Genomic DNA, 72,089 nt, shown 5'->3' on the forward strand with positions numbered 1-72,089 from the left:
CATGCCGACTCCAAGATAGGGTTTATATCATTGTTGCTTCTTGTAGACATATATTTATTGAATAATGCCCAATAACTTTTAGTATCATGTGATTTTATCACATTCATCATGTGTCAGGATGCAGCATTCAGAGAACTGAGAAATAGCTTATGCCTCCAAACCTGATTTCTGTACTGTTTTTTGATCTGTTTAATTTGGATATATTTTTTGTCTGCTGTCATATTTCCATTTCTGTTCAATCGCCTAGTGTGACAATGTGGATAGCTCTATGCCTGAATATTACAGATTTCATGCCTATGATCACTAATGCAGGAAGTAAATACAGGAAATCATTTATGTATGGACTTTCCTCTAATGGTGACTCTCCTCTTGTTTGCCTAGGGAACAAGGGTCATGGAGGTGGAGCCCGAGCTTGAAAATGACGGTTGTAGCTGGGCTTACTAGGAGTGATCACGAAACAAAGATTTGACAAACATCAGCTGTAAAACTAAATTACGCTGGGCTACCTGCTGGAAAGGCGCCGCATCATAAGAAAACCGGTGGAGTGTTAACGCCAAACAAGTTCATGATTTAATGTGCCGTTGCACTCATCGAGAAGGAGTAAGGCGGCCGTTGCCGTCGCAAGAAAACAGTGACGTCTTTCAATCCATGTCGGAAGCAAAGGGAAATGACTGCAGAATAACACGTTTCTGAATGCGTGTCAACGAAACAAATTGCCAGCATCAGAGCCTGTCGGAGGCACTTCATTACAAGGTACATGGTGCCGCACTCTCCGAGAGGGAGAAGCAGAGTCGCGATGATGGTATGAGAGAACGAAGTATAGTGATCGTTGTTGCTGTGTGGAGATTAATGAAGCTGACTACGTGACTTTTTTTTAAAGAAGTTTAACAGTTGAAAGCGACCGTTGTCGCAGTGTGGACATACATAAAATTAAAGCCAAAGCGTTTATTAGTAAGGAAGTTTGCAAGTTAAAAACGACCGTTGTCGTAACCTGAAGATTGCAGGGCAAGCGCCGTTGCGTAATAAAAGGACATATACTCAAAGTTATTGCTATCATAATTGGTACTGGGAGAAGGGAACTCATACAGTAACAGAGAATCTCCCCAATGGCCACCAAGAAAGGTTCCTAATTAAAGCTGCTGTTCATACAACCTCCCTTGTAACACTGAATGCTGCCCAGATTCTAAAAGAAAACTCTTTCAGAAACTAAAGTATATTAAAGGAGAGGGCCAAAGTCATTTCGTATACAAGACTGACCTAGTGGCTTGTGAAATGAAGAACGGAAGAAGGCTAGAAAATACATAAAGAGGACATAGAAAAGAATGAGAAGAAAGGAGGAGAAACTATAGAGACTGCCAGTAGAAAGAAAGAGACGTTAAAGAACAATACTGACACTTACCTGAACTTACCATTGAAAGGTACCCAGATCTACAAGAAGAGCTGAGAAACAGAAGAAGACATATCCTTTCCTGGTGAACCTAAAAGAAAAGAGTTATATGTTAATGAAAGAAGTGGGTTCTCTTTGTAATCCATACCAACTACCTACTGGCTCAGACTTTTATTCATGTTAGTTATTTGATTAATACCACACCTAGGAGATCATCTAAGTCTTCTTTTAAATGAGAAAGTTACAGCATCATATGCAACAAATCTGTTGCGTTGCTTCAAAACTACTTTAGGTTGTGTTTTACATCCATACCACATTGTCCGTTAAGTAATAGATTGTATTAATTTTTTTGGCCTAAAGTTTCTATAACAGGTAACATTTTCTGATGTTCCCTTTGTACCCATAGGTTTAAGAACTTGACATGTACATTGTTTCACACAGTGTGAGTCCCTGTACTATTAGCTGTATACATTCCTTTAATCCTTTCCCTAACTTTAGGATAACCTGCTTTTATGTCCATGGAGAGTACCGTGTGATCACTGACATCATTTAACTCGATTTTAAAGGAGGTTTCCTTTCTCTTTGCACATTCTGATAGTAAGATAAAATCTGTCATACTGATCTTATTCATACCCTTCCATTTAAGTTTATTTTTACCTTTCTTCTACAATATTCGATTTATGTTCTTTAACCTGTGAGAGTTACAAAGGTTTATCCATTTATACCCCTGACTAACCTTGTTAGAGGCTGCCTTGTAACAAGCTTGTTCAATTCCATTTTTCCCCATATCATGCAGATCAACCTCCCCATAATATGCATTGAAATCACCACCCAGAATTATAGCTGTTTCTCTGTTATTCCAAGACCACAAATTGATGAGTTCAGCAATGTGATCCATAATACCATTCGTAAACGTTCCCCCTGGTGGATCATAAACATTAATATTAAGTATCCATTCTTTCTTGTGCCTTATCCAATCATTTCCCAAATAGCACAAAATTACAACTTTTACCTAGGCGTGTCTCCTCTTATTTCTGTGTTACATTTATTGTCTTTGAAATCCTACATATAATATGATAGCCATCCAAAAAGATTTCTCAGGTAGCCAGATATCCTATGATAAAAGTACTTCATGATCATTTAAAATATCAAACCCTTCTTTTCTGACTATAAAATAGGTATGGCCATGTGTGGTCCATTGAAATATTCTAATCATGCCACCATTCTGGCTAGGAACTGCACTCTGAATGTGCTCCAAAGGCACGTGGAAGCCAGTCTCACATTACTTGTGGGTTATCTGGCACTGAATTTCCCCCACCTTGGGATTTTCTAGATTCACCTTTCATCCTTGGTTATTATAGGTAATTAGAATGTTATCCGACCCCAGTTGAATGTGCTTCTGTCACTGACACCTTTATTCATGCTGCCTCTAGCTCTTTCCAATGAGAAACCCATTCTTAGGAAACTCGAGATGAACTCCATTATCAGATCAGCTTTTTGAGCTACATAAATGTGCACTATGCTACCATCCTCTATCAATTTGATCACATCAATGTCTCTTGTTGTATTGACTTTAATTTAAGAATCATGGCCAACAGATTTAAATACCACAGTTCTATTCAACAGTTTGATTTTTAGATGTGGGAAATTATTCTGATATATAATTCGTAAAGCTCCAGTTTATAGCATTTGTTATGTCATTCTTTGGTGTTGGAATCTGATCTTCTGTCGTTGCCATCTTCCTACAAACGTCTTCAATTGATGGTTCATTATGTAAGATATTAGGAGAATCAATCATTGATATCATGCCCTCTAAATCATCCTCTTGTGAGGGCATATCATTAATCGAGGATACTGTTACATTTCCTTGTTGCTTCCTGATTTATTACACAGTTATCCCAGGTCGCTAATTTTTGTATTTTGCTTTGATTTGAGTTTTTTCAGCTGCTTTTGTGGAACCCTTTTTAATTCGAAGCCATTATACTCTGTTTTGAGGAGTCTATATTTGCTAGATTTTGAGATGGGGGGATTGTCCAGTGTCCGCAAATACTGGAATAGACATTTGCAGCTCTTCCACAGGCTGTTGTGTTCCAATATTTTTCGTCACGGTGTAGCATTTGTATTTAGCTACGTCAAGCAGGAGCGCTTTAACCAGTCCCAAAATACAATTATTAGCCTGCATTTCTCTATGTAGAGTACCCAGACCAGTTACCAACATTTCTAGTAGATTCAGTATGTTTGTAGTTGACTTGCCCTCATGCTGAAAAATCAATGAGGCACAACTACTACTGATGCACTGTGTAATAGATATGGATATCGCCAACTTGGGAGAAACAGATAAGCCTGTTAGGCAGGTCACTGAAAGCAACTCTGACTGACCTGCCTCTCATTGTAATGGAGTTATTATGACGTCATGTACCTCTCTTTGTAGGCTATAACAGAGGTTCAATAGTTAGTTGGTATCCTTTAATGCTTCCTCTTGTGGGCCGCTCTTTACTTCATGACCCTCCCTATAAATATGGTTAATTTAGTCTTTTTCGGTCGCCACTTCGTTATGCTGTGTTTTAAAGAAAGCAGTGATTTTACAATTCAAGCCAGCCCTCTTTGTTGTCACATCAAGGTTCAATGCTTCTATTACTCTTCCAGAGGGGGCTTTCTTCATGTGATTATGCAGAGGGACTGGATAGTTCTTCGGTTATAGCATTTTGTAATATTAAAAGCTCCTAGAGAGGGTCTCTGACAAGGTTTAATTATCGAGAAAACTAAAAACCAGGTTTCAGTGCACTGGCTTACCACCCAAGTGGACTATGTGTGACATGATGCAGTCCCAGCCTCTTCCTTCAGCCCACACTCTGCTGACAGTTACTGTGCACACACTTGCGCTCGTGCTTTTGTGAAAAGGAGAACAATTTAAACAATTCAACTGTGACTAGCTTCTTCAATTCACAACAAAACAAACAAGTGTGAGTCCTCTAGCTCCTGCCTCCAAAACTGCAGACTGCTCTTCCAGTGCACTTACTCTGCACAAACGTGCTCTTTCACATGTGGGAAAGCAATTTAAACAATTTGACTGTGAGCGGCTGCTTTGTCTCATGGGAAAACAAACAGGTGTCAGTCCTCTGGCCCTTGCCTCCAAAACTGCGGACTGCAATTGCAGTGCACTTACTCTGCATGCAAGGATACTCCTGGATAGTGTCTTAATGAGAGGAGTGAAGACAGTCAACCCTGAAGTTATATCCTGCTTCCCCACCTCCTGGCTCATTTTTGTAGATTCATCCAGTGTGGCTGTGATGTCATAGAATGCACAGCACATGCTGATGCAGCAGCCTGGAATGTTATGGCTTGAGCTTGGTTCCACCCATACAGAGTTAGAGAGAGAGAGAGAGAGAATAACAAGATTATAGCTTTTATGCTGGAGGGATTTAAATAGCTCACATTGAGTTCAGTTTTTAAATCCACGGAGCACAGATACAAGTTTAGTTTCTTTAAGTTGACATATCTCTGAAGTAATAAAAAGAGTCTGTACCTTTTATCTGTGGTGCTGATACCCTCACAATCCAGCCTGTACATGTGTGATGATATTTATACTCCAAAGCCAGTTTTCCAGTTTAGTCAAAATTGTTTTTGCAAACAGTTTAACTGTTGACTCTAAAAGGGAGATTGGTATATAGTTCTCCTCTTCCTTATGCAGATTTTTGAAATGGTCAAACCCTACCTCATTTGGTATACATCATTGTATGAGTGATTGATGGTGATTACACCCTGTTTGGATTATTCTCAAAAAGCATTTACTGTCTCCAACTATGACCGCTTTTAAGTAGTAATCAGCATTTCTGTTCTGAGAAATCATGTTTCATTTTTGGCTATAAAGGTTTTATAATTTAACTTTTCTAAGATCCTCTATATTTGCAGGAGTGTACAATTAGGGATAAGAATTCCCTTTTTGCCTCTCTGCCTTCACCATCATACCACCCTTCCTTGGGAGGGATGTGCGTAATTTTTAGTTGACATTTCCTTGTTAATACAATGACTATAATTTAAATAATCTGTTCATAAGAGTCCCAATGATTCACCCAATTAGCAATATTCCACTCTGACCGGGAAGATTTAATCATTGGTGTTATTTCATCATGTAGAGCGGAAATTAATTCAGGATTTATTCTGTGCCATTTGACAAAGTTCTAGGGCCAGGCCTAAAGGCGCCCGCAGTTAAACTACAAAGATCAACTGCCTTCATCTGTGGGTGTTCAATAGCCACTGTTAGGCATAGGGGATCAAGGTCACTTTGCGGTCTATTTCGTACTTCGAAATTTGTATTTTCTATTTTATTGAATTTATATAGCCCTTTACTCCAAAGTGCTTTGCATGAGAACAAATAAACATACAGCAAGCATAAGATGACAATTGAACCACAACCTGAAAACAGTATAAAGAACAACTTAAAATATTTCAGCGGAGAGGAGGGTGTGGGAGGGGAGAGGTGTGCAAAGGAGTAGTAGGTGTTAGAGGAGGTAAGAACGGGGGAAAGAGGGAATGCAGGAATGTGAGGGAAGAAGAGAGGAAAAGGTAAGACTAGAATCGAGCAGGGTGAAGGGAGGTAAATTGACTGCTTTATACCAAGATTCGAGACCTAATAAGACATAATCGATTGATGACCTAATGATCCCCTATTATTCATGTATTTAGCTGGTTGGTCGCCTTTTGGCCTCCCATTACATGCTCGACGGCCAAGCTTTGCTAGAACTTCACTACATGGTGGGCAAATTCGTGCTCTTTTTTGGATTGGGCAGATACTAATTCAGGTATTTCCCATGCTTGCTCCTCTACCCAGATTATTTGTATCTTTGTATTTTATTAGATTTACATAGCGCTTTAATCCAACATGCTTTACAAGAGGAACATGGAAAATCCAACAAACATTACATATCAATTGAAGCAAACCAGAAAACAGTACAAGGAACAATTTACATTATAGATGATGTTAAGCATGAGTGGAGGGGGACGGAAGTGAGAGAGGGAGTAGGAGGTTTAGGGAGGTGAATGAAAGAGATAAGATTTTAGAGAAGTGCGAAAGTTAGGATAGGAGGAAGAAGAGCGGATGGAGAGAGGGAGGCGATTCCAGTGGAAAGGAGAGAGTAATTGGAAAGAGTGGAAGCGGGAAGGGGTGCAGGGTGGAGGGGGAGAAGCGAGTAGGAAAAGGTCAGTGGAGCGGAGTGAATGAGAAGAATCATGTAATTCATAATGTCTAAGGGTTCAAATTTCAAATTAAAGTCATCAGCTAATATTATAATGCAGTCCTCACTAATATCCACCTTCCATTGGTCCCAGTGGTCATACATTGTTTGTACGGTGTAGGATTTCATATTTCCATCAAGACGATAGTAATGGTTAATTGATAAAAATCTGAAGATTTTGGATGGTGCTCATTTTTAGGGCCGGGACATCCAAAGAATTGCATATTAATACAATTTGAAACAAGAATTAAAGAACCCCTGTCTCAGCCAGGTTGCAAAACACCCACGGGGCATCCCTTTTCTGACCTTAATTGCAGGAATTGCAAAGCTTCCATAACCATCGATAAAGAGATCTCTGATTGCACAAGTTTCCTGTTCTTATACCTTCTAGCAAAGAAAGGTCTCACTGTTCAATAAAGCCTACATCTTAAGATGAAAAGACACAATTTCCATCGACAACAGTACTAAACAGTACTAGACAGAAGTGTGACAATCTTTGAACATCTTGCCTAAACTCCAGGCAATGTCTGTGGAAACTTAGATCCTCTGGCTTTCTTGGGAGCCTAGGTGTTGGTTTGATAGAACACTTCGGGCCTCATTACGAGGCTGGCGGAATGGGTTTACCGGCACCGGTAATGGTGCCGGTGCTGGTAAACCCATTCCGCCTTATTACGAGGATCCCTTGCGGGACCCGCACAGAACGTCTGGTCAGACCAGACGTCCTTTGCGGGTCCCGCAAGGGGACCAAGTAGCTAACAACGGGCCCGTTGTTAACGGGCCTGTTATTAGCTCCACCCCCATTCCCATTGAGCCCTATGGGGGCTGAAATGGGAATGGGGATTGGTTTTGTGAATGAGGAATTACCAGGTCCTCCAAGGTTGGAATGACCCGGTAATTCCTCATTCACAGAACCCGGACACGATTTTGGAGGCAGCCATGGTGCTAATAGCACCATGGCTGCCTCCAAACTCGTAATGAAGCCCACTGCAAAACCTACTGGCATGGTCATCTTGTGGCTAAATGGGTCCATATAATGACCTATTTGTCTGCTTGTAATGGCAAACTTGTTGGTGTTCTTGATGTGATTGTGCAAAATGTCAGAGGAATGACCTTTGCAATATCACGATTGTCGAAAGAGAACTGACCTTGAGTGTTTGTTTTGGCAGTTTCCTTTGTGCCACAATTTCTTTTCATGCATTTCCACTTTGACATAATGGGTCAGACATACAGCAGTACATCACAAAATTGACAAAGCTCGTCAAAATCCAGATTAATTTGTGCCTTTATAGGTGATCATCTAATGTTCCATATCTGCCACAACAACATCTGCATCAATGAGCGCTGTGTTTTCCATGATTTCCATGGAAATGGTGCTCATTCAACCGACCATGGCAACTTCTTTTTTTACCAAAACTTGTTGAATGTTTTGCCGTTGTGCTGTGCTGCAAGAACCCCTGTATCTTTCTTATTTTGTGTGCAGTGCCATTTGTTTTTGCATTTGTTGCTGAATACCATGGACTGTGCTATCAATCTATCTTGTTTAAGACTGTTTCAATGTTGAAATATACCCTAGTTCTTAATTCTTGTAGCGTGCCTGGCACTATAGTTCGTTCCATATTAGGTCACTGAAACATATATTTTTAAGATTGTTAATTTTGTTCTTTTTAACGGTGGGTATGGATGGTAGTCGGGGTGAAGTTGTGGTTTGTGAGTTCCATGTTGGGAGGTTCTGCTGTTTGTTTCTTTTGGACAGTGTAAATTAAATTTCTTGTGTCCCTTTGACCTTACAGGCACATGCTCCATGGTGGGTTTGGTAAGTAAAAATCATGCTGTGTTGGTCATGAAACTTCATTTTGTTTAGGCCTAAGACCTTACCGAACATATGTTATGTTTTGGGTGTGCTCGTGGTAGATGCTTGTATTTGTTGGAGGTTAAAAACAGAATTGTGTGCTCCCCGCCGCACGTACTGCACCTGTATAGAAATGTTGATACTTTTTTGGCTTTAAAAAGTGAATATATTGAGTTTTCCTGATCTAATTTTCAAAATGTTGGCAGTGTGCACTCTGTCAACCTAAGACCTAGGGATGGACCCAACAGTTCTCAAAAATCTAAATGGATAATTTTGAGATAGCATTTTAATAAATAGAGCATATTTCAGCATTTCATGCAGGTTTCTTTCAGAAATCATTTTAGGCATGAGAATAATAATGAACCCTCAACAAATATGGTACGAGTGTTTGGATTTGGCTGCATGATTTGCATGCCACATTTGTTGAACTTTCCTTGATGAGCCCATGATTACAGAGAACAACTCGTTTGCATTAACCTGTGGGCAGTTCACTGCAATCTTAAATACAGTGTCAAAAATGAAAACTCCATTACACGTATGTACACAAACCCACTGACATATATAGTGAATGATTACAAGCTTTATTTCAGCTAAAAGCCGTAAAAGCAATTACACACAAGACAATTAAAAACAAAGTATTCAAGACCAACAGCAAAGAATAAAGCCAATCTAAAACCATGTGTTCGCCCATGCACAAGAAAATTTAAAAAGCATTACATTAACACTCAAGATTTCAATGACATAAATATTTACAAACAATTAAATATTTACTCATCAAGATTTTTTCCTTGTTTAGGGACAATGATCATATACTGGTGAGTGCATTTATTTCTTCTTCTTCTTCATCTTCTCAATAGATAGTCCGAGGTTGCAAACACCACATCATGGAGTGAGGAATACTTAGATAGAGCCCCAGCCGCATGCATGTTGTAGATTTCATAGTTCCCCAACCTTATTCTGGCATAACTGGGACATACGAAGAGAACGTGCTGTACATCTTCAACCACCATAGGGCAGAATGGACAACAAATATATCCTGTTTTATATAAAACATTAGTGACAGGAGCAAATGGTAGCATGTTAAATTTCAGCATCATATACAGGGCACGTGCCATCAGGTTCTCAATATCCAACAGATAACCTTCACGGCCCCACATGGTTTTATGCAATAGGAAATTCCAATCCATCACTAGACTAAGACAATGAGACAGGCATGTAGCGTTATATTGAGCTACCACCCTTAACCCGGGGAGTCCCTTCCCACCCCCAATCAAGGAGACCTACAATACTCAGGTTTTTTTAGCGCTGACCTTACTGAAGACTCATATAGAGCTGCACACATCTCCCCCCTGTGCCCACAGTGAGCCATGAATCAGGATGGGTTATAGAAAGACTATATATGTTTGTAATTAAAAGCACAATTAATAATATTTTTGTTCAATCACAACCACCACTATCTTTGTGGCAGAAAACACAGCTTCAAATACAAATATACTTTTCTATATATATACTTTTGTCTCACAAACCAAGAACACAGGCTAAATAAACTGGTCAAAAATATTTTCCAATGAATCCCATTGTATGTCAGACTTCATTAATAATAATATGGAACACTGCTAGAACATAATCTTCCACACTACTGGCTCAGAGGTTTAGTACCAACACATAAGCACCATTTTCGTTTTTGTACAAACTAGTTCACCTTCAAGGTTTGCTATATAGGGTTCCCTGCACACTATAAATGCTAGCAGTTTAAATCACAGATTTGTATAGGAGGTCTCACTTTAGCTAAGCACTTTTCCACCAGCCCCAAAAACCCAAGCATCAATGACATGCAGCAACACCTCTCTTCAAAGGCCAGTTCTAGGGAGTGGGGACAATCTAGAAGTTGGGGTTTTCTGACCCCCCCCTTCATTGAAAGGCCTGTGTTGGGGAAGTTGTACAGTCAAATGTGGATGGTTATGAATTTTAGTTTTTCAGAACCCCCTTCACTTAAAGGCTTCTGTTGGGGAAGTTGGGCAGTTTAACATTTTCTTTTTGTGGATGATTACAATTGGGAATTTCGTTTTTAAGATAATAATACCTTTTTTTTAAAGCAAGTTTGAGGAATGGTTTTCAGTGGGGAATTTTTATTTTAGGGACAAGCATCTTTTGGTTTGAAAGGCAAGGTTTTGGGATGGTGACAGCTGTCAATTTCATTTTGGTGACACATATGACAAATATATGTTTTGGTGAGGTGTTCAGCTGCAAATTTTCATTTTAGGAAGGGACACCCCTTCTCATAAGGGTGAAAATGAAATTAAAGGCACCCCAATTACTTTAAATTACTATCTTGTATTTTCCAGCCTGGAGGGAGAGTGGAAGTTCCGAATACTTCCAAGTTCCCCCTGTGTCTGTCTGTTTGGGAGTTAATTAAATTAATATTACACTGTCTAATATGAAAGGGTTCACACAATTTCCCCCCACCCACTAATTGACCGAAAATCCATATCAAAGAGAATGGAGGGATTTAAAAGACCAGGAGCTTATATTTAGGTGGGCAATATACTTACTTTTGGAGATCTCTGGACTCTGCAATCATGGAAACTGAGCAGGACATCATTCTTAGGGAAAACAGGAATCTGGCCAGCCCTTCAGCCAATTGGATTCCACAGCAATCCTGCCTCTATGGTTGTGGGCAGTCTGATAGCCTCTGTTTTCTAGTCTCCCCAGCAATAGACGGCACCAGCCTGCTTACAAGATTTGCACCCAGAGGCAATTTCATCAGATCTCCTTTGGTGATTTTAGACAGCTGTTTGTTGGTAATTTCTTTGCAGCTCCATTCCTTTTTCCAGGGTGCAAGACATTTTTACCCTCTAAGCACCTCCCCTGGACAGTGAACATAAGCAGTGCCAACATATTATTTCTCAACTGGATTGGAAATTTACATTTCTCTCCACCCCCACGTCCATCCTCTCTATAAGGAATTAGGAGTCTAGAACAGGAATATTTCAAATCCCCTTTGAAATCCCCCTGTTTTATGTCAACTGTTTTGCAAAAAGTACCTACATGGCAACATTTTAGAATGTACTAATAAGTCCATGATATATATATATATATATATATATATATATATATATATATATATATATATATATATTCCACTTCAGTTAATTATGGGGGATTTAATAAAACAACAGTCATGTTCACACCATGTTGCACAAGCGTGTGACAATTGTTTGCCATTTATACAAAAAGTATAATAGTTATAAACATGAAATTTAATCTCCAGAGACCTAATTGTACCCTCCATCAACTCACTAATTCTTACATTCAGGACATTTTCAGAGCATCCAGAAACATATTATAGCTTGTTGTTGCAATTCCATAAGTCACATGTGGATACCTTTTATTTCAACAAAATTGCCTTGGAATTATCTTTACAATTACATATGAATGGTTGGAGTGTGACTTATTGTTGCTGAGAAAATCACTAGTTATGATAGTCCATTTAAACTAATAGCACATCTTCAGATGTATGCAAATCTAATTCTCCTTTCTCCAGGTCAGCTTCCTTTCCTGGTAAGCATGTGACCAGAGTCTCCTGGACTGTGTTTTTTTTAAGGACAAGGTAAAACCATTAGCCTCTTTGATGTTTGAAGTTGGTGGGCTGAGGGGATCGTTATCATCCAGGAGACCATTCATCTCTGACCTGTGATGGCGTAAGGCCATGCTAACATCTGTCACTCTGTCCTGTTATCTGAAGATGACCAACATTTTGTTCTCGAAACCTCCCATTTGTTCCCCACATTTAGGGCTGATTGTCACTTTGTTGCAGTTGTAAATAGCTGTTATGCATGAGCTTCCAGGGGATCCCCTTTCCAGAACAGAACAACAACAGGTCTGGAGTAGAGAATCATGTGTGAAGTCTGCCCAACAACAAAAACAAAGTCTACTTCGGGCCTATGGAAACAAACTAGCCTTTTCTTTTCAACTGTTGCTACGATTTTGCATGTGAAGCATATTATCTATATTAATAAATCGCATACTGTCAACACACACTTAGTCTTTTCCCTGATATCTTTATTTTAGCAGGTGAACATTTTTCTCATTTCTTTCTTTAAAAACTGCAAAACATACATGCAAGCCATTGTTTTTCATGTAGAAGGGGCATTTCCATTTCTTCTGCCACTGGGAAATAAAAGGGTGCTTTTCAATTTGACCTTTCCTTTTGTATTGAAAGATAGGCCTTTTGTTTTCCAGTGCTTGGCCATTCACATAGCTCTTCCTTGTGTTACTTGCAGAAACACACAGGGTCTGCATTATAAGGCTCATTTTCAGTATGAACGTTTTTGAAGGTGGCAGGTCATTTTTCCAGTGGACCTTTCAGATATGTTTGTTTGGGCCTTTGATTAATCCCCAGAGGTCCAAAGAATACATTTGATCCCAAAAAACACTCATAATAGGTTCCTGGGCATTCCCAATTATGCCCCTTGGGTCTAACCAAATATGACCCAAATCTAAAGAAACGAGTAAAGATTTAACATAGACCAACCAGGGTAATAAGAGTGCCCCTTCACAGTACATTTCATATCTCAAATACAGAAACAAATGGCACTGCAAACAAAATAGGAAAAACAAACCAGGGTTTATAGCAGGGAGAAAATGAAATACTCAGAGGTCCCCGCCTGGGCGTCCAGAGAGACTTCACATCCACCCATGGAACTCCTATATAGTGGACTTTCTTCCATACATAGTAATATTAAGGCATGTGTTGGTTAATGCATGTACTGTAATCATTATTTGTGTTTTTTTAATTATTGTATTAACATATTTAGCATATTTAGTATATTCAACAACAGATCTATGCACAGAAATGTAACATATTTTGTATTTGTATTTCATTATAATACTTAAATATCAGAACATACGGACTCTGATTCACAAACATTTTGCACTGGACAATCATGGATTTATACCTACTAGCTTGGACCTGATTCACAAAGCCCCCAAATTGAGGAAATATGGTGCCTGGAACAAGTTTGCCTTCTCATGTGACTTCTAGGAATGGCAAATATTCTCAAGGGCATCTCAGACCTTCTTCAGGTATTCCAGACTCATTCGAGTTTTATTTTCTGTGAATCTAGTATATGGTAGCAACTTTAAATCAGGCATGCTCAAGGGATTCTCCAGGTGTGCCCCGGTGGACGTTTGTGAATAAGGCCTATTGGGAAATCTCACAAACATTATAGTACCAATTGATGCATCAGGGGAAAAAGACATTCATTAAATCGACAGGAGATTTATGAACTGGCAATGAAAATGCTGCTGGGTGGCTGTAATATTCCTTCCTGATTCCGTGAGCGGCACATTTGGGAATGTGGTTGCCCTTTTAAGAGCTTAACCTGCACTTGGTCTCCCCTTTTGTAATACACATACATGGGGAAGACAATACAGGGTGGGTTCTTTTCAGATGCTTTTCAGCGTTGTCCAGCCAAAAATAGAAATGTTCATGCTTGCCTTGAACATTTCATTGCTGTTTATTGTACATTTCTCCCTCTGAAACAGGGGTGGACATATACAATTAACATTGATTGACAGTGTTGGACCCCTTAATACTTGGCACTGCCAATATTAACCCAACTCACACATGGGCTGAGTGATGTCTCCGTCCCTCCAGCCACATAATTGTTGGGGCATGATACATGTTTGGGCATCAGTTGTGTGATCCACATTTTTAAACACATACTGTAAAAGGGCAGCCTTCATTACTATTTCTCTTCCAGCCAGCCCATCTGTGTTTATGGGTGTATGTAGAGATGGGGACGCAGCCATGCCAAGTACAGGATCAATGCCTCCCCAGAGAAATTGTAATCATGGCACCAATTCTTTTACAATAGTAGCATATTTTATTTTGTATCTCCTGAATAGTATCACCTGGCACCCTTCCTTTGGTGGATCTCTAGGGAGCAGCCTAGAATCGCGTTCATAATCTACAATGCAATGTATGGATTTTATTTATTTTGAGGCTTTGTGTCTATTGATCAGTTGTGAAATCCCACAACTAGTCTAAATGCATTATGTATTCCAAATAAATTCCCCTGAATGTGACCAAACTGTTTGACATTCGTGAGGTCATGAGGGCACATCACACCAGTGCTTGCTAAGTTATTCATTTGGCAAAGTACATTTTCGATTTTTGACACCACCTTAAGAATCATGACTGCAAGCTAACACTGCCAAGGTAATTACAAATACATGCTATATATTACAACAATTTGAGGTCACTAGATACGACCCCACTCACTCAAATGGCAGAAATTAAAAGGGGGTAATTCATAGAATTTAGCGCACAAGTGGTGCATGCGGCTGAAGCACAGAGTGTGCGTGCGGCAGTCTGTACCAGCCGCAAGCGGCAAAACCCATTTTAGTGCATAGCGTATTCATGGATACTTACATCCATAACCAGCCGTGGTGCAGAGTGGCACAGCGACCCTGCAGCAGTGCCAGTTACGCCCCCAACCCTGCCCCGTGCACCAAAAACATTGCACAAATCCCCTACATGGCGCAAAGGCCAGTGGACCTGCATACAGCCCACCAACCACGAAAACGCGTGGAAAACTCCATGTGCATCCCTCGGAATATGTGTACCTAGGTCGTGGCAGCAAAAATGTGTGTAAAAACTCCCTGCGCACCCCTCGGAATACACGTATCCCGCTCGCGCCAGCAAAAAAGCATGTAAAACTCCCTGTGCACCCCTCGGAATATGCATACCCCACTCGCGCCAGCAAAAACGCATGTAAAACTCCCCACGCACCCCTCGGAATACGCATACCCCGCTCACACCAGTGAAATCGCGTGTGAAAGTCCACGCGCATCCCCGGAATACGCATACCCTGCTCGCGCTAGCGAAAATGTGTGTAAAACTTCCTGTGCACCCCTCAGAACACTCGTACCCCACTCCATCAGGTAAAATGCATGAATGAAAGTCCACCCTGTGGTGTGGCCTAACTGTGGGCCATGGACTGGGGTGATGGGCTGCCTGTGGGGCATGCCCAGGGGTGATTGGCTGCCTGTGGGCCATGGACTGGGGGGATGGGCTTCCTGCGGGCCATGGATTGGGGTGATGGGCTTCCTGCGGGCCATGGACTGTGGTGATGGGCTGCCTGTGGGGCATGCCCAGGGGTGATGGGCTGCCTGCGCATATTCCGGGGGTGCGCAGGGAGTTTTACATGCATTTTCGCTAGCGCGAGCGGGGTACGCATATTCTGAGGGGTGCACAGGGAGTTTTACATGCATTTTCGCTAGCGCAAGCGGGGTACGTGTATTCCGGGGGATTTGGCAGTGTGTGCCCTCCCGGGTGTGCCCCCCACCCCATGCCCTGCAGGCAGCCTATCACCCCAGTCCATGACCTGCAGGCAGCCCCTCACCCCAGTCCATGGCCCACAGGCAGCCAATCACCCCAGACCATGCCGCACAGGCAGGCCACATGGCACCATACACTTGGGAGCACCGACACATGTCACCCCACCCCCCCACCCACCCCCAGTGACAGGCACCTGCCAGCAGGCCCTGACCCATGTCCCCCCAACCACCCCCATTGACGGGCACCTGCCAGCAGGCCCCGACTCATGTCCCCCCAACCCCCCACCCACCCCCCCATTGACGGGCGCCTGCCAGCAGGCCCCGACACATGACCCACCAAACAACATGTCCTAACAAAACAGACCCAGGGCCCTAATGCCAACCCAAATCCCCCTTGCCCCCCAGTACAAGCATGCAACCATCCACTGCACCCACTCCCAAATTACCCATGCCATGACAGTCTTTAAAAAACCACCATGCCCATGCATAAATGCACAACAGAGCCACACAGTGGCAACACATGACTGAGGCAATGTACATTGAGGCATGCACAAAACCAATGATAGTACACAACACCAATCATGAAGTTCGAATAAATGTATTAAAAACATAATAAAATAACATAAAGAAAATCAAACTTGCAAATTAATAAATAATGAAAGCTATTACCAAAAAAAAATAGAAAATTCAATGATAAAAAAAAAAAATCCCGGCATGAAAAAAGAAAAGTGGTCCATCGCCAATGTCAATATGATTTAAATAACCAAAAAAAGAAAACCATTGATCCATGGGAAATGTTAAAAAAGAAAGTATGTACAAGTCTTCAACTATATACAATCCAAGTCCAAAGGGTCCATGATCACCAAACCAAAAGAAACCTACAAAAAAGTCCTATGAATAAAAAACTATATACATAAAGTGGAGCAAAGTCCATGAACTCCAGAAAAAAAGAAAAAACAAAGGAAACCTAACCCTAAAAAACTATGTACAAAGGCAGAGGGCACGTCCTATGGCTCACTTCTTGATGCTCCCGGCCAGGGCATAATCAAACTCCACGTCGATGTTCCGGAGGTGGGCCTCTTCCCTGGCCTCGAGGTCTCGCAGGGATGTATCCATGGCCTCCTCCAACTCCCTGCGAGTTGCCTCGAGGCACTCAGCCCACCTCAATGCCCTGCGCATGGAGTTCTCTGCCCGGACCATAGTGAGCCGTGCCCTCTCCGCCCACCACCTCTCTGCATCTATTTGCCGGCCCAACGCTGCCACATGGAAGACACTCCCAGTCCGGGGCTCTCCTGCCCCTCGGCTGATGCCTGCCCCCGGGGTGTTGATGGCCCCGAGCCATGATTCCTCCCACGCTGAACCTGCTGCTGCCTCTGACGCAACTGCCTCTGCCACCACGATGGCCTCCGGGCTGATGGAATCCACCGGCACATCCTCCATCTGCTGGGGTCCAGTTGGTGGGATGGCCACCCCTGCTGGACCTCCGAATCCTGACTGTGGCAGGAATGGGATCTGCACCAGGCTGGCTGCGTTGGTTGGGGCAGATCGACAGGGGGCCCTGGTGGCATCTGGGCCAGAAGACGGCACGGAGAACGACTGGCGTATAACTGGCTATTTTACCTACTGCGGGTGTGCCTGTTATTCGCGTACCCCTTTTTTCTGGGCATACTACCCTGCGTGTTGATCACATACGCATTTTTTGTGTTCCTGGCTGCCACAGCATACTGCGTGTGTTTTTTACATGCACGTGGGATACAGGGGTCACGTATCTCTTTTTCTTGCTTTTTTGGGATGCCTGAGCGTTGCGTGACACGTCATTTCTCCTAAGGGGCCACAGAATGGGACATTCATCGTAGCTGTACATATGTGTTTGTTGTTTGTGTGCCCTTTTATACTGCGCGGGGACTCTTCCGCTTGCCTTCGTGTGGCGGATGTGTTTAGGCCTGTGCGTGTCTTTTGGAATGCGCGTGTTTCCTCTATTCGATTCAATGAATACATGTCGTTCGCGTGCGTGTGGGCGTTCCGTGCACTTCCCAGCAGTACTTCCCCAGTTACTCCCTTATTTTCACGCGTTGTTCCCCATTCTGCGTGTTCCGCCCCGTATTCCTCCCCCTATTTGGTGAGTGCGCTAATGTTGTGCACTTTCGCTGTGCGCATCGCGCACGGCGTTCGGGATGTTGCAGTAACATGTACGCCACGCTCTGATTTGGCGCACATCCTGGAAAAAACACGGCAGGGCCTTCCATGAATCCCACGCGTGCGAATGGCACGTGAGCCCCAGCCTTTTCACGCTTGCGCCACAAATTTCGGCACACATTTATTCCATGAATTACTTGCAAAGTGTCAGTGCATTTGTGGTAAATTAAATGTTTCTCCTTGTCCACACATTACATTCAATGGAAGAGAAGACATTTATGGGCCAAGAATAGGCTTTTCTCTCAGAAAAATAAGAAAAAAAATGTGTTTCACTTACCTTTCTGAGAAATATGATTGCCAACTTTATTTGGTTTACTAAATATCTAGCAGAAAATGTTGGGAGAATGTATTTCTCCTCAGAAATATCAACAATAAAACTGACATCAGTAGGTCAGACAACTTTATTTCGGGCAAGGCCCATAAAAGTGCAAATTAAAAAGAGAGGTATGCGAGGTAATTAAATTATTTGCAGAAAATGAAATATACATGCTTAAACATTAATGAAATATGCCATAAAATCATTGGGCCTCATTCCGAGGTTGGAGGTAGTCATGGCGCTATTAGCGCCATGTCTACCTCCAATACCGGTATCGAACCACCCTCGTTCAATGGGGACTTACCAGTCTATTCTGACCTATTCCGACCTTTGCGGGACCGGTAAGTCCCTATTGAAAAAGCCATTCCCAATTCCTATTTCAGCCCCATAGGGCTTAATGGGAAGGCGCTAATAATGGTACCGCAAAACCAGGCATTAAGGAAGGGACCCGCTAAGGGACCTCCGAATAGGGTGCAAAGGGATTACCGGCACCAATGTCCTTACCGGTGCCCGGTATCCCTTTGCGCCCACCTCGTAATGAGGCCCATTGTCTTTAAAATTCAGATTATACACGTTAAAAAGCTCCAAGCCAAATCAATGCATTCGAACATATCCATCAGGCCCTGTGCAGAAAACTGTGACACGTGGTATTTTACCAAAATCTGGAGAAGCCATTTAGCGCAGAGATTTGCGTATGTTTATTTATTTATTTATTGGACATTTGTATGGCGCCTATACACAAATGTTTCCAATAAGAAACGGTTTTATTGGCCTTGTGACAATCCCACCATGCAAGTGCTTGACAAGGTGGTAAGTGCAGATGGTTTGGGGGTGAAGAGAGAATTGCAGCAGTGGGTTGTTCTCAGGGAAGGGGGGCAGGCAAGAGCAGGACTGGCCAATGTGGCAAATGCCAGGGGAAAGGGAAAAAAGTAGGATGAGTGCAGAGACAAGGAGGACCAAGTTGGGATAGTCAGGGGAAAAGATGCTCAGTGGCACATGCTGGCAAAGGATGCTGGGTGGACTGGCAGGGGGTGATTTGAGTCTTGTATGACTCTGAAGGGACCGGGCCCCAATCGCAGCCACAGAGGAGAGTTAGCACGGGAGGGGGAGAGGGAAGGGAGAGGAGAAAATGAAAGTCATGAGAAGTTTCCAGAACTTGAGAAGATCCGGCTCAATTCTGAGGAGGGTAGGGAGGCCATTCCAGAGGGAGGCTCCAGCCGAGGAAAGGGATCTGCTTCACACTCTCTGCTCGGAGAAGAATTTGACCTGCAGAGCGTTGGAGCCAGAAGACCATAGGACACTGGCTGGGGGGCTATTTAGGCAGGGAAAGCTGGATGTAAAGAGGTCCGTGGCCCCAGACAGCCTTGTGGATGATGCAGAGGGTCTTGAATTTGATCCTTGTGGTCACTGGTATTCAGTGGAGTGATTTTAGGGCTGGGGTGATGTGATCCCTGGGCTTGAGGCCAAGGATAACTCTTGCACGTAATAGCAGAAAGTGAGTGTTGGATTCTTCAACAGTTGCGAAGAAAGGGCAGAATTTTGATGAGCTCCGGGACCATGTACAAGATAATTGCACTACTGGGAGGATGTTCAGTCTAAATTTGACATACAATGCTGTGGAAGAGCTGGGGAACATGTAATTAAGGTGCAGCTTTGGGTTTAGTCTGGTACACATCGTGGGAAGCTGGACAGGCTAATTTAATTGAAAAAAAATAGTTCTACAGATAAGGTTGTTAGTTCAGCTTCTCTATTTATCTCATCCAGGATATGAGTCCTGTCATCCAATAAATGGAGCAACTGACATACCAAACTTGTGATTTATTTAATGGAAAAGTAGAACAAAACAACTTTATTTTAAATTTATAAAAACAAGTTCTTTAATTTTGTACAACTGATGATATAAATGGTAATGTTTTTTCCCAAGGAAACTACTGTTTATGATGTCTTCTCTCTTATTTTGCAGGAAAAAGATGCACATTTCTAGAGTAGCAAAATAAGCTCAAATAAGTGACAACTTATTGCTTGTGTATTCCTCTCATTTTACACTAGGTTTGTGGTGGATGTTAGGCAAAGTTTGTATGCAGTACCCTCTGGGAACACTACAAACAACTCTGACTACAGGTAGAGGAAACCCAACCTTTGGTATAAGCTTGTACTACACAATTTTGGTAGTGTGTTGAGCAGCCAGGCTTATCTCAAGATGGGTCAATATGAACTGTAGTGGAGTTACACAGAGATTTACAGTTACAAGTATTCAAATCAACTCTTACACTCAAGGTTTCTTGAATAAACAATTATTAATGTATTTATCAGTCAGTTAGAATATGCCTTCTTCAGAAGGGAGCAATATAATAATAACACTCCAACACACTTCATGAAATACACCCTCTTAATATCTCTAAATTAGTAGATACCGTTTTGAGATGGCCCACATACACTACCTACACCTTCAGGTGACTTCAATTGTTACGCTTCTGGGGACATTCATATATCACTGTTGCATTTAGAATCGTATGGTAATAAATCAAAAGGAAAATATTATTTAGAACATACAAGAGACCACAAATATACTTAAGCAGGCATATACTTTTGGATCCCCTCCGAAAGAGTCATTCAGTACAATAGGCTAAGCCAAAGTCGATGCGCAACAGTCTTATATAGGATGAAGGACCTCTGGTAGGTAAATGGAAAAGTCTTTGCACAATGTTTTAGAAGTCTTTGGAGAAAAGAAGAATCAAATGTAGGGCCACACGCTAATTAGACTTGTAAGTGCTAGAAGATGCAAGCAACTCTACAGCGAGAGGTAAGTTCTCTCAGACTTTGTACAGTACCTTTAAAATGAAGAAAAGTTGCAGCAGATGACTCCTGTTCATGTGCAGCTCTGCAGGTCTCACTGTTCCTGGGCCTCAGTCATGGGGACAAGAAGGAGGGAGTTGGGAGACTCCTGCAATGTATTGGTACAGTCGAAACTCACAACCGGCAAACTTCACTTTCAGTGGCTGTTCAGTGTTTCAGCTCCTTGTGTCTACCGCAAATAGCAACACCACAGTTTCTGGCTGTCAAGATGGATTTCTTTGCTTCTGGGGTCCCACACTCTGTTGAGGGGGCTCAGGCCCGGCCAGTCCTGCTTCCTGGGAGTCAGGAGGATCTTCCTGGAGCTCTTGGTCAGCTTAAAAGCATTGCACAAAATCTGCTGTTCCTCTCCCTGGCTATATGGTTTCCAGGAGGAACTCTGTGGAAATTCAACCAGCTCTAAGATGGATGTCCTGGTGGCTTAATTTGGAGTTGATTGGTCCCACCAACTCAAGGGGAGAAGTCATCCTTGCAGGGGCTTCTCTGTTGATGCAAACTTGGCATTTCGGCACTGCAGCAGGGCTTCACCGGGCAAACCAATGGTCAACGATTTGCAGCAAGTGTCCTCTTCAAGTTCTTCTTCGGTTCCTTCGTCCAGCGGTCGACTCTGCCTTGCAAGCCAAAAGCCTGAACTTTTATTCAGTTCTCTCCCATTAATTTCAGCCTAGCTGTCAGTCACCCAGCAGGGTGGCTGTCCTTGCCGGACAGTCAGCTGGCCAATCACCACCGAGTGCATTTCGGTTTCCTAGGACCTTCCTCACTTCCTGCCTACCCCAGACACCCTGGAGCCATAGGCGGGGCTTCACTCATGAATCCTGCCAAAGGCAAAGCGTACAATGGGACCAAACCTGGTTTGACAAGCAGAGTTAATCTCAAGAAGGACCTTTCCACAAAGAAATGTTGAAGAAGGAAGACCGGGGCCAATTTGACGAAAAATGGCACCCTTGGGTGCTTTACTGCAGCTGCCAACGCAGCCTGTGGTAAATGCACACCATGGTAGTTAAAACGAAACCACTGGCACCAGCCTTTCAGTGAGGAAAGGGTAACATAAAAAATGTTACATGAGAAGTTAGACAAAGGGGATACAAGGTAACCCCTCCTGCACCCTATTGTAAAATAGTGTGTGCTAGGTCTAGAAAGTTACAATTGTAAGTAATAACAATTTCACTTTACTGCTCTTGCAAACAGTAGTTTATCCAAGAGAAGGGGCCTCATTACGAGTCCGGCGGTAACCGTGCCGGAAATTCTGGCAGGTTACCGCCAGACTCGTATTACCATTCGGCCTCCGTGATTGCCGGAATCACCGGGGCATTACTACCCTGGTGAACCGGTAATAACGGAGGCAGAATTCTGTTAATCCCCACAAGACTCCATAGTAATGGGGAAATGGAAACACCGGCACCATGCTGTAATGGTGCCGGTGTTTCCATGTCCGCCTGCAGGCGGGTTGTGTTAAACCCGCCAGGTCAGACCTGGCGGGAGTGACAATTCCCGCATGCAGGACTCTTAGTCAGCTGGTCTGGAAAGAACGGTGGTGGCGGATTTACCACCACCGTTCTTTCCGAACCGGCAGGGTCGTAATGAGGCCCAACGTATTTAAACCTTTGGGAAATTTGAAAGACTTCCCTGGACCACTGCACTGAAGGTGCTGTGTGACTTAATGTAAAAGATGATGCCTATGAAGTTTGTTGGACTCCACAACCAAAAAAAAAGCAAAGTTGCTGGGGCTCTCTAAAGTGGAGTGAATTAGCAGATTTCTGAGAATTCTCCCTAACAGTGGAGACTTGTCTGGTGGAGTGTTTTTGCATATTCAAGACAACTACTAATACTTATATTTACTAACTGCGAAATGATGGCGCTGCCTGAATTATACTGGCTGAATTTATATTTTGCACACGTAGTCTGAAATGGGGTTTGAAAAATGTACATTCCGCCTGTAGAATAGGGTGAACCCTATTGTTAAGGGTAAAAAAAGCCACCTGCTAGTGCTTTACATTTTTGGAATGGTTTTTATACATTTATACTTTGTCAACTGTTTTGTTGTGGTAGTTTTGGGGGGCAATTCCCTGAAATGTGCAGATGCAGAAGCACTTTCATACTGCACAAATGGCAGGCAATACCATGCAAGCCTCCGAATAACATAGGGACTTCGGAGGCCAAGGAGAGGCGGCCGCGGCTGCATGGGATTTAATACGAACACCCCCATAAACAGTCATGAACAGGAGTGGGTGAAATGTGAAATTCGTTCTGTGGAAAAATTGGTGAATTCTGGGGAATATTCACCTGCTTCAACAATTTCGCTTGGGTACCAATTTAGCCTGAAATTTTATTTTTCTATACATTTTGTTTTTTTAGCGGCCATGTAACGTTTTGAGCAAAAACAAATTAGGAAAACAGGAAATACCTTGTAATTGTCAAAATAGGTGGAAGTGGAGGTGAATTTCATCAGTTGTGTTTCTCTGGGAGTAATTTCGCCCACGCCTTGTCTTGAGTCAGGCATGTTCTTGAGAGCTGTATGTGCATGTATTGCCAGTGTCAAAATAAGAAGAAATAGAACTGCTCTTATACAGCATGACATTTTCTATTTTCGCCTAAACAGTGTTCCCAGGAGTCAATACGCTTTCCCCTACTTCTGGCTCGTGGAGGGGGAGATTAGCCACAAGGAAAAGGAATACAGGTCTGAGGCAAATCAAGGGGCATCTGGTTATCTGCTGATAGACGGGTTTTACGAAAGTGAATCTGTCTGTACAAAACCATTTTGGAGAGTCAGACGTGCTTTTGTGAATTAGCACTTGGGAAAACGGTGGGTACTTTTCAGCTTGCGCTTGAGCAGGGCACACACAATTGCATACAACTCCTTCACGAACTGGCCCCATGAAACATATAGAAAGTTGAGATGTGAAATGGCCCAATGCCACACACCAGTAATCTGTCTTCAATGATCTGATGCCATTGACCTAGGAGCATTCTTTGCCTGAGTTTGAAAAGCTAGACACAGTTATAGGAGAAGAAATATCAATAAATGATTTTACGTGACATGTAACCTCTGATTTCATCACATTTAGCCATGTGTGATAGCATCTATGTTGTCACGCAGGGGTTACAAGCTACGTACGCGCTGCGGGGCATTGTTGTGGTGCTGTGTGAGCTATAACTTAGCTGTTACATTGTGTGTTAAGTTTCTAGAGAGCATTCACAAAATAACTTAAATAAATATTTTCTCTGGATCCAGGTATAATATATATAAGATGGTCACCTTGGCATCTGTTGAGTGTTTGAATTCATATGAAATGACACACCAGGTAATCTGCTCGTGCTTTATCTGCCTTCCAAAATTACCTCGACACAGCTACCATTCTTTCTTCTCAGAATAATAATGTAGGTCCAGCTTGTGGAATGGAGCATGCGTCCTCTTTAATGACCAATGCTATGATTAGTGGTCGCATGTCTTGTTGTTTTGGATTGCACCGCACATCTACAACATGGACGTTTTTTTTGCTTTTAATCTCTTTATTTGTCATTTCAAATGTATAAACATAACACAGTCATCAGTTACCATTTGTGGGTTAAATCTTAGACCAATCAATTATTTCCCAACTCAACATAGATATAAACAAATGTAACCCTCTACCATAAAGCATATAACAGAATCATCAACTAACGCATTGCAATATCGCTACATACACACACAAAACAATGACAAACTAGACAAAACATACACCACCAAAATGTAATGAAAACAGCTACACTTCAACTGAATAAAGATATTGAAGTAAATAAAAATATTCACGTCATAATACGTGTACTGCAGTAGCATGTGGGTTGATGATGCCTAATATTTTGTTTCACTATTCTGTGACCTTTCTTGCAGACACATCTGATCTACTGAATGCTCCGTTCCTCTGTGGTAATGGCCTTTGAGCAACAGGCCTTTTGGTTCGAGTCTTGGCAGCCGGAAACATAAATGTGCCGCTGATGTGTATGTTTTCATATTAAAAGCAGCATTTACAACCCAGAAAGAGGCATGGGGTCTCGTGTCCTATTAATTTACAACTGCTTTGTCCCCTTTTAAAGAAATGACTTTCCGCGTCTTTCCTGTTGCCGCAGGTGTTATCACCAGTGCCCCCTGCTGGGGAGCGAATGTAAGTTGTGCCTCCTGGTGTTCAGGGTGATTGCCCTTCTACCTCCGAGACAAACTCGCACAATGTACTCGGTGTGTCATAAAAAGCTCAGAACTGGAAACACATGCTTAGTCTCCACATGAAATGCTCTTCACTGGTTCCTCCTGTGATGAGAAGTTAACAGAAAATTGAGCCAGCCACGAGATTAGCTCTTGGAAATGTGGGATTTCAGCAAAGGCTGAACATTTCTTTTTAACCGAGGCTCAGGAAGGGAAAAGATCAAAATACACATTCTTTAGCTATTACTGGAATACATCTGCGCCAAGGGTAAATATGCCACCATAACACAAGCTGAGGAAACATGACTCAGTAATAGGCGCTGTAAAATCTATGCCAATTGCGCCAAATCGTTTGCTGAAATGCCACAAAGAAGATTTTACAGAGACTTCCCTTTTGATATTAACCATTTACCAATGCCTTTAGAGGTGGACTAACATAATCTATAACAGGACAGGCATGACAGCACACCAGAGTGTATAATGGGACTGTTCTGTGAAGTATAAGGCAGTCTTGTCATGATGCATATGAAATCAATTCCCGGGTTTGGCCCACCCCCGGGCATATGCACTGGTGAACAAACATATAAATTAACAAATATGACAAGTGACCTGTAAACAATTCATTTAAACACTAGGGACAACAGGGCCACCATAAAGAGTAGAAGAGATCGCGTCACACAATGTAGGGCCTAAATAGAGAGCACATACAAGCTTAAAAAGGATGAAGCAGATCCAGATAGGGTTACCCGAAGTAGGATACACACAAATATAGGTAGAAGCAGGTGGCAGCATAAAAGGGCAGGGATTCATGTATGGTGGCATGTAACACATAGGACACAAAGAACATACACTAAACACAAATAAACAGTAACATGGCAGAGAGTGAACCAATGTACGTGCATTTTAGATAGAACTGTGAAAGGCCTTCATTTTGAACCACTGGGTTCTGACATCAAAACCTTTTTACACACACAGTCGTAAACCATGCAATAGTCAGTCAGACACCCATCATTAAGGCTATGAGACAGAGGGCTCTAACAGGGAATCAAAACCACTATGATAATATTTCCCAAAAGTGCACAGCATGCAACTCCAAACTAATTAGTTTCTATTGGTAGTAGTAAAAAGACACAGAAAGCTTTTGATCTCCAGGTGCAATGCACAGAGCATCAAATACAGGTTAGAATAGTAGAAAACTCAATAAATAGATGAAAATGAGGCCTGAAGTAGTGGTCCCCTACCACGTGATCGGAACAATGACCATGCATTCCTGGATTGACTAGATGGCATACCTGATATTTCCGTGGTGTAGCCAGACATGGGGGCAGTGTCAAGACCACAAGCAAATTGTCAGAAGAAGGTCTCAAGCCTGAGAACAGGAAGGGAGTTGACTTCTTCAAACTGAATAACAACAGCCTGCCCATCTCTCCTTCCCCACCTTGCATCCTAGTATTGCATTAATTTGTCCAAGATCGGATGAGTAAATTGCCGGCCTATCAAGTCTGTGTCCGTGAGGTTGACCACTGGAGCATGCAGCCAACCAATAAGGTAGGAGGAAATAGCATAATCACTTTCAGTATGCTGACCGTAGGAAAGAGTCATCAGTTAAAGAACATCCAATAGTATTAATCATTATACGTAAAATATATATGTACCTTACACGATTATCCATTGTTAAAAGTGTTTTTCTTCTCACTATGATGTCATGTGTGACATATTTTGGTTTTAATACAAGTGTGTGCTTTACACTGTAGACGTTGAGAATGCTGTTTTGTGATTTCCTAACCACCTCTTGTTTGAAGAAAGATGGGTGTTCTCATGCACTTGTATTTACTCGATTTTCTAGAGTTTGTTATTTATCTGATTATCAATTATTGATTGGGGACCACCTTAACACTTGGAGGCAATGCTGAGATACCCGGTGCCTGGCGTAGGCACAAGTGCCTCTTGCTGCACCACCCCCGGGGCTGCAGAGTCTGCCTGCGGGCAGCGGTTTGAGTGCGCACTTAAGAAGAGTTTGGCAGGAGCCTGTTTTCCCGTCAAAGTCATACCTGGTCTCTCAGGCAGCACGCTGGGCACAGCAGGTGGAGCAGGCAGCTAGAGGGGACTCAACGCGGCAGAGTCCGGGCATCCTGAGAGTTTGAGTATACCTGTGCACGAAGATACCTGTGGGAAGGTGAGAGTTGGTGTTGTTTGAAGTTGAAAAAAGGAATAATGGAGACAAAGAGAGATACTTCCGACAGTAGTTGGGGTAGATCACGCAGTAGGGCGTAAAGCCCAGCCTCTTTTGGGGGAAATGAAAGAAGAGCTGTGTTAATATAGTTTTTGTTTCATGCCGGTATTGTTGTTGTATATAAATAGGACAATATAGGTGTTTTTGTGTGACAATACCGTAGCAGTTAGGTTTGTTTGGCAGTAATTATGGAGTAGATTGAGATTGTGTGTTGTTGGTATGGCGAAGGAGGATTTTATTGTGTTGTGACATGGTTCAGAAGGGACGCATCCCTGTGTTAACGTAAGAAACTAAAAGTGGAGGCAAGAGAACAAGGGAAGGAGGTGGGAGCGCATTGGAAGGACGATTGCTGATTTTTATGGTAAGCTGAATTGTTTTGAATTTTCATATTGCCGTACTCCCCCATCACTCATTTGTGTAAGTCGTTCCCCCAATATAAGGAGAATATTATAAAGTACCACGTCAATGGGTTGAAGAGACAGCCAGCAAAATTTGTCAGCCGTGGCCTCAAGAAGGGACACATTTGAAAAGCTTGCTGCAATACATGCATATGTACATGCATGCCACATATAAAGGGAAGACATTGAGCATACTAGAGCTATGGAAAATGTTTGAGGAGGAGAAGGAAGTTAAAAAGAGAATATAGATAATGCACACAAAGAAGGGTGTGTACAACCAATAGTGCCTCCCTTTAATCCACAAAGATTTTCGTTTTTGACTGTGGCAGGGATATATCCTTTGCAAGCAGCAGGCTATACAAATCCTACAGTTTTACCCCCAGAGGATCAAGATGATATTAGCTTGCCAGGAATGAAGGGCAATACAACAAGTATGTTAGCATTGCAGGCAGAAAAATGATGCGCTGTATAGTGCAGAAGCACAATTGGCAGAAGCAAAGGAAGAATTAAAAAGGGTGCAAGGCATGAGAAAAGGGGGACAAGAACCAGCAATTAGCAAATAGTATTTATAATAGATGGGGCAAACACAGAGAATGAAAATGCGAAGGCATTGGAAAGAAGGGACACACAGTGAAAAAGGAGAGATTAATACAGGAGAGAGGGTAATGCTAGTATTAGCAGAAGAGTGACAGAGGACAGGAGAGAGAAGGGAAAAAGAGGGAGGATTGAGACATCATTAGCAGAGACATAATAGGAGATATAGAAAGAGGAGTGTCCGTAAGGGGCAGCTTCGGAAGTGGTTGTAGCAGGGAGATATAAGCAAGTGAGGGAGAAGAAAATGATTGGGAAGAGGAAGAAGAGGGGGGCGAGGAGGCAGCACATGCTTCTCAAGCACATGTACCCGCAATGCCGGAGTGCTTATTAATAGATAGGCGGGATGACAACAAAAATGGAGCGGATTTCCCTCTCTCCCGGGGCTACTCCCAGTGAATTCGGGAAGAAAGAACACCATCTGTAAATAGGTTATGGAGTTGCCAAACCACTGATCAAATAGTGTAGCCGTAAAAGTGAAAGGAAAGAAGGGAGTGGGTGCGCCTATATGGAAGACAGGAATGCCATAGTTACTCCAAAAAGGGAGGGTTTAGGTCAGTACATGCCAAGGCCACAGACGGACAAAGACCATTCATATGCTGGAGAACACTGCAGCACAGTGACCAAATGTTCATGTCAATAACATCGCACTTCGACCGTTCACAAAACCTTTTAATCACTTTAATCCTATGTCTACCTCTGTTATTTTGCTGTGTTGGAACTGTGAAAGTACTAATGTAATTTACACTATTGCATGCCCATACGAAAAGCATTACATAGGTAAAACTCCCAGAAAATGCAAAACTAGGATATTGGAACACAGGAGATGTTTAAAAAGTAAAGTCAAAACAGCACCTAATGGCAAAATATTTTGTTGCCACAGAACACAAATTTGATGATTTCAGGTGGATGATATTTCAAAAACTCACAGAAAATTCCCAATATATCATCAGAAAATTAATCAAACAAGAAGTAAAACATACTTTCCTCACACAAAATCTTTTTATAGATTTGTATGTAAATATGAAGGGGCATTAAATAACCGAAAATATTTTTTTTTAGAAACACACATGAGTGATTGGTTCCAGTAATTTATCCTAGGACTGCTTGAGAAATCATATTTTCTCTGTTTTAAGGGAAACAGAGCCATGTTAACGGTTTTAATGAAAACATACAGTTTTTGGTAACACACAAGAGTGATTGGTTCCAGTCATTTATCTTGGGACTGTTTTAGGAATCATAATTGTTCCGTTTTATAGTGAAACATGATTATTATTAGAAGTGTATTAAAAATCCCACAATTGAAATTTGTAGAGATATGGTACAGAAATAATGAATTGCAACCTGCAAACCCTTTAACTACATAGGCCATGGAATATCGCTGCTTTTTTTCTGAGAGGTTTGTGGAGGTACATTTTTTCATGAATGCGTCATTACCGAGTGACTTTTCATATGTCAGAACGTAATATTAAAAAAGAGGATGGAACTATTTCTTTAGCGCCATACTCGAATTTCAGATATGTTGAATCCCGTCGAATTACATCAAGGAATAATGCAGATAGTATTTAATGCTATGTCTTACAAAATCAAGAAGTACAAAAGAAATTGTAGTAATTATAAATACATTTACCAAAAGGATGGGAAAGACAATCATACTTAAGAACCTTCTACCCCAAGTCTGTAGATAGACTAATATAAAATATCACCCATTGAAATTGGTGTGAACTTATATTTGGAAGCAGGATACAAGCTGCTTTCATTGTAAAACATGACTAGTTTATTATAGAAGACACTCCAAATAGCAGAAAACCTTCAAGAAAAATACAGGTGGCATCGTTTTAGATAGGATCTCAGTGTTGGAAGTATGAACAAAGGTAACAAGTAATGTACTATCAAACTATAAGGGATTGATAGATTAGTAATCAATCAATGTATCGTAATGACAGTAATTTGTATGCATACATATGCATGACCAACAGAACAAATGGAGTGTAAGGAGTTTTCAAAATGAAGGCAATGCGATGATATTGTATTGATATTTCCCCTGAAGAACGTCCAGCATTGATTAGCATTTGTACATGCAGGGATTAATGGACATTTATAATGCACTAGTGCCGATGTATTAATCAAGAAACACGTCTTTATAATCATTAGATTGCCTTATGCTTTATATTTCTTAGACAAATCTTCATGAACTTTGAATGTTGTATTTTTTTACTAAATATGTGTTGGCACATATTCCACTGTTATTTAATTTATGAATATTATTGTCATGATTATATTGTTTATGTAAACATAGCTGGCGTGCGTAAACATAGTTGGCGTATGTAAACATACATGTATTTAATTGTAATTGAATATACTGTTGTCTCTTGAAAGACCTAACAATCTATTGGAAGCTACCGTCACACGGATTGTGCCATTGGGAATGGTGGTGGAGTCTTTGACAGTGTCAGTTGTGGTTGAGTGCAGTGAAAAATAAAATCATCTGTTTTTCCTTCATCCTCAATGTATTTTACTCTGCCAACTCGTGGTTCTACACTCTGATTCCAAGGATCGTACTCACAGTTTAAATGTACTGCATCAATTTATTTAACTCTACCATAGCAGTGATGCCACGCTCAGATTCCTAGTACAGTGCCCTCAATCGGAGGTTTTGACTCAATTTATTTGCCTCTAATAATCAGCAGAGCCACTCATGTTCAGTATTATTAGTTGCCCCTTGCATCCACCACCTATTTGGGGTTCAGCTTCTCCTGACTAACAAAGGTCACATAATGCATGCAGCATGTGTCTGCATTCCTCGTCACTCTGTTTCACCTGTCTTGCCCAAATGGTGCCACACCCTGAACTCTATCACCAGCAACAGGAGGCTGTGCTGCTGCTGGTAGTTAAGTGGCCCAGCTAGTCTTTGGTAATACTAGACTAGGTTGTACCTGACAGACAGTGGGGATTGGGAAGGACATTGGACTGGCCAACGGTCCAGGTGCAATGAGGGTTACTTACTAAACTGTGACATTTGATGAGTCTCATGCATGGCAACCTGGCTACACCTGTTCCTAGGGCATTTTTTGCCTACAGAACATCCAAACCGTACTATTCTAAATGGAGGTTGTTTGCCAATCTACCCGTAAAACCGCGTTTGCACTACTCACACCGTTTGAAGTAATGTGATTAATGTCATCCATGTGATTCCTCAGCCACGTTCATTAGCATCGCCAGGAGTCATGATCGCTGCTTCTGATCGTGTTGTTTGATTTTGACTGAGGTTCTAAATTTGCATCCTCACATACGTACTTCAGCCTTCATAGTAGTACTTTTTGGTCTCTTTGATTCCTCTTTAATGTGGACTTTGGAACATCTAGCCTGCCGCTTGCATTCCAGATTCAAGCGAGCAGCAGGAGCCGTCTGTGATTTGTGCTACGCAGAGGCTTCCTGGAAGTTCCTTCATTCACCACGTGTACGAGCGGCATCCTGGAGTTTTTCCTGCGGCGTGAGTCATCCAGGAAGCGGTTTACTTGAACGTGTGTGTTACACAGTGTATACAAGCAGTATCCCGGAACAGTTTCCCTGCCGCGTGAATCAGCTCAAGAGCGGCTTGCCTAGTCGCGTGTGTTCCGCCGCATATTCAAGTGGTGTCCTGGAACTCTTTTTTACTGCTGCGTGAGTTACACAAATAGCGGTTTCTTCTTTGCTGTTTTCGTTTATCTAACTAGCAGTTTCCTGAAATACCGCGTGTAATGATTTGCAGCTGCTCCCCTGTAGCTATTTCACCATATGTGATATTCTGCCACAACTCACATAACCAATTTCAAAGGATTATGTCTATTCAATTTCATTGAAAAGACATTCATTGTTTATTTGAGTTCTCTCTGGATCTTCAAGGGCAAGGATCATTTATTTCCGACTAGTGTCTTAATTTTGTTTACAGGGAAGGACATTAGTGCACAAGACTTTGGACGCTGTCCAGTGGTGCACCGACCCGGTATCTAGCGTGACCCTCCTGCCGTTCGGGATTAGATTTCCCTTACTAACCTTCCCTCCTTTTCGTTGTTTCTTACTTGGATTGCTTTGGAGTGTTTTGGTCGGACCGTTCCCAATTAATCAACTTGCACAGGTTAGTGGTTGCTTTATTTCTAATCCACAGAACAGAATCTCAATCTTATACATTCATGATACTTTATTTTCTCACAGGTTGATGTCTATTTGTTGTTCCATGCCCTTTCCAGTGATTTCTCTCTCTGGCTGTAAGGGTCAGTCATAGAGTGACATCATTTGGAAGGTTTATTTTAGACTTCACTACTTTCAATCCGTTTCCTGTTGTCAAGGGATCCGGAAGTTGCCCATACAACTTGTATCCTTTTATGATCCATATCCTTTACAGTTTATTGATCGATACTGTGATCAGTACATGACAGAATCAAAAGCCATGGAAGGTACGGATCCCTTGGCGATCCTAACTCCGCTAATAGCTGATTTAAGGAACAAAGTGATTACAGCTCAAGATACTTTGCGTCATTGCATGAATGTTTTACAAGACGCCATGCATTCCCCTCCTCAGGGGATGGAGGATTCAAATGCCATGGCGTCTGGGTTAGGGTTACCCCCGCACAACAAGAATCCATTCAAGTGGTCATGCCAACGCAATTTCCTCTGGCGCCGCCTGAAAGGTTCACTGGTGGCGCTAAGGCTTATCGTACTTTCGTAAACCAGTGTCCTCTCCATTTCCTTTGCTGACCTAACTCATTTCCTGATTTAACAACAAAGGCAGCTTTTTTGTTCTATCTCATCTAGGAGGTACTGCTGCTGCTTGGGCAAATCCTTTACTGGAGACAAACAGTCCACTGCTTTACGATTGTGATGCTCTTCTGGCAGCCATGAGTAAGGTCTTTGACATGCTTTTTTTCCACACAAGCCACAGACCTGGAATTACTCAATTTACAACAAGGTAATTATACTTTGTTGGCTTATATAGCCAGATTTAACCAGTTGTCAGCCGAGACCCAATGGCCGGAAGACAAGAAAGTGGCTGTTTTCTATAAAGGACTTTCAGAAGAATTGAAAGACGCTTTGTCTACCGTTCCTGTGGTGTCCGCAGGTTTCACAGAACTCCTCAATAATATCCTCCAGATAGACGCACAATGAAATGCTTGAAAAGGTGAGAAGAAACCTTTTCTTCAAACCCCAGTCCGAGCTGATATACCGTCGGATCCATCCAATGAACCCGAGCCAATGCAGATTGGGTCTGAGAGGGTCAATCGTCCATCACAGAAAGAGAGAACCAAAGAAAAAACAACTTGTGTATGTTTTGTGGTTCCTCTGATCACTTACTGGTTTCATGTCCAAAGAAACCAGTCAAATGTTTGGGAAATGCCAAAACTCGACATTAGCAGGAGTCCCTGTGTCGAGTAAATCATCAGACTCCCATTCAGTCCCAGCTTTTGCTCCTATAGCAGTGGAAGTGACGCTGCAATTTGGAGATCAAACCGTTTGTTCAAGGGCTATGGTGGATTCTGGAGCCACAAATAACACTAAGACCAATTCTGTACCCACGGTAACAAAGGCTAAACCTGAAACAGTGAACACTGTGGATTGGTCGGTGTTGACATCAGGTATGGTAACAGAAGACACCATACCTATTCAGTTGGTTTTTACCGAACTGACATTCCGAGAAGATGGTGTTTGACATGATTGCCTCACCTCAATACATGTTGGTACTTGGGCTTGCCTGGCTTTCCCTACATAACACAACAATTGACTGGGTTACTGGACAGATAAAATATTCATCTGTTTATTGTAAAAAACATTGTTTTCGGTACCAAATGGTGTCCACTAAGTCCCAGATATTGGGGTGCATGCAAGGCTCTGCTACCGTTGGTGTGTTATGTCATGGTGGTCCGCAGGTACCTTGTGAGTATGCGGAATATGCTGACATATTCGACAAAGGCAACGCAGAACAACTGCATCAACATAGACAGTATGACTGTCCTATCAATTTGATACCCGGGCCAAAGTCCCAACTGGCCGAGTATACTCATTAACACAGCATGAAGACCTTGTATTGAAAGAGTACATCAACAAAGCTCTTGATATGGGTTTTATATGGCCATCGCAATCTCCTGCTGCCTCATCATTGTTTTCCTACCCAAAAAAGGAAGGTGATCTAAGTCTATGCATAGACTACAGGGCTCTAAACGATATCACCATAAAAAATCAGTACCCTTTGCCACTGATAAATGTATTATTAGACCAGCTGGGTACTTCTGCCTACCTCACGAAACTGGATCTATGTGGGGCATATAATCTTGTTTGCATACGCGAAGGCGATGAATGGAAGACCACATTTAAGACAGGGTACAGCCTTTTTGAGTATCTTGTGATGTTGTTTGGCTTATGTAACGCCCGCACTACTTTCCAGTCTTTCATGAACAACATTTTCAGAGACATCTTGGATCAATTTGTAGTGATTTATTTGGATGATACATTGATCTATTCCTCTTCATATCAGGAACATGTGGGTCATGTGTCAAGAGGCCTTCAAAGACTATGAGAAAACAGACCCTTTGTCAAGGCCGAGAAATGTGTCTTTCACAAAGAGGAAGTGGTATTCCTGGGTTATGACATAACCAGTAATGGAGTCCGGATGAGTCATTCTAAAGTTAAGGCCGTATTGAACTGGCCTGTTCCTTCTAACATTGAATCATTACAATCATTCCTGGGTTTTGCAAATCTTTACCGCAGATTCATCCGATAATTTTCTGAGACAGTGGCTCCTCTGAGAGCCTTAACCAGTTCTAAAGTGCCCTTTTGTTGGAACACAAAGGCGGAGGCTTCATTTGACGTTTTGAAGGAGGCATTTACTACGGCACCTGTTCTACAACATCCTAATCTGGATTGTCCATTCATAGAAGAAGCCGATGCCTCCAGCGTCGCTATCGGACCCATACTCTATCAGGTTTGTGCTTAGTCCAAAGAAGAACATCCTGTAGCTTTCTATTCCTGTAAGCTCACTTCTTACGAACGGAATTACACAGTTACTGAGAGGGAATTACTTGCAGTCAAAGACACTTTCCGTGAATGGAGATACAATCTTTTGGGGGCAAAACATCAGGTGGTAGTATACTCCGATCATCGTAACCTACAAGCATTCAAAACCATGAAGTGCCTCACAGCCCGACAAGCTAGGTGGCATGTGTTTTTTGCACAATTTGATTTCCAATTTTGATTTGATTTTTGCATTTGCACTGCTCACATATAGCTCTTCCGGACATCATGCAAATTTGGATGCTTTATCCCGCATTAGTGAAGAACATAGGGAAACACATCCATTTCAGGGCTCGGTTCTGGCTGATCATGTGATATGCAGCTGTTCTGTACAGCCACCATTAAAGCAAGAAATACAAGAATGGTTCTCTCGGTATCCACAGCAGGTAAAAGAACTCAATTTAGACATCCAGAATGGTTTGCCTTTCACACAAGGGGTACTTTATTTACCAACCGGCACCACTCGGTGCAAGACTCTCAAGTGGGGACAAAATTCACTTGTAGCAGCCCATCCAGGACAAAAGAAAAACACTAGAGTTATTAAAAAGATGGTGTTGGTGGCCCTCAATTACACGGGATGTGATTGAGTATATTTCTGCATGTTCAGTATGTATACAATGCAAGAACAACCCAGGCAAACCAGTGGGCCTGTTGGGTCCTCTACCTGTTCACCATATACCCTGTCACATAATATATATGGATTTTGTGGTGGAGTTGCCACGGATCAATGGTTTAGATACCATATGAGTTGTGGTGGATTACTTTACTAAACTCACTCTCTTTGTTCCATGTACTGGGTTACCTACAGATCAGGTATTGGCCGATTTATTCATGCGTAACATTTTCTGTTTTTCTTCGGATTGTCCTCCGTGATAATCACTGACAGGAGTTTGAAGTTTGCATCACACTTTTGGAAAGCACTCAGCACTGCGTTACTCATCGATGATAGAATGTCCAGCGCTTATCATCGTCAAACGGATGGACAGACTGAGAGGGTTAATAGGACCATGGAACAATACCTGCAGTGTTTGTGTCTCCAGTTTCACTCTGATTGGCTAACTGTTCTACCAGCCACAGAATTCGCCTACAATAATTCATACCACACTTCCATTGGTACTTCACTTTTTTATGCTCTATATGGGCAACATCCCAGAGCCATCCCTACAGATCCCTGTCTATCCATGGATATCCCAGCAGCAGCTACTAATGTTAGGGATCTCACTACCTTGCAATCTAAGATAAAAAAGCAACTTGAACGGGCCTAAAAATGCACTAAAACATATGCTGATACTTGCAGAATACCAGCTCCAAGGTATCATGCTGGGATAAAGGTATGGTTGTCAACCAAACACTTGAAGATACGCGGCAAAAAGAAACTGTTGCCTAAGTGAATCACCCGTATTTGATATCCCAGGTGATAAATCTGGCTGCTGTCAGTTTGGAATTACTGCATCACTGGCGAGTGAATCAAGTGTTTCACGTGTCCCTTGCTAAACCTTGCTCTGTTACTACTAGGTTGCCCATTTGACCTATATCTGTTTCAGTGAGAGGTTCTGCCGAATATGAGGAGCAGGACATTATGGATATGCGTATGTGTTCTGTTCAGCCATACTATCTGGTGAATTGGAAAGGTTATGGTCCCGAGGACAGATCGTGGGAGCCTCTCTCCAATATTTATGCTCCTGTTTTGTTGTGTAAATTTCACACAAAGAAGGGTGTGACGGCCCCTTTGGGGGGTGGCACTGTCATGCATGGCAACATGGCTACACCTGTTCCTAGGGCATGTTTTGCCTACAGAACATCCAAACCACTCTATTCTAAATTGAGGTTGTTTGATACTTTACCTGAATAACTGCATTTGCACTGCTCACGTCAAAGGGTTATGTCTATTCAATTTCATTGAAAAGACATTCATTGTTTATTTGAGTTCTCTCTGGATCTTCAAGGGCAGGGATCATTTATTTCCGACTAGTATCTTAATTTTGTTTACAAGGAAGGACATTAGTGCACAAGACTTTGGACGCTATCCTGTGGTGCACCAACCCGGTATCTAGTGTGACCCTCGTGCCGCTCGGAATTAGATTTCCCTTACTAACCTTCCCTCCTTTTCGTTGGTTCTTACTTGGATTGCTTTGGAGTGTTTTGGTCGGACCATTCCCAATTAATCAACTTCCATTGGTTAGTGGTTGCTTTATTTCTAATCCAGAGAAAAGAATCTCGTAGTATTGATTTATACATTCATGATACTTTATTTTCTCACAGGTTGATGTCTATTTGTTGTTCCATGCCCTTTCCAGTGATTTCTCTCTCTGGCTGTAAAGGTCAGTCATAGAGTGACATCATTTGGAAGGTCTATTTTAGACTTCACCAATTTCAAGCCGTTTCCTGTTGTCAATGGATCCGGAAGTTGCCCATACAACTCGTATCCTTTTATGATCTGTATCCTTTACAGTTAATTGATCGATACTGTGATCAGTACATGACAATGAGCTAGAGTATCATCTACACTCCTGTAAATTCAAAACTACTGCTTCAGGATCATTCTGCACTGGCTGTGTCTGTGGCATGTGAGGTGAGCTCCTTGAAAGCAACATTGTGCCACAGTTTTCAGTGCTTATGCATTGAGTATGAGCACAAGTCAAGCCTACCCTGATTAACTGTCTTCTGGCAGATTTTTTATATCACATGGCCTTCCTACCCCTGACAGTTTCACCTTCAGTTAAGATGAAGATCACACTCCTAACCCGATGAGCGGTGATGTCATGGGTGGGACTGTCTTCTGACAAAACTTCATGCAGTTTAGAAAAGCCTAAGCACGACCCTGCACCCTCCACATGGGCAGGCATTGCTTCAGTGGCTTCAGCCCGCTCCTACTGGTGGTTGCTTAGCTTACCATAACTGGCAAATTTCAAGGGTTTTTCGGTTTTACTTGGAACCATAACGTCCCTTTAACAAAGTTTTTTTCACTGAATTTCATAGGTTTTTAGTAGCACAACTTAATCATAACGTCCGTTTAACAAAGTTTTTTCACTGAATTTCATAGGTTTTTAGTAGCGCAACTTAACCATAACGTCCCTTTAACAAAGTTTTTTCACTGAATTTCATAGGTTTTTAGTAGCACAACTTAACCATAATGTCCCTTTAACAACGTTTTTTCACTGAATTTCATAGGTTTTTAGTAGCGCAACTTAACCATAACGTCCCTTTAACAACGATTTTTCACTGAATTTCATAGGTTTTTAGTAGCGCAACTTAACAATAATAACTTTGACTTTATGTACATGTAATATGGAACATACTGAACCTCTTCTACTGAACTTGATGTCCGCGAACTCTTTTAATGTCCACGGACATGTTCGGAGAACAGTACCACTACCTAAAAACTCTGGGGGGGTATGTTTGATTGTTATATCATAACATAGGAACATTTAACAAATTCAAAAAGCAACGCACATACACATTATACATAGTAATACATAAGAAATGTAACCCATATATGTAACACACTAACCATTCATTTAAATACAATATGTTCTAAAATGGAATATACCAGAAGAAGATAAATGGCTTCCAACATAATTACCTCACAGAAACTACAGAACTAAGAACAACACAAGACCTACACAGTGCTTAGAACATATTTTACCTGAAATAGTAAGTGTACTTCATTTTACTCATATATTTATAAACTTTCTGTATTAGATTTAAAAAAATATAATATCTTTTTTTTCTCACAGAAATATCTAGAACTCTGGAATGGCTAGAGGAGCATTTCCCACATGAGGAAATGTCACAAGATAGTGAAACTAATGGTAAACACTTTACAATATAAATCATTTAATTATTATTATTGTATATACATTTAACATATATATATATATATATATATATATATATATATATATATATATATATATATATATATGTATATATTTTTTTTTTTTTTACAGAGCATACCAAAATAGAAAATACCTCTGAAGAAGCTGTTATGGAAAACACGCTTGACAGCATAAAAGAAAAAATGGATTAATTGTTGACCAATTTTAATAATTTGAAAACTTTTGTTGAAGATCATTTTAAAACAAAAACGTCATACCATCGCCCCACATGTACTTGTCCCCCCTCACCATATCCCAGTCAATTATCCCCAAACCCTCTCCATAACCCAAAACGTTTTGATGAGAATTCCATCCCTTCTTCACTTGATACCAATCATGTTAAAACCCCTAATTCTCCTGTTTTTGTTTCCGTTTCTGCCTCACCTTCTCTGTCATAAATTATGAATATATGTTAAATAAAGTTACATTTTTATATTGAGTTGTAATTAGTTTCTGTTTTTTTTTAAAAAAAAAACAATGTAGGTGTCCGCGGACAGCGCGGGTGTTCTGAAATGTTTGTAAATAAACGAAAATGGAGCTGTCCTGAAGAACACTAATACGTTAATAACACAACTTGTTCGCTAGCAAGTTGAAACTGTTCAGAGAACACAATTGGTGTCCTGAAATGTTCGTAATTAAACAAAAATGGAGGTGTCCGGAAGAACACTATACCTGTCCGTATTGTTCGCTAGCAAGTTGAAACTGTTCTAAGAACACAAGCGGTGTCCTGAAATGTTCGTAAATAAACAAAAATGGAGGTGTCCTGAAGAACACTATACCTGTCCGTACTGTTCGTTAGCAAGTTGAAACTGTTCTAAGAACACAATTGGTGTTCTGAAATGTTCGTAAATAAACGAAAATGGAGGTGTCCTGAAGAACACTATACCTGTCCGTACTGTTCGTTCGCAAGTTGAAACTGTTCTAAGAACACATGCGGTGTCCTGAAATCTTCGTAAAGACGCGAAAATGGAGGTGTTCTGAGGACGCCATTTCTGTCCGTATTGTTCGCAAGCAAGTTGACACTGTTCTAAGAAAAAACGCCTGTCCGTAACTGTTTGTTTGACCTCTGATGCACTTTGAATTACTTCAGGACCCGAACAGTGTCCGTAGAACATCAACGCGTATGCGCAAACCAACACGTGCATTTGGTGTCCTGCGGACAGCCGCTTCCTTCCTGAACATGTTCGCGAAGTGACCATGTGACCACACCCACGCTGATCGCGTGTTCTGAATGCGGACACTGTTCGTGTCCCTGAACAATTCAAAAGTACATTTTCAAGTAATCCACAATATTTTCCAATAAAAACTCACCATAGCACAAGTGCCACATACTAATTATAAGTTTATCCATACTTTTTGAAACCTTTTGAGCATTTTTTTGTGTTCGATCTGTCCGCGGACAGCGTGCATGTCCGTGGACCGCGCACAAGCACCCCAATAAAAGACCACGCCCTAGAGCTTATTCTCATTGTGTTTCTGGCTATTCTACAAAGCACAGAGATTTTTGCTGCAACCTGCAGATTTCCATCTTCAACCTGATGGCATCTGTGGCTCCACTGCTGCCACCTGGTGCTGTGACTGCCTCAGCACCACCCCACCCCCTCCACCACCACCACCTCCCCAAGGGCCTGAAGAGGGGAACAGGAGTGAGGATGCAGAGGAGGAAGAAGAGGATGAGGAGAATGAGGTAGAGGAAATCCCTATGATCCGCACTAGGTGTGAGTCTTGGGTGTGGCGGTTGTTTACCGTTCATGGGAATGGTCCTAAGGCTCGTGCGAACCGTGTCACCTGCAATGAGTGCAAAATAAAACTCAGTCGTGGGAGGCACAGTTCGTACAGCTTTGGGACCACTACCATGAAGCAACACCTGAGGTCATTTCACTCTGGGGCTATTCGTAAGGCTGTACCTTGCGAAGAACGTAGTAGGTTGATTTCCTCTGCTTCATCCTCTGTTTCTGATCCTGTCACCACAAGGACCACCTCTGTGGGACAGCGTCTTCCTCAAGCTGCCTCACATGCCATACAGAATTCTGATGACCCTTACCTTCCGAGGGTCACAGTTGTATGTATGTACTGTAACAGAGTACTCTGCAGGGGGGAGCGACTTTGCAGTGCTTTTGAGACTATCGTCTCAGCGCATGAGAAGACCTGCTCACTACCCAAATAAAACCCACTCTACATCCTCCTCTCTCAGCTTGCCTTTTCTTATCCCTTTGGTTGGTGTCCCCCCTTTATCCTCCTTTCCCCTCCTCTCCTAGTGTGTCGTGTATAAAAAACAAAACAAAGTACAAAATTACAAAAATCAAAAAAAATAAGGCTCTTTTCAGAGCCGTCTTTCACAGTTAAAAAATACAAGTGAAAATAAATGAAGCAGGGCCCTTTGTATTATTTAGAAGTCCGCGGACAGTCCGCAGACATCTAAAAAAATGGGTTGCTACCCTATCATAACCATTGCAATTTTCTATGGTAGGAAGTGGTGGCTCTGAAAAGAGCCTTTGGGAGGTGTTTGTATGTCAAAAATTGTAAATTCTTAACACCTACTTCATTCCACGTACTCCATGTCAGTGTACTTCCACATGTGGAAATCCAAGATCTACAGCTACTCCACAGCTTTCTGCATGCACCTTCAACCAATGTATCCATGAATCTCCCAAAATCCAAAGAATCTGTTTTCTGAAACACACAGCCATAGCTATCTGTTGTTCTCTCTGCAAAAAGAGTATCTGAGAAACTCTCTCCTGGCACAACACACCCACTAAACTTTCCTGACCAATCCCTTTCAGTGCTCATTCTCATGTGCATGAATTCTGAACCTAAAAATCCCCGGATGTAACACCCGATGTCCGCGAACTACCGCCATGTCCGTGGACATATCGTAACATGAACAGCCCTTCTACCATTTCCACTTCACTTTCTGTGCCATTCCCTCATTGGATGTAGCTAAGAAGTTACATGACCATCCATCAATCACATTCAAGATCTCTACATCTAACTGCATCATCATAGATCAGCACTGCAAATGTATGTGAATCTCTCTGAGTACAAGTGTCATATCATTGGCAAGCACCATATATAAGAAATACTGTACAAGTCTCCAAGATTTCTACTTGCAGCTCCATGCATATCCAAATGCATGAACACAAACTACAGGTATGCATATTTTCTGTACAATACATGAACACATTTTCAAACTGACTTAATATTTTTGTTTTATTTCTTTATTTATTCAATTACTTTAATTTAAGCATGACATTGAGACACTATTACCTGAAAGAGCTTAGTTACAGAAATAGTGGTATTCAGTGGTACATTATGAATTTCACAAACATAGTAAAGATATGTTGCTTGCTAAAGTTAGTCATTACAATACGATTTGTTCATTAAGAACATATCATGTGTATGGAACTTGTGCGCCGTATCTTATGTAAATAAGATAGTTTTAATGGTTTTGAGGAAGGCGCTGTGGATTTCAATTAAAAAATCAATGTCTAAATTAAAAACAGTTCTATATACAAACAAAATGACTAATTTGTTTCTTTTACAATTGCAGTGAAGACCATTCTCCTGAAAAGAAGCAACCGAATTTGAAGAACAAAGAAGAACTAAGAATTAACCTGTTCATTTAAAAAAAGAAGTAAGTAGAATATCACAATAATATTTTATTATTACTGAAACACACTGTAAAGCAAATTCATGCTATTTCTGTGCCTAAAAATAGAGATTGTGCACCATTCTGTCCAAAAATCCCCATGTCTTAAACAGCGATTTACCGAGAGAATGGCCCACAAATTCCTATTTTTGGACACACAAATTACCCAACTCAGCCGCTACAATTTGGATATTATAGAACAAACAACTGTTTTAATTGTATACATTAGATTTACTATTTGTACTTCTCCACACCACTAGCTTACTTTTTTCTGTCATCTGAACCCTAGTTTAGTAGCATATAAATTCAAGAATACCCATCCCTACTAGTTGTAGTTCCCAATGCACAATCACACAACATTACATACATCTTTATCATCTTACTCAAACACTCATACACACAGAACACATACATTGCAGAACACCCCAACCCATACCTTCTTTATTTTTTTTCAACAGACCCTAAAGAATGCCTACCAAAAGTCAGTTCATAGAAAGCGACGCAGAAGTAGAGCAAATGAAAATAAAAGTGTCCAACATAAGCATCCATATCTAGCGGAATTTGTAAAAGAAGTTGAAACAAAACAGCTAATACAGTCATTTAGTGAAACAAAAGAAGTTTCAAGTGGAAAAACTTTGCCTCTTCTATCAAAATGTAAAACTAACCAGAAAACAATTAACAAAAATTCAGCTATCACTACAGATAAAACTGCTTCTATAAATCTTGATAAAGTTCAAAGTAAGCATACCAAGAAAAGTATTTTAGCCAAAATGTTCTGTCACAGAGTCCTTCAAAATCTTATAAAAACAGGAGAGAAACCAGGTTCAACCCTTAAAACCTATTGTAGGAAATTAATCTTAGAAGCGTTGATAGACAGTGCAATTCTTCTCAAAATAAAGTTATTTATTTTAGTGTTAAACAAAATGAAACCACTAACAAAACTAATAACTAAATTACAAAAAAGACTTCTCAATAAACGAAATGTCAACAGAAAGACTTCTTAAGTATATGCAGAGGTGAATGGAATCACACTACGAGCACAGAACCATACTTTACTGAAGAAGCGTAAAAACAAAAGCAAACAAATACAATTGCCATACATGGCAGTGGTTGAGGTTATGAAAAAGTGAATAATACCATAATGGAAAAAGAAGTACTCCTTACAAAAATATGCCCTGTAAACTTAGAATTACCCCTCCATTCAACTGAATTAGAACATCTAGTGTACAAATGGCCATGCACGTCAATGTGTAACATTCCCAAACAATTTTTCAAGTCTTTACGCCAATTCCTCAATCAATATGTAAAAAGCAAAGACAAAATCAAAATTAAACTACTGCAAAATATGGATACCTGTCCAGTGCGCAAGTACACAGGACTACAAGGACATTCATTGGCCTGTTAGGGACCTACTAGTAAAACCACCTTCCATGATATCAAAAGGGTATCAACACATCATTCAACTATAAGAAATCTAGTCTATAAACTGTACTATGCTAAAAGTCCTGCTTTAGCACTAGCAAATTTAAATAACATTCTTGCACATGGGACAGCAAAAGACCTACTTGAAGATATTGACTATATCCAGAAAAAATATTTTGGAAGTGAAAACCACTTACAGAATGAAGTAGCTTTAAACCAAATTAGCAACAATTCTACACATGGCAACCTTTTACTAAACACATACAAAAAAGAAATAATGACATTTAAAAGTACATCAGCTGAAGTACCAAACCATGTGTGTGTATGTTGCTGCAGAACTTTTTATAAAAGTAACACAAAAACTGTAGACCTATCATAGAAAATAGAAGACAATGAAGATTCTAAATGGTTTGAATTAGCTCTCTACCTTGTAGCAGAAATAAAATACGAATTAACTGACCCCTTAATACTTTTCAGTTACTGCACTACAAAACTTGACAACAGCCAAACTCCTTCACGTGCTATCACAAACAACTTAATTTATATGAGAGCATCATAATTCAAACAGTGCACCCATTTCAAGCAATAATACGCGTTCAACCAAAAACAGCAAAATTACCTCCCTCTGAATTGGTAAAAGGCATTCGTGGAAAAGTAGTTTATTTACCATTAGATCTAAAAGAAAATGTGCACACTCTAGGAGTGCAACGTCCAATGCAGCAATCTTTAATTATCTTAGTAAATGGAGTACCTACAAAAGACAAACAAAATAGCAACAGCTGGTAGATTTACATAAAGTTAGACAAGCCTTGCAATATCTTAAAGAGAATAATGAATATTACAAAGAAATTAATATTGAAGAAAACTTGAAGGATACAACTGAAATAATTCAAGAAACACAAGAAACTGGTCAATTTGAGCTCCTAGATCCTGCTACAATATCAAATACTTTAGACCATTATACAATTCATCCTTTGCACTCTAATGACACCATAGAAGATGCACTGGAAACGTACCAAATGCGTCAAACAAAAGGATCACCGATCAGCATGTGGGAAAAAAGTATAGAAGCACATGCTTTTCCTCTACTCTTTCCTACTGGCAAAGGAGGAAGGTACGATGATAGACCTATTCAAATACCAGCATCAGAATACTGCTCATTACGGATGTATTCTGAAGATCCCATATTTAGACTAAATGTGGAAAACATATTCCACCTACTCTTTGAAAGTGAACTAGCAACTTTATGTTACGGAGTTGCACACATATTAAAATCAGGATCACACAGCTAAAATATGACAGCTACACAATTATTACAAAAAGTGCAACAAAAGGATGAGATTTTACAAACAAATATTACAAATCTATTCGCAAATATGCATGGTACTAAAGAGTACTGGTTTCGACGTCATGGAGATGTACGTTGTATGATCAGAAACCTTGGCCCACCCACTTGGTTTGTTACATTAAGTTGTGCAGAATATGCATGGGAAAATTTACATGATTTCCTACGCATATCAAACAAAAACAAAACACACATAGATATACTAACACCTGGAAAACTTTGTTCTATGGATCCTGTTAATGTTTCAAGATATTTTCACCATCGTTTCATTGCTATGCTACATTTTATTTGTAATAAAGCTGTTCCTCCCCTTGGAGAAGTGTAACACTTCTTTTGGAGAAAAGAATACCAAGCCAGAGGAGCACCACATATCCACATGCTTTTATGGATTAAAGATGCTCCTAAATTTGGTCAAGACAGTGATGCCGCTGTTTTACAGTTTATTGAAAAATATGTCACTTGTGAAATTCCATTAGAAGCCACAAATAGTGATCTTCATGTACAAATTTTACAATTTCAAAGACACAAATGTGGAAAATATTGTCGTTGCAAATACAAAAACAAAGGGAAATACTGCACCAAATGCCGAATTGGTTTCCCTAGACCAGTTACAAATACAGGTCAAGTGAACAACCTCATGTCTTCAGTTAGACATAGTGTTAAAGGTAAGTCACCTAAAAATGCATATTACATAAAAAGAAAAGAAGAAGAAAAATATATCAATGATTATAATGCAATCATTGCCCACTTATGGAATGCAAACATAGATGTGCAGTACATTGCAGACAATTCTACTGCAGTTGCACGATATGTCACAGCATACTTAACAAAAGCAGACAAGACAGAGCTCCAAGACCTCTGGAATGACCTGTCATCAGATAAAACAGTGTCTCAGAAATTATACAGCTTGGGCATAACAATGCTCTCCCATAGAGAATGTGGATCATATGAAGCAGCTGATCATTTAACTGGTACTGAATTGTATGGTAAATCTGAAAATATAGTATGGCTAAGTCTTGGTCCAGCTAAATCTAGAAAAAGAGTTCTAAAATCATACAACGATATAGAAACAATAGCCAAACGTGATCCCAAGAGCCAAGACATTTAAAAAAACAATTTATTGGACACATACTACCCAAACAGAAGTAATACTTCGGAAAACAAGTGTCTATACCGCATAGCCCAAGACTACACATACACAAATAATATAAAGCCTGATGAATAAAAAGGTAAATACAGAGTGACAAACTGTGAAGCAGCTTTGTTAAACTCACTAAACCAAATTTAATTAATCATATCAAATTGTCATTAAGGACTCCTCAACATAAAGAATTATATTACATGTCCCTTCTACAACTCTTTAAACCATGGAGAAAAGAAGAAGAAAAACTAGATAACTATGATTCATATGAAGATGCTTTCAAAGCAAATGAAAGCACTATAACTGATGTAAACTTTACACAGTACAAAGCAATGTTGCACAATAAACAGCAACACGAAGAAGAACTCCAGGCCCAACTAGATCAAGCAACTCCTGACAGTAGTCAACCTTCTGTAACAGGAAGCCAAGAACCACTGGGAGAACCGCTAATAATAAATGAGGCAGAATTAGCTATGATAGAAGTAGAAAACACCATGTGTCAGTATGGAGATAAAGAAGACTTAACTATACTACAATCAAAACTAAACAATGAGCAACGTAGCATTTTTCAAGAAGTAACAAAACAAATTGCACATGGTGTACAACATGAAAATGAAGAATGTTCCTGCCATAATTATAAACCTATACTACTGTACGTCAGTGGTGAAGCTGGTTCTGGCAAAACATTCCTAATCAAAATCATCAGTAAGTTCCTTCAACAATTGACAAATAACAAACTGTCAGCTGTTGTCACTGCCCCCACAGGTTTAGCTGCCTACAACATAGGTGGTGTCACGTTACACTGAATACTACTATCGCCAGTAGGACACCAGAACAAATTAGACTATTACAAACTTTCTGCAGAAGCTGCAATGGAACTACGCGAAGTATTGAAACAAATGAAAATGCTACTAATAGATAAAGTGAGCATGGTCTCCAACCTAATGTTGGCTTTGATTCACCTCAGATTACAAGAAGTACGCAAAACAAACTATGAATAGCTCTTTGCAGCAAAACACATTATTGTTTTCGGAGATCTTCTTCAATTGACACTAGTAAAAGGTGAGCCTATTTTTAAAACATTAGGACACAAACTCTGCCGTAAAACCTTTGGCAACATTTCCAATACAGAAAATTAACAGAAAACATACAGCAATCTGCAGATCTCACTTATGCCAACATCTTAAAAAGTATCAGAGTTGGTATAATTTCTAAAGAAGCAGAAACAATATTGAAAACCCGGCACATTAATGCACTTTATGGCGATAATGCATATGCTACAGATGTTATGGAACCATAACCATTCCCGCCATCTTGCATTCGTGGACGACACTGTCCGCGGAGCGAACCGGGAAGTCCGTCCGCGGAGCGAACGGAGATTTCACTAATTTTTGTGCCTTACAGTTTGGTCATTTAAAAAAAAAAACTACTGGACAGATTTACACCAAATTTGCAAAAGCACGCTTTCGGGACCAAGCCCCCGCTCCTGCTGCAAATTTGGTGTAAATCCGTCTAGGGGTTTGGGCTGTAGGCGTGCACAAAGTTTTTTTCCCATTATGTCTTTGGGAAAAAACAAAAGTTTTGGGACCCCCCCTATAACTTTGCCCCCCCTGGCCAAACCTCTCCAAACTTTGCAAAAAAATTCAGAGTGGGCCATTTTTCAAAATTTGGTAAGGATTCGTCCAGAGGGAGCGAATTTATAAGCCACCCAAAATATGCTCTTCCTATGGAAACACCAACTTAACCATAACTACATGGACGCTACCGCGTCCATGTAATGTGTATATATATATATATATATATATATATATATATATATAAAAAGTCTATGTACTGGGTATGAAATGAAAAATGGGCTGCACTCCCGGAGCAGCTGGGGATCAAAGTATCCTTACACCTTTAATAAAGAAAGCAGCACAATAGGTTCCAATATTTTATTGTTAGTGTGCTGATGAAAAGGAAGAACATGCAATAAAGACGACACGTTTTACGGTGCTCTGACCACTTGATCATGTGGGTAGGAAGTGACACAGATGATGGAGATAAAATATACATATCTCTCTATGGTTAGTGCAGAGTGTTTACCATTACATATGGATATTTGGTTGTTCGCTCGTAGGTCGGCCATTGCGGAAAGTCTAGCAGAGCAGCCATGCCCATGTAAATTAAAATGTCAAATACAAAATACAACATGTAAAATACATATCCGGAGAGAAGTGATGCCTAGAAAAGAGTGGCATGTGTTTGCCTGAGGGGTACAATACAAACATTAATGCGCGGCTGGCATGCGATCCTAGTGTAGCTCGCAACACAGCAATATAATTTTGCCAATCTGGGACCGCGCCTGATAAATTACAATTGTATAGGCTGGATACCCATTTATTTAGCAGATAATAAAAAAAATCCCCATATTCGATAAAACATGGCACTCTAACTAGTGTAACAGCTACCAATAGCATTAATATATGTACAATGTCCCAAAAAACGAGGAAGGGCAAAGTAAAAAATTGAAAAGCACAATGCCAGGTGCAATTAAGCATGTGCAAATTAGCAAACGAACAAGCCTCATAAAGTGCATAGTGCCTTTGTACATAATACCAATAATAAAAAAAATCCCCATATTCGATAAAACATGGCACTCTAACTAGTGTAACAGCTACCAATAGCATTAATATATGTACAATGTCCCAAAAAACGAGGCAGGGCAAAAGTAAAAAATTGAAAAGCACAATGCCAGGTGCAATTAAGCATGTGCAAATTAGCAAACGAACAAGCCTCATAAAGTGCATAGATGTACATAATACCAATAAAGTGCATTGTGCATTCAAGTATTTCCAGAGTAAAGTGCTTAGTGCATAATGCATCCTCATATAGCCCTAAATCTTCTTGATATTAAGATGTTTAAAAATACAAACATGATTTTACATATTGCAACACTTCTCTGCATTTCTAGCTGCTATTCCACAATTGCACGACCTTATCCTAAAAAAGTCGCAAAAATCTCTGTGTGTCATAGCAATTTTCCTATTGCCACTGATACAAAGCCGTATTGTTCAAAATTCACAATAGAAATATTTTTTTTTTTTTAAAGAGAGAAAGGAAGAATCCTTCCGCTTTGTATATAATAATCGAGAGGCAAACATACCTAGTGTTCAAAACAACAATGCAGGTATAGAAATGTGTCCAAGAAAGCCACCAAAATAAGAATGAGAGAAACATATCAGACACAGTAAAAACCCTCAAATGAAATCAGCTACCCAGAAAGGTATACAGTTCCTCATCAAGGTTATGACCTCAGGATTTTTTTGTTTCAAGATCTAAGATGCTCTTAGTTTCTAGCTGATTAATAAGCGCTCCCAATTGCCTCCTCTAGGAGATTTCGAAACCGTTTGTATATCAAAAAGGATAAAACCATTAAGTGTACCTCCATGTTCTATTTGAAAGTGTAATGCAATAAGGTAAGTGGGATCGGCATTTTTTATTGCCCTGATGTGTTGGAGCACTCTTAATTTGAGTTTGCCTATTGTACTCCCTATACCATTTCTTACCTTTAACAGTTTAACACATACACAACAAATTCGGTCTCACAGGTGATGCAGTGCTTAATATCGATCTTCTTGTTAAGAACAGGATGTTGAAAACTAGAAGTATTAATAACATATTGACAGGCCTTGCATTTTTGACACTTATGAAACCCTGATACTTTGGTCTTAAACCAGATATTTTCTGGTGTGTTATATATCGGGCTCATAAAGCTGGGCACTAACACGTCTTTCAGTGAGGTTGATCTCCGGAACGTAATGTTCACTCTTTCAACCAATAATATATTAAGATGTTCATCTGATTTTAGGACATGCCAGTGTTTATGCAAGATCTGACGTATGTTGGATGCTTATTGGCCAAAAATCAAAATCAGCCTAGCATCACTCATGTCTGTAGTGTTTGTAGTCACTAACCCTTTGCTCTATAGTACATATCTTTTGTTTAGGGTCCCCAGTATACTAATTCACATGATGGTATATTTGGTCCCAAATTGATGTGGAAGAAATTTAGGTGCTTTCTGATGCCCTTTCATTTTTTAACTGGCAGGCAGACAGTATTTTTAAGGGTTTGTTATGTATTAGTTTATAGCCATGTCTTGTGCGTTTTTTACAGTATTATCACTTCCGCCTCCTGATGAAGACGTTGTGTAAACCAACATTCCACGTCGAAACCGGTCGAGAAAAAAACCTAAAGCGATGTGATCCTTGTATCTCCTTTTCCTGATCCACCCTTACAATAGATGTTGTTCTAATAATTTCTATTGTGTTTTGCAATTACAATAATAATGAATGTCTTTGTGGGGAGTAGTCATGAACTTTCCCTCCTCATATGTTTTTAGTATGGTCCTTTTGTCTTTTAGTATTTTGGATGTATGTCACTGCGTGTCGAGTCGTGTTTGAATACTACACCATGAATGGCAAGTGTGTGTGATGTTTTTGCCTATTTTAGGCATTTTTTGCTGCTGTGTTGCTATGTCAAATTTACTAGTGTTTAATAATTTGTAATTAATTTACTATTTTTCAATATTTGTATCACTCCAAATACATTTTGATACATCATTATAAATATTTTTCTCTGGAAAATTTCTTCTGTTTTCGATGTTACAATAATACTCTATTTCAGAGGTTAGAGTTTTCCTGCTTCCTTCAGTTTTTGTAGTGTTGTTTAAAACAGTGTTATCTATCAAGAGGGAGGAGCTATCAATGTCTCTAGCTTTTAAGTAGGCTCTTTCCAACAGCTTTTTAGGATATCCACAATGTTTAAACTGTTGCGCCATCAGGGCACATTCGATGTCAAAAGTCTCAATTGAGCAATTTCGACGTATACGGACAAATTCCCCATATGGAATCCTCCATTTCAGGATTGTGAGGTGGCTACTTTTGATATGAAGAGGGATATTTGAGCTGGTTGACTTTCTGGTTAACTCAGTAACGAGTTCACCTTGAGACACAGCTACGTGAACATCTAAAAATACGATGTTGGTCTTGCTGTGACTCTCGGTGAAAATCAAGTTCAATTTGTTAAGGTTTAATATTTTAACGAAGTCCAACCACTGCATAGTGGTGCAGTTCCAAACGATGAAAAGATTATCAATGTAACATAGCCATAAAACAATTTTGGCCGTGTACCTGTTGTTACTGGGATGCCACACCACAAACTTCACCCACCAGCCCATGGTGAGGTTAACATATACAGGGGCAAACATTATGACCATCTCAGTGCCTTGCAGTTGAATAAAAAACATTTTGTTAAAATGAAAACAGTTAGTGTTCGAACAAAGATTAATCATCTCCAAAATCATTTGACTGTGCTGTAAATAGTTCTTGGATCTGCCATAGAGGAAATGTTTGCATGCCTTTAGCCCATCTGAGTATCTTATTGAAGTGTAGAGAGAAACACCATCCAACGTTGTAAACAAATAAGTGGATTCCCAGGGTGTCCCTTCAAAACGACTTAGAAAGTCTTTGGTGTCCTTTAAAAATGATTGTTATGCAGTCACAAAGGATACCAGAGTCTCATCACTGAATCTAGAGATGTTTTCTAACAGAGCCCCACACAATGTTTCAATAGGTCAACCCGGGGGTCTGTTTAAACCTTTATGAACTTTGGGCAAAAAGTAAATAGTCGGGATAACCGGGAATTTTGGATGTAGGAATTTGCATATATCATCATCCAAAAGATCTCTCTATTTCCATGTTGACAACAAAGTGCTGAGTTTGTCATGCATGTTTATGGAAGGAATTTCAGTAAGTAGGGAATAGCAGGCTTTGTCACGTAATTGTCTTTCTGCCTCCTTAATATAGTTATCCCGATCCATGATAACTATGTTGGTCCCTTTGTCCGACGGTTTGATGATAATACCAGTTCGGGCTGCTAGATGTTGGATGGTATTTTATCAAGAAACTAATTTCCAAATACTGGCCCTTGACTCGCCTTTGCCTGCAGGACGAGCCAACCCCCAGATTCGCTTTCAAGCGTGGTAAGAACTTAAGAGACCGCCTTGTACATTCTAGGTTTGTTAAACCTGCACCTAGAGTGGGTCTATGGAACTTGAGAAGTGCTGTGGGCCATTTTGCATGTGGCAATTGCACTGTGTGTAAATTCACAAGGAAAACAAAAGAGTTTGTGGTGAATGGTAAACCTTGGACCCTACGCAATCTAACAAATTGCAAAGCAAACAAGTAGTGTACATCATTGAATGTCCATGTGGCCTCAGGTACGTGGGTCAGACTATGCGTGCTGCCCACATTAGAATTTGTGAACACCGTTTGAGGATCCGCTGTAAAACCACGAGTGCACAATTGGTAAGTCATTAGCTAGAATTCCACCACTCAGTTGATGGCATTACCTCGTGGATCGTTGACGTTGTTGTCCACTCCTCTAATGCCCTGATGAGACTTCTGTCCAAAGAAGCCAGATGGATCCATCGCCTTGATACCTTCCACAACGGCCTCAATGAGGAATTCATACATCCAATATGATCTTTAACTGGGCTACCTGTGGCTTTACACATGCCCCTGTGACTATGGGCCTGTTTCCCCCTCCCTTTCCCCCTCCTTTTATTTCCCCCTTCTTTCTCCTTCTTCCCCCAAAAAACCAATCCCCCCACCCCCGCTGCCCCCGTCCCCTTTGACTGACTCCCTTTTTCCTGATCTCTGAAGCTTGGCTGCCCTGACATGGCTGGGTGTTCCTTGTAAAAAAAAACTTTTTTCTGAGTTGACAGCCTGACACCCTGTCTCTCTCCTCCCCAATCCTCTCCCCCCACCACATCTACCCCCTCTACCCACCCCAAACCAACCCCACCCCCACCCACACACACCCCCAACCCCGCCCTCCCTAGTGTCCTGCCTTTTAGTCAGTCCGACGGGCTACAGCATTTTCTTGTGGCACTCCCTAATTTTTGGTACCGTCTTTCAGCAAACACTGCTCGATCTTAGCACAGGGCTTTGTTAACCTTTGGGGCTGGTGCCCCGCCTCCCTTCCCATTGGCTCTCAAGCCTGTGCTCCGATACCGGACGCCTGACACACCCCTCGCTCCTTTGGCTCGGAACGTGGTTGCCGTGTCAACCCTCCCGCGACGTGCAAGCTGGCTTTTACCAGCCCCAGCTGCGTGTCTCGAGAAGGTCTCACGGCAACTCATTTCCCTGCAGCATGACATGGCATTCTTTTCCGTTGGTTCCAACTGCGCGAGGCTAGCTCTTTGAGCCACCATCACAGTCAGTGGTAAGCCTCTTGCTACATGCGTGCCACTCTAGTCTTTTTGCTTTGGCACTGTGGCTAGTCGCTGCCTTACTCTGGTGTTTTATCCTGATGGCACCGCAATGTGTTCATGTGCTGCTATTTTTCCTGCCCTCACTTTTTTTATGTTCGGTGTGCTTTCTCTCATAGCACCCATTGTGGTGCTGGACTTAACCCACATCTACCGTGACGGCTGCAAAGCCAATTCAATTTAGTCCCATGGACCAGCCCCACTTGGAGCATAATACTTAAGGTACTTCTCTGTCCCTTTGATTGTTTGCTTGGTTTCTTTCATTTTTGCACACCTTAATTTATATTTTATTTCCAACCACCCCATGGGTTGTCTTCGTTTGACTGGTTCTCCCACCTTTGCACACTCGCTCCACCTTACCCATGGTGCCAGGGTGGTGCCGCAATCCCATCGGTGCAGGGGTCCGCGCGCACCATTAACTCCACCTTAACCAGTGTGCCTGCTGTCTCCTAGACAAGCTTCCCCCTCGGAGTACTTATCACTCTAACCTTTTTCTCTGTTACATTTCCTTTGGTTACATTGCACCTAATCACATCCTTTGGTGTCCATGTCTAACAGTCAAAAATTGTGATCCAGAGTACTGGCTCTTGGAAGACACCTACCGTAGTGAGTTTGTAGTATGCTCTCATGGCCCTACAACCCTACATCCCACCTTTCTTGTTTAATTTTGTTTTCACAGCGGCTGTACTTTCCCACAGTGAGGTTAAAACCGTGACCCAGGTTCTCTCTCTCTTTTCTAAAGCTGGCTGCATCGTTTCACAGTGCAAGTATTTTAATATACGGAAAAGTAGCTCCTACGGACTCGACCCTGTTCCTTACATCTGTACTGGGTCAGTGATCCGTATATCTAGGACAGCAACCCTTGAACCTTGATATTCCTTTGAAGTTGTTCCTATAGAAGCTTATGTGTATAATCTATGTCCCATCTATTTCTGCTCCCTTTAGGGTGATATTACCAAATTACTTCAAACCTGCCCTGAGGAAGCCCTCTACTATTGATGCCAGTCTGGCACGCCGAAACGTGATATCTATGTGTGTTGTTCCCTTTGGGAACAAGTCTATGATTTCCTCCTACACATTGGCAGACAAACATGCAAATTTAGCTAATTAAATATTCCCTCTCTATACCTACCAGGGTAATTTTTAATACACCCTGGTAGGCTCCATATTGTAGGAACAATTGGTATCCTGCAAGGATTGTTTTTATTTCATTAAGTGCTCCCTAACAATCCACTTTGTGATTTGATTAACATGCTGTTATTTTGTATTCTATGTATTTATGATGAATGTTATGTTTTATGTCTTTTTTCACTTGTTTCAACTGCTTCCATTTAATTTTTGTAAAAAATTCGGAAAAATTCCGAACATTTAAAAATTGTGCTTTCACCAATAAATTTGTGTGCACTCTCTAGACTCCTTCTTTGGTTTACCTTTAGTGACTTGTTTTGCAAGCACTAGCCTCTAATTGTCATGGAGATTTGATTTAAATACTTGACAGAATTTAGGACTGTCTTCAGCGTGAGTACACCTTTGTGGGTACTGTTTAAGCAGTTTTTCTTGCCCCCACTCACGCTTGCACACAGGGGCACCCCTATTGTTTGTTACTTATACTCTAGCAAACACGGTTGCTTAGGTTGTGCTTTTACCCAAGCCTGATTTTCTCAGGCCAATATCCGGTTGATTTAGTACCGTTTCTACGTTTCCCCAAAACTCCCCCTCCTTTTGCTGTCCTTTCTGCTACTTTATCTACTTATTACTTTCTTTCATGTAACATGCTTTTACTGCTTTTCACACTCTGATTATGGCCGAAGGCCAAACCTTCTGTTACACCCTAGAGGAGACGGCAGACATAATCCAGGGCCCCTCAATTTTTGACCCTGTGGGGTCCAATCTGCACCCTATACCAACCTCAGGGAGTGAGGATTTATCAAAACTTAAAAAGAAACAGTCCCGGGCAGAACTCCATGGACATTTCCTTCGGGAATATTTAAGATTCAGAATTATTCCAGCAGGCCTAATTGTTCGTAACGAGCCCTGCCTTTTCCTTAGTGACATGGAGTATACTACCACTTTTAGCCACATTGCTATAAAATGTAGCCGTGACCTCGGGGTTCTCACTATTTCCACGGCACAGCGCATCAGTAAAGAAATACAAAAAGACCTAGATAAAGAGGAACAGAGCTTCTTAAATAATTCTGCTCTTACTGATGCTCGAGAACAACTTCTGGCCACCAACACATTTTTTGAAGACTTTAAAGCTACCACTGTCTCTAAGAAAACTAAGAAACTGGCCAAAGACACCAAGGAATTTAATTTAGACCTAATTTTTCCTTATACCACAGATCAAGCCAGAGAAGCTGCTAAAACCCAACAACCGTCACAAAATCAAGCTAGATACAGGAGGAAATGGGTTTCTTTTTCGAACTCCAGCAGCAGCGGGTCAGACGACCAGAGCCGCAAAAACCAGTCACGCAATCCTGGCAACCACCATCAACCACCACTGCATCCTTTTTTAGGAGGAGGTGGGATGATGGGACTACCCGGTTGGTGACCCCAATGGTACAATCCCTTCCAACCTATGATGCGCAACAATCGAGGTCGCAGGAGACAAACCAGATAGATGAACAACCCATACCTATTTTTAATCTGGCCAACTTCACTCTCTCTAATACACAAACATCAGCTATCTCCAAAGGCCTTTCTTATGTCCCCACCCACAAAACCGATTGGTTAAGACCGAAATGGAGGTGCAGAAGTTTTTCCGCACTGTGTGACTAAAAGCCTTTTTCGAGGACCATGAATATGAGCATGTGGAACCAGACTCAGGGTTAAACGCGCCCTCCACTTTCTGTCCTCAGGACCATCAGGTACCCCCTGAAATCATTACCTTCGAGAAGTGTGTGTTTAAAGATCTACACACTCTTAAGAGAGAAAAATCTAACTATCACAACATCTCTAGAGAGGAAAACCAAGCCATTGTGGAATTGTCTAAGAACCGTTCACTGGTTATAAAACCAGCGGACAAGGGTGGTGGGATTGTCTTGATGACATCAACCCAGTACCTCCAAATGGTTAATGACCTCCTAGCTGATGACATTAGCTACACCAAAATCAGACAGGATCCTACCAACACCACTCTCAATGAGATTATTAAGATTCCCAACTATGCAAGGGACAGAGATTGGATAACCAAGAAAGAATTTGAGTTCTTAACTAGTAACCAAAGGAGGGTACCTACCATCTATGCCCCAGCTGCATATCTCGAGAAGGTCTCACGGCAACTTGTTTCCCTGCAGCATGACACAGAATTCTTTTCCCGTTGGCTCCAACTGCGCAAGCCTAGCTCTTTGAGCCACCATCGCAGTCACTGGTAAGCCTCTTGCTACACGCATGCCACTCTAGTCTTTTTGCTTTGGCAATGCGGCTAGCCGCTGCCTTACTCTGGTGCTTTATCCTGATGGCACCGCAATGTGTTCATGTGCTGCTATTTTTCCTGCCCTCACTTTTTTTATGTTTGGTGTGCTTTCTCTCATAGCACCCATTGTGGCGCCTGATTTAACCCACATCCACCGTGACGGCTGCGAACCCAATTCAATTTAGTCCCATGGACCAGCCCCACTTGGAGCATAATAATTAAGGTACTTCTCAGTCTTTTTGATTGTTTGCTTTGGTTTCTTTCATTTTCGCACACCTTAATTTATATTTTCTTTCCAACCACCCCGTGGGTTGTTTTCGTTTGACTGGTTCTCCCACCTTTGCACACTCGCTCCACCTTACCCATGGTGCCAGCGTGGTGCTGCAATCCCATCGGTGCAGGGGTCCGCGCGCACCATTAACTCCACCTTAACTAGTGTGCCTGTCGTCTCCTAGACAAGCTTCCCCCTAGGGGTTCTTATCACTCTAACCTTTTTCTCTGTTACATTTCCTTTGGTTACTTTGCACCTAATCACATCCTTTGGTGTCCATGTCTAACATTCACAAATTGTGATCCAGAGTACAGGCTCTTGGAAGACACCTACCGTAGTGAGTTTGTAGTATGCTCTCATGGCCCTACAACCCTACAGTCCACCTTTCTTGTTTAATTTTGTTTTCACAGCGGCTGTACTTTCCCACAGCGAGTTTAGAACCGTGACCCAGGTTCTCTCTCTCTTTTCTAAATCTGGCTGCATCGTTACACAGTGCAAGAATTTTAATTTATGGAAAAGTAGCTCCTACGGACTCGGCCCTCTTGCTTAAATCTGTACTGGGTGAGTGATCCGTATATCTCGGACAGAAACCCTTGAACCTTGATATTCCTTTGAAGTTGTTCCTATAGAAGCTTATGTGTATGATCTATGTTCCCTCTATTTCTGCCCCCTTTGGGTTGATATTACCAAATTACTCAAACCTGCCCTGAGGAAGCCCTCTACTATTGATGCCAGTCTGGCACGCCAAAACGTGATATCTATGTGTGTTGTTCCCTTTTGGAACAAGTCTATGATTTCCTCCTACACGTTGGCAGACAAACATGCAAATTTAGCTAATTAAATATTCCCTCCCTATACCTACCAGGATAATTTTTAATACACCCCGGTAGGCTCCATATTGTAGGAACAATTGGTATACTGCAAGGATTGTGTTCTTTCATAAAGTGCTCCCTAACAATCCACTTTGTGATTTGATTAACATGCTGTTCTTTTGTATTCTATGTATTTATGATGAATGTTATGTTTTATGTCTTTTTTCACTTGTTTCAACTGTTTCCATTTAATTTTTGTTAACAATTCAGAAACATTCCCAACATTTAAAAATTGTGCTTTCACCAATAAATGTATTGTCAGCACTCTCTAGACTCCTTCTTTGGTTTACCTTTAGTGACTTGTTTTGCAAGCACTAGCCTCTAATTGTCATGGAGATTTGATTTAAATACTTGACAGAATTTAGGACTGTCTTCAGCGTGAGTACCCCTTTGTCGGTTCTGTTTAAGCGGATGGTATTTTGTTGGCAGGAGTCAAGTTGTTAGCAGAGGGAAAACGATTCTACCTGATCGTTTTAAGATCACTAATCACCAAATTTTGGAAGGCTTCCACATGGCCTCCCGGATTAAAAATAGGATTAAATCTGGATTTGACCTTGAGTTCAGTTTTGCCTGGCCAGCTTGTGACAATATTCATTAGATGCCAGTCTGAATCCATAACATCTGTGCTTTCATCACTTTCAGATTGTAAGTATTCAAGATTCCACAATGTTTGCATTTCTAATATCAAGATATTAGTAGATCCTTGTGTGCATGATTTAGAGCTTGTCTGTGTTGGGTTGATCGAAAAGAATTTCTTCAGTCTTATATTTCGTATGTATCTAACAAAATCAATAGGAGTGTCCGCATAGTTATAGAATGACGTGGGGCAGAAGTTGAGGCCCAATTGGAGTACTTGCATTTCTTGAGTGGTAAGAGGATGGTGGGAGAGATTAATAATAGATATATCTGGTGTTTTCATAGAAATATCTGCTACTTTTTGGTGCCAGAGCATGTTAGCCGCTCCGTTTTGTCCATTTCTGATATTGAGGTAGTGTCTCCCCCTCCTTGTCTTTTTTCTTCCTCTTTGACCAGTTGGTTTGCCTCGTCCTCTGCCTTTTGTTTTTTTGTTATTGTTTTGTCTTCCATCTATGCCTAGCAACCTCATCTCCTCTACAGAATTAAGTTTTCTGGAGGGCTGTTCACTCTCAGTTTTGTCTACATCAGAGCAGGACAAGTCAATAGGTGTTTCATTTGTTGCCTCCTGTTGGTTGGTTCAGGAGTTTGTTCCTCAAGGTATCGAAACATTTGGCAAATGTAAGAACCCTACCTTGTTCATAATCTTTTTTATCCCTAAGACATTTCCTCTGTTTCTTAATTTAATGTCTTCCTCGAAAATGTTCTATCCCTTTTCTATATATATATATATTGGTGTCAGTAAAGGATGGATGTTTCCACTACGTATGATAGCAGTACTGAGCAAAAGAAGGAAGCCCGCTTTTCCCAGTTTCTAAGTGTGGGGCAGTTAGAAAACAAGTGAATTAACATGGGTGAAACTCAGAAAGGTGAGGTTGGATGAGTCAAGAAGCCAAGGACATATCAGAGTGAGGTAAAATGACATTGGATACAAATCGTGTGAAAGAACAAAGCTCCTGTTCAGAAGGCATGGACAAAAACTAGAAGACGTTGGAGGTCTATCAAAGAATAGTGTTCAAATACACTGAAAGCTCAATTTCATGGTCTCTGGTCATGTGGGGAGGAGAAGCTGGACGAGCATGATGGTCACACCTATGCACGAGGGCAGAGCGTTCCTTCACTCCCCGGAATTCCCTGGAACAAAGGACATGTTCAAGTCTGAGTTCAAAGACCTAATTGATAGTGGTTAAGATGAGCTCATCTGCACCTGGACTTTAATCCTGCGTACTGTCAACGTAGGTTGGGAGGGTACTGACAGAGGTTGGAAAGTAACCAATGATAGAGCACTGTATTATCAAGGGTCCTATAGTTGTGTAGCCATTTATACGTCGTATGTTCAATGACGTTCATAATGACATATTTTAAGCGAAGGGCTTAGTTGCCCCACCTGATGTTAAGAAACAAATCATTTTCTTCCACTGCCCTAAACAAGTATGGATTGTATACCTAGATGATCCTTGTAGAACCTATCACACTCACCATTTGGTTTTTGTAGTTTGACACGTAGGATGCCGTTAGTAATATGCAGGTTAAACATCACATATGATGACTTTTTACTATAAGAATGTAATTTTTTATTAAATGCTTCGAGATGTCTCGAGACAGATCATGATGAGGGGTGTCTGTTGATATCCGTTGAACTCCCTTGTTTAGATAATTGATTTTAAAACAGTATCTTTTGCCAACTATCTGATTTGTTTCTATTATTGATGTTTGAGAAAACTCTGCATCAACCGTCCATATCAAAGGTATTGCTAACCCATCTTAAAGGGCTGAGAAGGAACCTCAGTTCAAAACTGTTACCATGCTTGACAAACTCCAAATCTCGAGTTGCAAAAAGGATATGGGAACCAGGCTTACACAAATTACGTTACTATCACCCTATACTATACAAAGAATATTTCTGACCACAGAGTCTGCCACCAATCAGATGGAAGAGGAAGGTTCCAGGACAGAATTGTTTGGTGCTGGTGTCTTAGCCTTAATAAAGGTGTTAGCTTCCTCAGGTTCTGTAAATAAATATGTTTTGTTGTCGTATTGAATTCTCAGCCTCGCAGGGAACATCATGGTGTACTGAATATTTCTTTCACACAAAAGTCTCTTTACCCTCACAAACAGCTAACCCTCCTGTTGAACATGAATGGAAAATTCTGGATATAGGTGAATAACATGAGATTCCAGTCTCAGTCCTTTCTTTTCTCTGATGTATTTCAATATCAAGGCTCTGTCCCTGTAGTTTAGAATGTGTGCTATTTTCGGGTGGTGTAATCTCCAGGATTCAGTTTTGAGGCTAGCACTCTGTGCGCTCTTTCGACCGTAAAGTGCAGTGTCAGTTGGGGGTTCTCCAACAGCTGTTTAAGGAGCACTTCCACTGCTTGCTTCATATTGTCTTTGAGCACCTCCTCCAGGGCCCCAATGATACATATGTTTTGTCTGTGGGACATTCACTCCAAGTCTTCACACTTCACCCTTACTGCTTTTATATCCTTCGCCAGATCTGCAGCCATGGTTTATAGTTCCTGCACGGTATCCTCCTTTGAGCCTCATTTATCTTATGGGATTCTTTTTCCAATTGATTGTGAATGTGTATTACATTGACTGTAATGTCATCCAGCTTTCCGTTAAAATCCTTTTTGCATTGTATCAAGCACGTGCTGCAAGTTGGGTTGTTCAGGCGCGGGCTGGTCCGGCTGCATAGGCATGTTAGATTCACTGTAGTGCCCATCACTGCATTTAGAGGTTGCATTAAAAAAGTGATCCATGCTGCCAGTCTTCTTGCCCCCGTCCCCTTTCTCATGGTAAATGTGCATCAGAGCCCGCCAGGCCCTTCCCCCACTCCACACACGTTTTGTTGCTTCAGCAACAGAATCTTTATATGGTGTGGTCATAATGCTGCCTGAAAATGTTTGCTGTGATTATGTTTTTTGTCAGTATGATGGCTGTGATTATAGCTACTGTGCATATGGGTGGTGTGGTTGCTAAGCATATGGTTGCCATGTATTTTTAACTTATTGACTATGTTTGTATTATTATGTTTATAATGTGTGCTTTGTATTATTATGTTTGTAATGTGCACTTACTGGGTGTGTGTGCATATGTTTATTGTGGTTATAGCTGTACATTTATTGTGTTCATGATAATGTTGGTTGCATATTGTTGCTTGAATTGTATTTTATTGAGTCAGTGTATGTTTGTAATGTTTATGCAGTGGGGTGATTGTGAATGCTGATTGTGGTTTTATCTGATGTGCTTATTGGTGTCAAGAATGATGAGCATATGGTTTGCATGTATTTTGGACTTACTTCATATTTTCTGTGAAAAACTTGCCATTGTGCACGCATTATATATAGATACATTTTCAATCGTAAATAGCTAACAATTGGTCAAGTTGATTTTCAATGTTTTTGCAGTGCACAATTTCCATCTAAAATCTAGGTGCCTGAAAAATGTGGAAAATCGAAGTGGCTGATTTTGAGATCCCGTTTTTATCCGTACGGGAAAAGGCCATGTTAAATGTTGTTCAAAACTGGATTAAAGTAAACATAGTTTATACTATGAAGCTGTTGATTTAGAAATCTGATATTTTCCATGCACCAGCCGCTGCCTCTAAGTATTATTCTGGAATATTTTCAGATTTGTTCATGCAAGCTTTCGGAAGTTTTTAAGAAAAGCAATTCTCTGAAAGTCAAAAGGAACTTTGTCTTAACCTTAAGTATGCCCTACGCTAGCGTGAAGGCATAATATTTATGTATTTCCAAAGGTCCTGTCTATCCACCTTGACTTCTAAATATTGAAAAAGCAAATAGTTTTAACTAACACCTACCACATTGTTGAAATAAATAAGCAACTTCCAACGAGATGCATTGATGTGACAATCCTTTTCAGACAGCAATAAAATGCACTCACTGCTTACAGCGCGTAAAGCAAAGACATTTCAGCAAAGAAGGTCAAACGATTTGCTCAAGGTGAGGTAGGGAGCATGTGGTGATGGTGGCATTGAATCAGATGAGGTTGCAGAAGGCTATCATTAGCACTTGTCATTTTTTTAATTAGCCAGTTGTATGTGATGCTATCATGTGTGAATTTCCACCAGTGTGTGTGCTTATTAATAATATAATCAGATGAGGCAGATGTTTTGGGATTGAAGTGGTGTTCAAGATGATCTCTACGGATGAGAGCTTTCGTTAATTATATTAAGAAACAACATAACAGTGGAGGGAGGTGAATACCAGGATGGCATGCTTTTGGCACAGGGGCTTGAGCACGTAAACTCAATGGCTCTGCACATTAAGCTCTTTCAATTGCATTTACCTGTTTTGTTATTTTGAGCTTGGTGACATGTTACACTTAAACAAGACTCAAGAGTAATGCATGAAAGTGTAGAATACATCATAAAACACTGGTATTGCTCTGAGCAGACCCTGAAACCATTGTTTCTCAACATACCACAGCAGCACAAAAGGGAGAGACCATACACCAATCAGACTTGGTCCCACCTCAGAGCATATCACCCGGAACTGCTGGGTTTAATCCCTTCATCATTAGACCACAGGCAACCCCAAACATGTTTCATCCTCATCAGACTTCATCAGAGAGATGATGCTTGGGATACTGGGCACCGCAAGATCCGTGCCCGTATTTGAGTGTTCCTTTCCCGCTTAGAGTCACCTTTACAAAATAAACGAGTGATGAGGGAATGTTCTGAATGAATAAAAAAACATTGGCATCACTCTGGGAAATTGTTTATTTGTTGTGGACACTCATCAATTGGTCATAAGGATGTGAAAAAACAAACAACAATCAGAACATGTAACCCAGTGTAATTTACCAGAATCATATGACATATTCTCACCAGTGGAAGGGTGCTTAGCCAATCAAGTGGCTGGAGCAGCAGGCGTTAATACACATTCTCCCACAGTCTCCCACTGATTTGAGCCACCTGAGGCCTTCCCCAGGTGGCAGTTTGTGTTCCGGTCCCAGCGCTCCTCCAGTCTCCCGGGCACCATAGAAATGGGAAAGGGCCTAAGTCCCTTTTCCCTATGATGACTATCATCTTTTTTTCTTTTTTTTTTTCCTTGGGAGATTGGCTGCAGAAGTGTCGGCCATCTCTCACAGGCAAAGGTTCTACGTTATTTTGCCGTGGGATTTTTCATCAGGGGACTTTTCATCGCTGTTTTTTTATTGAAAAAAAATCATGTTTTTTTGGGGGGGTTACCCCCGAAACCCCCCTTTTTTTTTAATTATTCCCTTTCACCCACAAATATTTATTTCATTTTTAACCCCCCCCAAAAAAAAACGTTTTTTTTTCGATAAAAAAACGGCAATGAAAAGTCCTGCATCGAAAAATCCCGCAGCAAAAGAACTGTATACCACAGGCAAATATGTTTTAACGTTGGGTAAACCCTGGGGTGCGAATGACTTTTAAAACCTGCTGTGGGGGGTGGACATGGCCTTTACCGGGCCACAGCCCTTGCTGAGGACCTCGCATCGCTCAGGCACACCTGGGATCGAGCTGGCAGCCCGTTAAAGACTATGGGCCTCATCATGAGTCCGGCAGTAACCCTTAAATGTGGTGGAAGCGCTATTACCGCTGCATTTAAGGGTCTGCCAGATCATGGCTTTGACGGATTTCCCCCCAGCTCTGAGCTGGGTGGAAATCTGCAGCAAATTTGCCGATTTTCAGCGTGAAATCTACCGGCAGTAATAGCACGGATTTTCCCCACTGGGCCCAATGGGGAATGAGGAATTCCCAAATGGGCCCAATGGGGAATGGGCAATAACCCTTCCGTCAAACCTGTGATCCGGCGCTAATAGCGCTGGGGCGTTTGGGGGTAGGGCTATTAGCGCTGCCGCTAGTAGCGGCGGTGTTACCGCCCAACTCGTGAGCGTGATGAGGCCTTATATCTGCCCCCCACAGCAGGGGTGAAAGGCATAGTCCCTTTTAGTTTAACTGGAGCACAACTGTTTCTGGGGAGTTTTGGTTCCTCGTCAAGCTAACCACAAAACCATGAATTTGTCTGCTTTCTAATGGGGCATTAGAAGAGTGATCACTCCTTATTAGTACTCAGGAGTTGCCATCGCCATTAGGACTCTCGGCACCTCGGTGAAATGCTGTCTTTCAAGATACATTGTATTGTTTGTCAAATTCCTAATGCCCACCAGTACTAAAACGTGCTGCTACAGATCCACTGTGATTTTTGTTAAACAAATATGAACTCTACAGCTAATGTTCCATTTTCAAAATGTGAGAGCAGCAAACATACAGGTACACTGCACCCAAAATGTGAACTATTTGAGGTAATTCAAATGCACAGTACATATGTAGTAATTTCATGTACACATCCTGAAAAACAAAATCCAAACCCTTCAGTGTCTTATGTGATCCGAGATAGTGTGGGCTCAAATAAAATCACAGAATGCAATCTCCAGATAGTTTGGAGGCTTGCACAGAGCAATGCCAGAGGTTAAGATGTATTCTAAACCTTCCAGCCATTACCTCTTTTGTTTTGCTATTGTCACCCCGAGTCGGATAGATATGTCCAGACGTGGGTCCCCTGCCTGCTGGGTCTAGAGACCCAAGCTACTCCTCACTGATGATGCCCAACAAGGCTGAAACATCTCTAGGGATACTTGTGGTCTCATGCAGAAGGGATGTGACCTAGCAGTTCCAGCTGGACTACCCCTTTGGGGGTGGGGTTAAGCCTGATTTGCATGTGGTCTTCCTTCTTTTGTAATGGCTTGGTAGGTGAAGAACGATCGTCTGGAAGGTTGCCCAGAGCAATGCCAGAGGTTAACATTCATTTGAAACCTTCCAGCCATCACCTCTTTTGTTTTGCCAATCTCAAGATATGGGCCCCTTCCATCACTGCAATTAGATGAACATTTCAAGATGGTAATTCTCTGCCACATTAGTTTCCAGTTTCTGGAACAGGTTTTATGTGAAACACCTCCATCATGCTTACCACCTAGTAAACAACTTGCACAAATAGCTGTATTTTTTAAATGCATTTGGGGTTTTTCCTAAAAAAATGGATCAATTTCCATGTTTTAATGTGTTGCCTACTAAGAAATCCTTCCTTCCAATAACGGTTAAAAAGGCTCCCTCTTTCTGCAAAAACCTGATCTTTCTCACATGTTCCCATGTTTGTATTACTAGCACCGGAACTGTCATGGACATCTACAGCATAATCATGGTATATACAAAGTTTTAGTGTGTCGATATGCATATCTTGCATAGGTTTTTAATGTACTGTCTCCCCTATGTGTACATAACATAGACAGGATCATCTGCCCTACCTTATCATTTATGCACAGGAGCACATGAGTTCTTGCCACAACATTACTGCTACTAACTGGAAATGAACAATTGAAGGAGCCCAGTTGCACCCTGGCATGCCACCAAATCCATTACTTGAAACTATCCACTGTTACTAATTTGTGACACTTCAGAGTACCAACAAATATGGCTGTCGAGCAAAACACCCTTAAGCAAATAAGAACTACCTTTCAGTACCATTGGCAGTGTCTTTCTTTGAATTCCCTCCTTCTCCGGTGGCCTAATTCACAGAGCGTTTTCCAATGGGGTTTTATTATTATATTACCACCCCACCCCGAAAAGTAGCAAAGCCTCCCAGAGAGGGTTGTGGATTCAATCACAGAGGATGGTGTTTCCATGTGGTTAACATCCCATTTAAAAAGAAACAGCAGTGATAAAATAATATTTTCATGTGCTTTGTAATGTTTACCTAATATTGATATTAGATGGCTGTGCGTGTTTTTAACATGTTTACTTAACTTGCTTGCACATTACTCGTGCATTTTTCCCCATTATCGATTTTGCCTTATTTTATTTTGAAATGGGGCTGGGAGACCCCATGTAATCCACCCCCACCATCTCATCCTGCCACTCACCACCCCCTAATCACCTATATATATATATATATATATATATATATATATATTCAGGGACGTTATGGTTAACTTGCACTACTAAAAACCTATGAAATTCAGTAAAAAAACTTTGTTAAAGGGACGTTATGGTTCCAAGTAAAACCGAAAACCCCCTGAAATTCACTAGTTATGGTAAGCTGATGTCATCTTTGATGTCCTGGTTGTTAGTCTTAGCAATGCACAGTGGTGGCGTGAGTTATGGTTGCTTAGCTTACCGTAACTAGCGAATTTCAGGGTTTTTTCGGTTTTACTTGGAAACATAACGTCCCTTTAACAAAGTTTTTTTTACTAAATTTCATAGGTTTTTAGTAATGCAACTTGACCATAAAGTCCCTTTGTCAAAGTTTTTTTTACTGAATATACATAGTGTGAATTTGATAGATGTTTACTAGGATTCCCTTACTTTATATACATATAACATGCTGAACCCCCTGCTAGTGATTCTGATGTCCGCGGACTGTGCGTATGTTCGCGGACAGACGTGGACAATGTTAACAGACCCAAACACTCAGGGGGTATCTTAGATTGTTCTATCATGCCATATAAACACTGAACAAGTACAAAAAGCAGCGCATAAATACATTATATGTAACAATAAATAAGAAGTGCAACCTATATATGTAACACATCAACCATCCATTAAAATACCATGTTTACTAAAATGGAATATACCAAAACAAAAAAGATATGCTTCCAACATAATTACCTCACAGAAACTGCACAGCTAAGAGCAACAGCAGACCTACACAACAGTAAGAACACAACTTACCAGAAACTAGTAAGTAAACTTCATTTTTCTTACATATTTCTAAACTTTCTGTATTTGGTACACTAAAAGTAATATATTTTTTTTACACAGAAATGTCCAGTACTTTGGAATGGCTTGGAGAAAATTTCCCATGTGAGGAAATGTCTGAAGACCGTGATACTAATGGTAGACACTTCTCTATATAAGAAAATTAATAATAATTACTTTATGTGTACTTAACATGTATATATTTTTTAACAGACCATACAAACATTGAAAATAATACAGCAAAAGAGACATTAGAAAATACTCTACAGTGCATGGAACAAATAATGGATATGCTTATTTTGTAGAGGACCACATAAAAGAAATTAAATATCATTGTCCCACATGCACCTGTTCCCCCTCTCCATGTCCCAGTCAACTATCCCCAAACCCTCACCACCAAGAAAAATGTTATGATGAGACTTCCATCCCTTCATACCCTCACATCGATCCTCTCCACAACCCCTAATTCCCCTGTATTTGTGTCAGTTTCTGCTTCCCCCTCTCTTTAATAAATATTATATTTGTATATAAGAATAAAACATATAATGTGTTGTTACTTCATTCCTTTGTGTCTTTTTTTTTTTTTTTTAAAAAGGCAGTAAGGGTGTCAGCAGACATCGTGGGTGTCCGGAATGTCTGCAATTAACCAAAATGGGGGTGTCCTGAGGACACTACACCTGTCCGTACTGTCCGCATGCAAGATGGAACTGTTCTTAGAACACATTCGGTGTCCAGAATGTCCGTAATTAACCAAAATTGAGGTGTCCTAAGGACACTATACCTGTCCGTACTGTTCGCAAGCAAGATGGAACTGTTCTTAGAACATACTCGGTGTCCGGAATGTCCGCAATTAATGAAAATGGCAGTGTCCTAAGAACAATATACCTGTCCACACTGTTCTCAAGCAAGATGGAACTGTTCTTAGAACACACTCGGTGTCCAGAATATCCACAATTAACCATAATGGAGGTGTCCTAAGGACATCATACCTGTCTGTACTCGCCGTAGAACATCTACGGACATGCACACCACACCAATAAGTCCTATGAACACTGTGCCTGTCCGTAACTGTCCGTCTCACGTGTGTCGCACTTAAAAAATCTTTTTTTTTTTTTTTTTTAGCTGAAACAAGTCAACTTTACAATTCTTATAAAAATATGGAAAAGAAAAAGAAAAGGAAGGAAAAGGAGAGGAAATGAAAAAGAAAAAACAGGAGAAAATTACACTCAAGAAAATAAATTAAAATAATCCAGATATAACAAATTACATACATTTCAGAATCAATATAAAATTAGTACTTGTTACAACCAAGTTAATTATTAAAAGGGAAGCAATTTAAAAAAATGTTATAAATCAGAAGGAGTTTGTTACAATTTCTTCCATCTGGACGTTTAACACAGAGATACTTTTCAAGAATCCGATAGTTCAATCCTTAATGGTAAAGATAACCCGGACATAATCATTAGCCACAAGGTATCACTATTTATGTCACTATATTCTTTTAGTGGCAGTTTTAAGTAAAGAAGTCTTTCATTACATACAGCCTCACATTCTACCAATATGCGTTGTAAGGTTTCAACGTGTTTAACATTTTTACATAATCAGCAGAATTTCTCCTCTAATGGGATCATTTTTCATTTTACTCGTACCTCTTCAGTGGGCCATAGATTCAATCTTAACCTTAAAAAGTCAGATCTGTGTTGCATGGAAGGGGATTTAATCATAAAAGGTTCTGGGAAGCTGTATTTTTTATGGATGAAAGTATTACCATCAAAGTCCTGATACCGAAGACAAGTTGATCGATTTCTCGACCAGTCCCATTGGTATAGCTTTGTCTTTACCCGTATTGGGTTTTGTAGTAGCACTTCAATTGTCACATCAGCATAGGAAATGGCATTGATAGCTTCTTGGCACCAATTTTTCGCAAATGTATCATTAGATTGCAACAAATATTGGGCTAAAGATCCCAGCAAAATGTTTGAATCATAAGCCAACAGACATTTTTGAAACAAGCTTATTATTTGACATAAGTAGCGGGCATATAAAGAGGTCAAACCCAGTTCACTGCAAATAAGTCCTATCGGTGTACAATTTGGAAGTCTGAGGACACGTCTCCAGAATTTTGCTTCAAATGATTTCCATACGGATTCTGATAAAGGTGGTAGGGTTTCTGAACCATACAGTAGAATTGGAGTTGCTTTTTGCCTAAAGTAGGTTAGAATTGGAATAATTGAGAATTTTCCAAATTTGGCTTGGATTATTAATCATTGGGAGATCATTGTGCCCAGCTTTGTTTTCCATTTTGACATTTGCGCTATATTCGTGGTGCTAGAGATAGCAACGCCCAAATATACATATTAATTGACAGATTCTAGATGTTTCCCTTGTATGGACCTTTTATAATGCGTACACTTAGATTTCATGGACACATTACATGTCATTACCTTAGTTTTTTCAAGGTTAATAGTTAGATTTTTATCTACATATGCAGCAAGTGAATCAAGAAGCTTCTGTAGTCCAATTGGTGTTTTCGACATCAAGATCAAATCATCTGCATATAAAAGTGCGGGTATTTTTTTATGATCTAGTTTTGGTGCATCTGATTGAATTACATTGAAGGTTTTGCATGTGTCTGCTATAAAGAAACTAAAAAAGGCTGCAGCTAAAATGCAGCCCTGTCGTAGCCCACTATAGGTATTAATCAATGTCGATAGCAATCCTTCTAGATTCAATCTTACACAAATACTAGTTTGACTATGGAGGGCATGAATAAGTGTAATAATATGAGTTGGACAGTTCTCTTTCTCCGATTTACTTAGCAACAATTTTCATGACACCAAGTCGAAGGCGGCTCGTAGGTCAACAAAAACAATATTTAGTGATTGTTTGTTGGCTTGATGATGTTTTATGATTGCTGTCAAAGTTGATAAATTAACCAAAGTTCCCAGTCCAGCAATGAATCCCGTCTGACAAGGGTCGCATAGAGATCAGGAATTCAACCAATTGTTAAAGTCTCGCAAGATGAAACGGGCAAAGATCTTGCCTGGAACATCTAGAAGGGCGATCGGCCTATAATTCGATGGATTTGACTGATCGCCCTTCTTGAATATCAGAACAATTACTGATCTATGCCAGGAGTCAGGTATGATGTTAGTTCCCAATATTTGCGAAAAGATGTTATACAGGATCTTGGCCCATACCAATGGGTGTTGCTTAAGTGTCGTCAGGCCCAGGGGCTTTAGAATTACTCAAATGATTGATGAAATATAAAACATCCTCTTCTAGGATCTGCATTTGGTGTACACATGAGGCTGGATCCTGTATCACAAATTCTTCTATATGGGTATTAGAGTAAAGGGCTGTGTAATGTGATATCCAGTCAGCTTCAAGGACTCTGTTTATTTGGGCTGGATATTGGGTTTGGTTATTTGCTAAATTCAAAAGTCCCCAGATTTCTGCTGACTTTTTAGAGTTTATAGCTGCTAACATCATTTCACCATTATGTTGGTACAGCCAGTTCTTGTGGCATCTTGTCCATTTTCTGTATCTATTTTTTATAACTCTAAGGGCCTCATATCTTTGATCAATAGGAAGTTGTAAAACAATTATTTTTTCTTTACTGAATTGTGTTTTCTTCTGTTGCATTTCCTTGTTAAATTTATATCTCACAGGATCATTTCCTTGGATATTTAGATCATGATTTCATTTATAAAGGTGTAAGGCCGATCTGCATGTTTGATCCTCCCAATTTGATTCTGTTTTTATTTTCAAAAAATCAGT

Source organism: Ambystoma mexicanum, chromosome 7q, assembly GCF_040938575.1.
Source record: "Ambystoma mexicanum isolate Mex_15411 chromosome 7q, UKY_AmexF1_1, whole genome shotgun sequence".
In the NCBI taxonomy this organism is placed as follows: domain Eukaryota; kingdom Metazoa; phylum Chordata; class Amphibia; order Caudata; family Ambystomatidae; genus Ambystoma; species Ambystoma mexicanum.